This window comes from Paramisgurnus dabryanus, chromosome 2, assembly GCF_030506205.2.
Source record: "Paramisgurnus dabryanus chromosome 2, PD_genome_1.1, whole genome shotgun sequence".
Lineage (NCBI taxonomy): Eukaryota > Metazoa > Chordata > Actinopteri > Cypriniformes > Cobitidae > Paramisgurnus > Paramisgurnus dabryanus.
The window spans coordinates 38,680,474-38,752,562 of NC_133338.1; the positions used below are offsets into that span (position 1 = coordinate 38,680,474).

The following is a 72,089-nucleotide window of genomic DNA, read 5'->3' on the forward strand; positions in this document are numbered from 1 at the left end:
ACGCATGCACACACACAAACCGTGCATTGTGCATTGTTTTGATTATTTGCTTGGCTGCAGTTGACTGATTGCAGTAGACATAATGAAAAGCTCTTGACGTTTGACACATTAACAAAACATTTTTAATTAAGACCCATGGAATCTCTATACAAAAGCAAATTTCAGGTGTATAAGGCCCTTTTAGGCCTCAGTTACTGTATATCAACTAGAGCAGGGGTTGGCAACAGGCACCCAGCGGGCCAAAACTGGCCAGCCAGCAATAATATCTGGCCTGCGGCTGCAGCCAGAATATTTTTATGGTGGCTGGTTCTAAAATAGATCTGTCATGACAACAACAATTTACTCACAAAAGCTGTGTTTGACTTCACGCAGCGCTCCAAGAACCAACAGGTGGATGACATCCTCGGTTTCTCAAATCATTCTCACTGTTCTTTGATGTCCTCCTTTGTTCTTGCCCATAAAGTCGAACACATCTAATTTCTTGGCCTTTAGTGATTTTTTTTCTTCAAAATAAAAAGTATGATCATGTTTTTGCAGAATTTTTTTTTTGTGATGAATTGAGAGCTTTTAATTTGAAAACGTTTGAGATGTGCCTCACCTTAAAGGGATATTCCACTTTTTTTGAAAACATGCTCATTTTCCAGCTCCCCTAGAGTTTAACATTTGATTTTTACCGTTTGGAATCCATTCAGCTGATCTCCGGGTCTGGCGCTACCACTTTTAGCATAGCTTAGCACAATCCATTGAATCAGATTAGACCATTAGCATCGCACAAAAAAATAACCAAAGAGTTTCAATATTTTTTTTCTATTTAAAACTTGACTCTTTTGTAGTTACATTGTGTACCAAGACCGATGGAAAATTAAAAGTTGTGATTTTCTAGGCAAATATGGCTAAGAACTATACACTCAAATTGGGGTTATAATCAAGGACCTTGCTGATGTAACATGGCGGCAGCAGGCGTAGTGATATTACGCAGTGCCCGAAATAGTCCCATGCTATGGAAAGTAGCCGAAAATAGTCCTCTACTATTGAATGTAACCAAGGGGACTATTTTCGGGCAGTGCATAATATCACTACGCCTGCTGCAGCCATGTTACAGCAGCAAAGTCCTTGATTATTACGCCAGAATGAGATTATAGTTCCTAGCCATATCTGCCTAGAATATTAGTCTTAGTACACGAGTAACTACAGAAGAGTTACATTTTAAATAGGAATAATATCAAAACTCTTTGGTTATTTTTAAGCCCGATGCTAATGATCTAATCAGATTCAATGGATTGTGCTAAGCATGCTAAAAGTGCTAGCGCCAGACCCGGAGATCTGCTGAAAGGATTCCAAAATGGTAAGAATCAAATGTTTAACTCTAGAGAAGCTGTAAATTAGCATATTTTCAAAAAAAAGTGTAATGTCCCTTTAAATTTAGATGAGTGCAGGCAGCTGCAGTTAGAAGAGGACTGAAAAAAGAGCTTGTAAGTCGGACACTTCATCACCAATCTGGCAGTCCAGTCAACCACAAACGTCAGCAGAGGCAGAGATCATGTTTGCATATTTTATCGCAAATGAAATAGATGCAACTGAAATACCAATGAATGCAATTACATGAAGATGGTTACAAGTAGAATCAACAAGGGTGAACTGTTCATTACTGGAAAAGGCTAATTAGTAAATGTCATACAACTTTCATACACATTTTTCTGTTGTGTGCCATATAAACAGCCTGCGGTACAAATAATAAATTAGCACCAATAAAATGATAAGGAATTTGTGAAAATTAAAAATAAAATCATTTGAAAATAAGAGAAATTTCTCAAACCAACATCTCTTGACTATGAGGCTGTTTGCACTTGGCACTAACATGCATTTTTGTCGATCGGATCACAAGTGGACAACATCAATGCCAAGTGTAAATAGTGTTCAAAACGTTTTGAGCTCGTCCACTTTCGACCACTTTCATCCACTTTCAAAGGTAGTCGAAACCCCTTTCGATCGGATTGCTTTTGTAGTGTAAACGCACATGTGGTTGAATGTGTTCGAACAGCCACATGTGACTGCCTTCTCCGCCCATTTATCTAATCTAAGGTACTAAACACAATGTTTTACGTCTTTCCTGACTTCTGGCCCAAACACGGTGAACAGCGCTATTTTTAGCCTTTCATTTATAAAACTAAACCGGCTGATCTCCGGGTATTTTCATTTTACAAGCCTGTGAAAGTTGCACAATTTTATTTCATCAACTGCGCTGAAACATCAGAGAAAGCTCTAGCATGTACAAAACACTGTGTAGCATGTTTACTTACAACACAAGCAGTGGACTCCTACATAATATTAGTTTGCGTCCATATAAACTCTTCTTACTCTCGCACGCGTTTAAATGACAGCTGAAAAACTCGCCCAAAGTCTCTCTCAGACCACCCCCTCAAAGTATTTACGACAAAAGCGGTCAAAAGTGGATAAAAAGAGACAGATTTAAATACCAGGGCCCGGTTGCATAAAGCACCTTAAGTGTAATTTCCCCTTAAGTTCACCCTCAATTCAATTCAATTCAATTTTATTTATATAGCGCTTTTCACAAAAGTCAATTGTTTCAAAGCAGCTTTACATAAATAGAAGCAGTGAAAAGCACAGAAAACGACAGATAGCACAACAAAATACATGATAGCATGAGCAGTTAAATTTGCTGCGGCTATGACTCAATATTATAATTGCACGTATTACTAAAGCAACGTATAGAAGAGGAAGCTAGGTAAAGCCCAAAAAGGCTGCCTCCCCGGGGTGAAAAACCCCCTAGGAGAAAAAAAAACCCCGGGCTTTTATCCGAGGAAAAATAAGTCGTAGGAGGGAAAAACCCTTGGGAGAACGGAAATGGAGATTTAGCGGAGATTAAGCGGTTCTGCCGGTGATCGTTGGTCAGGTATCAGCTGGGCATAACGTTGAAGGACAGCCAGTAGATCAGTGGTGTGCCGACTTTCACATCTACCGGGACTGGGTCTGTTTGTCTCGTCCTCGGGTCGAGGACGAGACAGGGAGAGAAAAACAAAATCGTATTAGCGTAGCGGCCGTTCATATGTATTGAAGTGTCACACAGTGATGTGGTTTAACTCAGCTTAGTTCCAGACAGACTAAATATTGCGGCATAATTATGTTATCCACAGTTGAGGATTTAGAAAATTGGGGGCCCAATGCGAGGGTATATATGGTAAATAAGGGTCACCTTCCGATCTTTAAGAGAAAATGAAACCTGACGACCCGTTTGACTAAGGCCTAAAGCCCCACTGTCGTCGTTAATGCAGGTTCAGTGGCAAACGGGTCTATATTGTATACCATTTACAGGACCAGGAGAAAACGCCAAAAACATCGCAAGACTTACGATAGCGCCAAAATCGCAACCCGACCATACGTGCCAACCCGTTTGACTAAGGCTGGAGGCCCCACTGTCGTCGTTAATGCAGGTTCAGTGGCAAACGGGTATGTATGGCATACTATTCACAAGACACACGAAAGCGCGAAAAACGCAACCCGACCATACATACCAACCCGTTTGACTAAGGCTGGAGGCCCCACTGTCGTCGTTAATGCAGGTTCAGTGGCAAACGGGTCTGTATGGCATACTATTCATAAGACTTACGACAGCGCCAAAATCGTAACCCGACCATACGTGCCAACCCGTTTGACTAAGGCTGGAGGCCCCACTGTCGTCGTTAATGCAGGTTCAGTGGCAAACGGGTATGTATGGCATACTATTCACAAGACACACGAAAGCGCGAAAAACGCAACCCGACCATACATACCAACCCGTTTGACTAAGGCTGGAGGCCCCACTGTCGTCGTTAATGCAGGTTCAGTGGCAAACGCTTAAAAAAACCCTTAAGTTTTTTCTGTTGCGTCTCCATGGCAACAATAGTATTTTATAACAACAAACGTCTCGGTTACGTATGTAACCCTCGTTCCCTGAAGGAAGGGAACGGAGACGTCACGTCGTGACCGACGAATTGGGAACCGCTTCGCGGGTGACCTATCTACTTCGAGAACTATAAGAAACGCCAATGAACTTGGCATGCAGGTATTTCCATAATGCCGGCGCCGCCCCGCCAGGTGCGTATATAAGGCGCAGGTGCACAATACCAAATTAGCTATATTATTGCTGAGAAGCCGAGCAGCAGTGCCCGGCCTGAAAACAGCAATGGAACAGCAAACTGTGGCGACGGGACGTGACGTCTCCGTTCCCTTCCTTCAGGGAACGAGGGTTACATACGTAACCGAGACGTTCCCTTTCAGTCGGTCACTACGACGTCACGTCGTGACCGACGAATTGGGAATCCCTACCAAAACGCCACTGCAGCTGAACCCTTCCAGTGTCTGTAAAAGCCCTCCGCCCTCCACGTAAGGGGCGGAACCTAAGGCGAAATGCAGAAGGCCGGTCACTACCTGTTCCTCAACCCACGATAGTGAAGCAGCGAACTGGGGAAGCGTCTAAACTGAGCGGAGCTAGAACACTGCGGAAGCCATCCCCTAAGAAGGTTGAATGGATGACATAAAAATATGAAACAACCGATAGGTCGCTCATAAAAAGTCTCTGAACAAAACATAGTATGCAGAGAGATGCAGAGCAGGCTCTGCTAAGGAAAACGTGGAGGATTAGTACCCCACGGAGTATACACACAAATGAACCCCACGTAGGGGACAAATGTGGACGCCTAGCCTACACAGGTTTACAGAGAATACATCAGTGATAGGTTGACAGCGGATGCTCCGCAACACCAGCTATCAGGGCGGTGGAGGAGAGGCAAAAACAGTTTTTTAGACGTTTTTGCCCCGATGGCCTTCCATATTGGTGCAGATGTGCAGCACCAAAATAGAGGCTCCAAGCCGACACACGAGCCGACCCTCGGCATTCTTAACTAGTTAGTAGAAAGAACCCGAGTGGAAACCGGTTCGACACGAACACTATAGAATCTTGTGAACGTATTAGGTGTCGCCCAGCCTGCAGCTCTACAAATATCTGTTAGCGAGGAACCGCGAGCCAGTGCCCAAGATGATGCCACACTGCGTGTAGAGTGGGCACGTAAATTAAACGGACAAGGCACATTCTGCTTTTGATATGCAAGGGCTATAGTATCCACAATCCAATGGGACATCCTCTGCTTGGTGACAGCTTTTCCTTTCTGCTGACCACCGTAACAAACAAAGAGCTGATCTGAGGTCCTAAAGCTTTGCGTCCTGTCTATATACACACGTAGTGCACGAACAGGGCATAACAAAGCCATGGCTGGGTCTGCCTCCTCCAAAGGCAGCGCTTGGAGGTTCACCACTTGATCTCTGAAAGGAGTGGTGGGAACTTTGGGCACAAAGCCGGGCCGGGGTCTCAGTGTTACGCTGGATGCAGCCGGCCCGAACTGAAGGCACGATTCGTCGACCGAAAATGCATGAATATCCCCTATCCTCTTAACAGAAGCCAAAGCAAGGAGAGTTAATGTTTTCATAGTAAGAAATTTAACACTCACACTATGCAGAGGCTCAAATGGGGCTTCCTGGAGTGATTTCAGCACCAAGGACAGGTCCCAAGGAGGAATAGAGGGAGGACGCGAAGGATTCAGTCTTCGAGCGCCTCTGAGAAATCTAATGACCAGGTCGTGCTGACCCACTGTTCTACCGTTTACGGGTGAATGGTGAGCTGATATCGCAGCGATATCGACTTTAATAGTGGATGGTGACAGCCTATTCTCCAAACGGCGCTGGAGATATAAAAGCACAACACTAATCGGGCATTCTCAGGGGTTTTCACTTTGGGAAGAACACCAGTCGACAAACAGGTTCCATTTAAGCGCGTAAGCCTGTCTCGTAGACGGCGCTCGCGCTGCAGCAATAGTGTTAGATACCTCTTGCGGTAAATCACTCAAATCCTCCGTGCCCCGTCCAGAGACCACACATGGAGGTTCCACAGGTCGGGGCGCGGGTGCCATAATGTGCCCTCTTGTTGAGAAAGAAGGTCCTTCCTCAGGGGAATCTTCCAAGGAGGGGCTGTCGCGAGGAGAGAGAGTTCTGGAAACCAACTCCTGGTTGTCCAATACGGTGCCACCAACAGCACGCTCTCCTCGTCCTCCTGGATTTTGCATAGGGTTTGCGCAATGAGGCTCACCGGAGGGAACGCGTATTTGCGCATGTTTCGCGGCCAGCTGTGTGCCAATGCATCCACGCCGAGCGAGTCGTCGGCTAGTGAATAGAACAGGCGACAATGGGTCGTCTCTGGGGAAGCAAACAGATCTATCTGCGCTTTGCCGAAACGTCTCCAAATCTGCTGAACCGCAATGGGGTGGAGTCGCCATTCGCCGGGACGCGCAGCCCGAGAGAGCGCATCCGCCTCTACATTGAGCGTGCCCGGGATGTAAATGGCACGAAGAGACCTCAAATTCTTCTGACTCCAAGTGAGGAGATGACGGGCGAGATGCGACAGGTGACGCGAGCGTAAACCGCCTTGACGATTGATGTACGCCACGGTCGCAGTGTTGTCTGTGCGAACTAATACATCTTTGCCCTGTAACTCGTTGCTGAAACGGACGAGCGCAAGATATACAGCCCACATTTCTCGGCAATTTATGTGCCAATGCAGCTGGGGTGCCGTCCAGACCCCCGAAGCCGCAAGCCCATCGTACGTGGCCCCCCACCCCGTGTCCGAAGCATCTGTGCATACTATTGCATGCCTGGAGACCTGTCTCAGAGGCACACCGGCTCGGAGAAACGCACGGTCTGACCACGGAGTGAAAGTGCGACGACACGCAGGTGTAATGATAACACGGTAAATGCCGCGCAGCCACGCTCTCCTCGGGACTCGATCGTGAAGCCAATGCTGAAGCGGTCGCATATGGAGCAGTCCGAGCGGAGTTACAGCTGCGGCTGCTGCCATATGCCCCAAAAGCTTCTGAAATTGTTTCAGCGGGACCGCGCTCTTGCCCTTGAATGTATTCAGGCAAGTCAGAATCGACTGTACACGCGCTTCTGTTAGACGAGCTGTCAAATCGATCGAGTCCAGTTCCATACCGAGAAAAGAGATTCTCTGCACGGGGGAAAGCTTGCTCTTTTCCCAGTTGACCCGAAGACCCAAACGAGCGAGGTGTTTCAAAGTTAAATCTCTGTGATCGCACAGCGTCTGACGTGTTTGAGCTATTATTAGCCAATCGTCCAGATACGCGAGAATGCGCACACCTCTCTCTCTCAGGGGTTTTAAAGCCCCCTCCACTACTTTGGTGAATACACGGGGCGACAGAGAGAGCCCGAATGGGAGGACTTTGTACTGGTATGCTCGCCCCTCGAACGCAAAGCGGAGAAACGGCCTGTGCCGGGGAAGAATCGATACATGAAAGTACGCGTCCTTCAGGTCGATAGATGCGAACCAATCGTTCGGACGAATGCATGGAAATATGCGTTTGGGCGTCAGCATTTTGAACGGCATTCTGTGAAGTGCACGGTTCAGCGAACGCAGGTCCAGGATCGGTCGCAAGCCGCCGCTTTTCTTGGGTACAATAAAGTAAGGGCTGTAAAACCCCGACCTCATCTCGGCTGGAGGGACCGGCTGGATCGCGTCTTTCGCCAATAAGACAGCGATCTCCGCACGGAGGACGTGCGCATCGGCAGCTCTCACCGTAGTGAAACGAACGCCGGAGAATTTGGGGGGACGCCGGGCAAATTGGATCGCATAGCCGAGACGAATCGTGCGTAAAAGCCAACGCGACGGGCTGGGAAGCTGTTTCCACGCCCCCAGACACCGTGCGAGGGGGACTAAAGGCACGATCGGTGTACCCGCGGCGGGCGCAACGGAGGTGATCGCCGGTGTGTGCGTAACGGCCGCACCGACAGCAGTGTTGTGTGTGATAACACTCACCTGAGTCCATTGCTGGGTGGTTGAGTAAGGGAGGCTCTGCTGAAGACACCTCTCGCCACTCGATTCACCCTCTGGCGAAGGAGGAGGAAGACGATGGGTTATGAGCCCGTAGCTGTCTCCTACCGCCTGAGAAGTTGGAGAGCGCGGAGGGGTTATGAGCCCGTGCGCCGCTCTCGTTCTCCTCTGATGAGTCGGAGAACGAGGGGGGGTTATGAGCCCGCTCGTATCTCCGGCGCTCATCTGAAGACCTAGAGATGGAAGTGGAATTCGCTCTTTTTGTGAATTTGTGGGTGCCGACTGAAAAGTCGGCGGAACAGAAAAATGAAACAAAAGATTCCCCAACCGGCCCTCCTCCGGTGGGGGGAGTGGTGCCTTCACCATCTCCCGAAGAGCGATCCCCTCCATCTCTAGGTCGCCCGTCTCAGGGCCGCTTAGATCTTCTTTTACCACCCTTTGAAGCGGGCTGAGCGGGCGGGGCGGGCTGCTGACGACCGGTTCCTCGCTTCTTAGAAGAGCCCCGGGGAGGAACGGAGGCGGCCGCCGCAGGACGCCCTCGGCGAGGAGCAGGCTGAGGCGCCGACGTGGATGGGGCAGGCGCAGGACGCTTCCGACGTGGCATGATCTGAGCGATGGCCTCAGTCTGCTTCTTGGCCGCGGAGAATTGCTGCGCAAACTCCTCGACCGTCTCGCCGAACAGGCCGGTCTGGGAAACCGGAGCATTCAGGAGCCGGGTTTTATCGGCGTCCTTCATGTCCGCCAGACACAGCCAGAGATGGCGTTCCTGGACTACCAGGGTAGACATCGCACGCCCGACGGCGCGTGCGGTGACCTTGGTCGCACGAAGCGCCAGATCCGTAGCCGCACGTAGTTCAGAGAACTCCGCCGAGTCGTGACCTCCCGCGTGCAGGTCCCTCAGAGCCTTAGCCTGGTGGACCTGCAGCAATGCCATGGCATGCAGGGTAGAGGCTGCCTCCCCACAAGCCTTGTAAGCAGCACCGGACAGCGCCGAAGACTGCTTACAGGCCCGTGAGGGGAGAGTAGGCTGGTCCCGCCAGGAGGAAGCGACACCGGCCGGACACAACTGCATCGCGACCGGCCGCTCCACTGACGGGATACCAGTGTACCCCTTGGCATCTCCACCCTCGAGAGAGGTGAGGGGTGAAGGCTGAAACGGTCGGTTCCGGGCGGAAAACGGGGTTTTCCACGACCGCGTCAGCTCTTCATGCACCTCGGGGAAGAAAGGCACCGGGGGCGAGGACTGAGAAGCCCTGGCACCGCCGAAGAACCAATCATCGAGGCGGGACGGTTCAGGTGGGGGAGGTTTAGTCCACTCCAAGCCGACCGCCTCCGCTGCCCGAGCGAGCATGGCTGCCATCTCGGGGTCGAACACAGAAGCCGCAACCTGGCCCGAAGGCGGGAGCGGATCCGGATCGACGTCCGAGGCTGACAACCCCCCTTCCGATGTTACGGTGGACATCGCGTCGGGTGGAGGCTCGACAGAGCGCGAGGACACCGTAGAACACGGGCCGCTCGTCTCCATCGGGACCTCCGCTGGCAACGGATCAGGGCGCTGGGAGCTGCTGGACGAACCAGCAGACCGACCCAGCACCGTTATACGGAGGTCATCCTTCGCAAGTCTGGTAGCTGCGCTCTTAGCAGCACCAGACTTGGAAGGCGGGCGCCGTTCCCGGAGAAACGACACCCGTCTCCGCAAATCCGCCATAGTCATGCCCTCACAGATGGAGCATGAACTATCACGCAACGCTGCCTCTGCGTGCTGGAGCCCCAGACACGAAAGACAACGCTGGTGGCCATCCCGGGGGGCGATGAACACACCGCATCCAGAAACCGAACACGGACGGAAATCCATCTTTAAAAAGACGACCCCGACCGTGACACGAATGAGTGGCTGTCTTTAAAAAGACACAAAGCTCAAACGTGCTGCTCTTTTAGGGAAATCACTCTTTTGTGCAAGCTGGTGAAACACACAGGGAGAGGCAACGCACTCACTCGAACTCAAGTCCTAAATTAAGAGACAGAGAGAGAGAGAAAGGGTGGAGAGAAAAACACTGCGAGCCTCCGCTGAGGTGTCTTCGCCCAACCAACTTTGGCAAGCTGAGATCTTTTTTCTTCCCACAGAACAGGATCTACGAAGATCAGTTTTTCAGAATAGCTTCTCGTGAGCAGATGTCTGCCGGCTTCGAAGCAATAAAGCTAATTTGGTATTGTGCACCTGCGCCTTATATACGCACCTGGCGGGGCGGCGCCGGCATTATGCAAATACCTGCATGCCAAGTTCATTGGCGTTTCTTATAGTTCTCGAAGTAGATAGGTCACCCGCGAAGCGGTTCCCAATTCGTCGGTCACGACGTGACGTCGTAGTGACCGACTGAAAGGGAACCGGGGTCGCTGTCATGAAACACTTAACGAGAACCGTTTAAGGGATTATATGCAAAACTCTTTAATAATTATCTTACAGTAGTTAAGGGGAATTTACCCCTTAAGTGTCATACTTAAGGGAAAAACTTAAGGTGCTTAATGCAACCGGGCCCAGGTGTAAACATGATGTGTCCGTCTTGTCCACTTGTGATCCAATTGACGAGTGTAAATAGTCCCTATGTTGGGCCCGCCATCAAGTGGCTAAAATGTTTTTGGCCCAATGCCAAACTTGGGACCCCTGAACTAGCTTTCTGTGTCAATGGTTGTCTGCTATTCAGTACCTCTTTAATAGCATCAGCAGGTCCCTAAAGAAATTGGCATTTGCATACAATATCAAGGAATTACACTGTATACAGTATATTTATATCTGTACATCCATACAGCAGTGGCGGCCGGTGACTTCTTTTTTGAGGTCGCACAATGCAAAGTTCGTCACAACATGTATGAAGCCCTTCATGTATGTGGTTTCGTAATTTCAAAATATGTGTTTGGTGTGTCGAGTGAACCTGTGCATCACGTGTCTTGTCAAAATAAGTGCCTGCTGCAGATGCGTCTAAACGGTTTATTATAAAAGAGACACTTGCGTTACTCGCACAATCTCATGCATAATCAGAGTTTACTGTTAAGGGAGTGTCTTGCGTGTATTTTGTAAACGTGAGCGTCTCTTTTAATCATAAGCGGTTTTGACAAAACACGTGATGCACATGACGCAACAAACCCATATTTTAAAAACACGAGCAACACACATGACACTCCAAACACATATTTTGAATTTGCACCCCTCAGAAAAGCAGTCACGAGCCGCCATTGCCATACAGTATGACATTTACAGAAGCTGTGATCTTTAAATGGCCAAGTGGCCTTTTAAGAGTACTGATGAGCTCTACCGGCTGTGACGTCGATCTGCTTGTTGCAGATTTAAAACACATGTTGCTTAATAAATTGTTTACAGAAGCAACAGTCACACTTACAAACATTCAGTACACCTTATAACCTAAAACACAAGCCTGAATCACAGCCATGTTGTTGATATTCAGTACACCAGCACACTCATACGTGAAACTGCATAATTAATATGCTTTTACAACTTGGTGTAAAACACTAAATTAGTACACTAAATCCCCTATATTGATTTTATAGTTACGTCTGTGAAGGACACACAATGACAGTTATTGCCTTTTTACAACCGCAATTGCTTGGTAAAGGACCTTGCCATGTGGGGGAGAAGGATGGCTTGGTATTGGTGAGGTCTTATCTTTGCCAAACAGTCAGTGCTAAAGATTTTAAAGTCCTCATTTGGCCTAGAAAAGAGGTTCTGGAAACCCATTATGCTCTACTGATATCTTCACTGGCCCAAACAGATCAGCTTCTAGTTGTGACCGTCAAAAATCAACCAAGTTCAATATCAATCTTAATGCAAACACAAGCAATCTTCTCTCATACACCTCCTCACCAAAGTACATTAACAGCCTAATCTCACGAGAAATTGTACATATTTTACGAATTGGCTAATTTGTATCAATTAATATAAAGTTAATCATTCAAAATCGTACGATTCTCATTAAAAAACAAAAAACAAAACTGAACCTCTAACCTCGCACCTAACCCCAACGTTACACGGGTCAAGGCAAATCATACCAAAACTTTTGAATCTGTTCGTATGAATCGATATGAATTCTTGTGAGATAGCGTTGACAGTAACAATGTTTTCCAGAAAAAAATTTTTATTTCTCAGATGACAACACCTTGCGGTGCACTATAACGCATCCCTTTATATTTTGATAGTCTGTAAGTCTATACACGCTCCCCCTCATGATAACACTATCTGATGTTCTGCCCACAGCTCATCACTCATGGATCGGTTCATTTGCGTCTCTGACAGGTGGAACAGAGTTTACCAAGAAAAAGGGACTGAAAGAGTTCATGCACCGCAGCTTTTGGGTCAGGAGACTAATCATATACATGCATGTTGGGATGGTAGAATAAACCGAGCGTGTGCAGGCGAAGAACATGTATCACAGGTAATATTTTGGGGGCTTGTCTGCTTACAGGAAGCTCTCTGTCAGTTGACATAAATTGAACATGTCTTATTATCTTTCCTATAAGCCGGGAATGAAAAATAACTGGCTCTGGAGAGACAAGATAAACGGCCTTCATTTGTGCCTCTGCCACGTCGTGCTGAGGGCTATGAAATTCACTCACACATGCAATCAATGCTCGAGCACACATCACACACACTTTTCACGTGATCTTTAAACACATACATCACCGAAACTGATCAACACAAATGCTCAACAGTAAATAAAGTCCTCTTTAGGGATGAAGTATAACGTTATTTGTGCCACTAGCGGTGTCCAACAGAACTGCACAAATTATAACCGTTGTCAAGCAAGTTTCAAGCACTCCCCTGTCTGCAATTGGGACAATGTTTGGTTTTGTCTGGCCCTGTTGGTCTACTCAAACAGACTGCTCAAAATGATTACAAAATCTATGTACTGATAAAAGCATCTGCCAACTGCATATGCACAAACTGAAATGTCCAGACAGATTCTAAGTGCATTTCCATTTGGTGCCTCTGGTGGCACCTACATTACAAACACATCATTCTCATCAATGAAATTTTAATGAACTTAAATCCCTTTGCTCAATACAAGCAGATTCTTTCAGCAGAACCTATGCTTTCTCAAATGGTCTGTCCTTCTGACTGACCAGTAGTTTCAAAACAGCTACAAAAAGGCTGTAGGCTGCAAGTACAAACGATATAACCAACCAGAAATCTAGATCTACAGCTAACTAAAATATATATGATAATCATTAAAATCACATTCAATATTAATGTGCCAAAAGAGGAAGCATCATTTCAGAATACAGTATAAATCTTCCCTTACACCAAAAAGTCCAAAAAGATATGGTACTTTATGCATCATCGTAGACTCTTTACTTCTCACCACCCGCAGTCTTTCATTTGCCTTCCACTATTATGGAGCTGAGCGTTTCAGCTCTAAAGGACCTTAATTTCAACAGCCTTGTCTGGGCCTTCAGAAAAAGGTGGTTCATAATATTTACACTCTTGAATATTTATTCCATTTATAGAGGGGTTTGTATTGTCTGTGTTTGTTTATCTGTGTGTTTATCTTGTACAGTGAGAAAAAAAGGTTAAGAAACTCTTTTAGGAAAGGACATCATAAAAAATGCAGCTAAAGGAAAAATACCCAGACAGCAACACAAGCATGTTTTTGGCCAACAGCCTGAAGGGTTGATGTTTCAGATTATATCAAACCCGCATGGAGCACTGCAACTGTTCTTACTCCGTGTTCAACACAGGGTTGAGCAGGAGAGAGAGGGAGAGAGAGAGAGAGAGGGAGAGAGAGAGACAGAGAGAGAGAGACACTGAGCTTTCATAAGCATGTGCCAAAAGATCAAACAAGATATTAGTTTAAATCCTACAGCTTTTGTTTGATAGTACGTTATCTCAGGAACAAGAGCTTACACAGAAGTTTATCTATGTTTATGTCTTTCACAAGAAAAATATGGCATACAGAAAAAGTCAGCACGCGCTGTGCAGTTAGAAGGTACAGACAGTCAGATTTATGTAAATATTTTTTTTCACGGCTTGAACTGGCCATGTGAGAACATGCAGATGAAAGTGTTGTTTATCAGGTCTGCATGATAAACATGTTTAGCACAGAGTTGGAGAAAAGCCTCCAGGTGGTAAAAATGAAAGAGAAACCACAGAAATACATTTACACAGTGGGGTACTGTGACTAATGCCCATTTTTTTCATTTTCTTCTTTTTTTAATACCAGGTCTCTGAGTCTTATATACATTTTATATAAATTATATACATCATTATAAATATGACCTCGGTACACTTGGAATATTTTAAGTACATTTTTAAAAAGTTGTGACTGTTTTGTATGTTGTGTTTATTTCATATAATAAATAAATGGGTACGTTATTTGCTCTAAATGCCTGAATAGTAGGGATGCACGATATATCGGCCGACATATCATTATCGGACGATAACTGCTTATTTTTAATATTATCGGTTATCGGTCTGATAGCAAAATTAGGCCAATAAATGAAAGCCGATAAATGATGGATTATTTCAGTTTGTTGAACCACTTCACTTGCTCATTGCTGGCCATGTGGAGTTTTGATTGGTGCTTTCTGTGACATAGCACGAAGATGACACGTGTTGCTGCCTCAAGAAGAGTATGCTAGTCTAGCGCAAAGACAAGATGTCCGCCGTTTTTTATTGTGAAATATTTATCGGCCTATATATATATGACCAGTATATATATATATATATATCACCAGTATATATATATATATATATATATATATATATATATATATAGGTTATCGCCCCCCAAATATAAAGAGTTATCGGTATCGCCCAAAATTTCCATATCGGTGCATCCCTACTGAATAGTGTAATGTGTAATAAAATATAATTTATCCTGGCTGTTTTAATTGAAAATGTTATCCCAGTACATGTCATCATAGCAAAATGATACCCCAAAATATAATTTTATACCCTAATATATTAAGTTAAACTATTATAAACTAAAACTATTATAGTTTCACCTGCTGCCGGTAGAGGCGCTAATTTTGTAAATGCATCTATTGGTCATATTTGGTGAAATGGACAATTTACCAAAGCAATCGTATGGGTTGAAGGATATGTTATGTTAGGATATATATATGTGTTGCTCCACACCTACACATTTCTTCTGTAAAACACAAGCAATGCAATAGCGCTGTGTGGAAAAAATTATTTCTTATTTATTCAACCATATTTATTCATCTTATAATCACTTCTTCCCACCGTGGTTGTCATATTGCAGTCCCACTTTTGCGCATTCAAACCTGACAGGTTTGGCCACAACATTGAAATCAGAAAGTACCAAATTCGAATGGATGCAAATATGGACAAGGGAGAGCAAGGATTTAAATAAATGACTACTTCTACATAATCATGACAAAGTCAGACCATAAAAAAGTACACCAAGTATCAAGACCACACTGTTCTTACAGCATGAGCTTACAGCCTCGCCAGATGGCCTAATGTTTCCCAAATCTGCCAGTTATTACTTTCCTTTTAGACTCTATTATCTTTGTTTCTGATGTGAATGGCTGGACTTGACTCTTCTGTGTCAGCACAATAAGACAATGCAATGAATTTATTAAGTCTGAACATCAGACTCTGTGCCTGGAGGATATAGACAAAGTTTTCCAGAAGACACTAAATCTATTGATAAACCTCTTTAAAGGTGCCTCTGCAACTTTGACTAAAGAATGTAAAAGGTAGCATTAGGGATGGGCCTTTTCAGTAATAAAATATTTGAATATTTAAGCTCATAAAATATGTGTATATATATTATATATAATATTATATAAAAAAAGGAGTATTCAATGTTTTAAAAAGCTATCTCTGTGTGTTTGACAGATGAACAAACTACTCTCTAGAGATGGTTTGCTTGATAACATGCCTTATGTCTCATGCCTTATTGTAAAACAAGTCATAAACCAACAAATATCTGACTCAAACTCAAATGGAGAAACTGATAAATAAATCTGAGGTCACACAAAGCCACATATTACAGAAGTTTGTGGATTTTCCCTGCCTTGCCTTTGAGCAAACTGGGACTTAAGCCAACAAATCTCATATCGGCTGTAAAATCAGCACCAAAGACCAGTTTACGCTTAAGAAAGCAGCTTTTGGACATTAAATATAGTGAAATAAGAAATCTGCTATTAGAGATTATATGACCTCAGGGCACAAGAACAACAAAACGATCATTTATTTTTGTCAGTTGGCTTAAAAGGTATCTTCCTTTCCTAACAACAAACAAAAAGTTTTGTTCCCGCATCAAACAAGGGTGAAGGCTATAATCATAAATGGTATCTTAAAGGTGAATAGATCCTTGTGAATTTACCTAATTGGTACTTTACATGTATGTCGTGCAGTTGTAGGATAATGTGAGGTTTGATGGACAGCTTGGAGCCATAGGTTGAAAGAACCATTAAAGATAGAGAGTCTTTAAAGCGCCGGCCCCGTATTTATCAAGCCTTTGAGAATAAATGAATTACAAGGCCACTGCTAAGAATTGACTTAAGAGTAAAAAAATCTTGGCTCAAAGCTGTGCTTAAAAGTTAGTTATCAAGCATCACAGTCGTAATTTAAAGGAATAGTCTACTCATTTCCAATATTAAAATATGTTATTACTAAGTAGAGTTGATACATACCTCTATCATCTTAGTGCGTGCACGTAAGCGCTGGGGCGCGCTGCGACACTTCGATAGCATTTAGCTTAGCCCCATTCATTCAATGGTACCACTCAGAGATAAAGTTAGAAGTGACCAAACACATCAACGTTTTTCCTATTTAAGACGAGTAGTTATACGAGCAAGTTTGGTGGTACAAAATAAAACGTAGCGCTTTTCTAAGCGGATTTAAAAAAGGAACTATATTGTATGGCGGAGCAGCACTTTTGGGAGTACTTCAATTCGCCTAAAAAATCCGCTCCCCTTCTCCCTCTCATAATGGGAGAGGGAGAGTGTTACACAATTGTGATTCTTATTTTTTCCAGAACTGCGCAGCCCTAATCACAAGTCCCTGCTGGCAACTCCTAACCACTTAAGAGACCTCTTAATATGTCTTAAATATGAGTGATTTCTACAGTAGCTTTAAAAAATTCAATAACTTGCTTTTTTAAAGTTTGAAAGTAGGAGTATATTTTAAGAATTCTCAGCACCTACAGTAAGACTAAAATGGCACTTAAATATGGGCCCTGGTCAAACTGTGTGCTGATATCACAAATAAATACATTCGCAAAAGAAACACCAATATCAATATGCTAGATATTTGCATGATATACTGTAGATTTAATGTAATTAATTCAACCCCTTTTGAAAGAATTCAACGCAAGACACCATCGTTATGCAGGAGTTTATGTATCCAATAAAGTATATAATGAAGCTTTTTCATAAATGTTGCACTTTTCATAAATGAGATTCATTAAGATAAACAAGTCTCAAGCTCGCTTGATAATAATGTAGCCTTGAAAGCTCATGCATTTAATAATGAGATGACTTACATTCTAATTTGGTTCTAATTTGTGGAAATAATTCATGGTTTATGAATTATTGATAAATTAGAATTCAAAAGGTAAATGGCATGACAATATTTTGATGTATGAGATAAAACACAAGGAGCCAATGAAGATTAAATCAATGGGTTGGCAAATTATGTGGATTTCACATTATTAGGCTACATAATATTGTACACCAAGTTATTTTTCAGAAATAACTAAGCAATGTCAGAAAAACTCTGTTAATTTGTATCATTTTCTTTTTACTGTCACCAAGAGTAAATTAACTATCAAAAGATCTTTCTATTTAAGGAGGGAAGGAAGAATTTTAAGGATACTTTTAATTATTTAAATCAGAGCAATGCAGAAAGTCTTTTAACTAGTGGTCTCAGTATAATGTAATATGCATATTGATATAAATTGATCTAACAGACTGAGCCGAAAAAGAGCCCAGAGAAAAAAAAACATTTAGACGTTCTGCACACCCACAACCCAAAGTGTGATTTTATGATTAGTCTGTAGCCCACAAAGAGGAACCAAATTAGCCATACATGCAAAACTAGATCATATCACTCGCCCTTTTTTGCTGTAGCAAAAGGCTTCAGAGAGCTTGACATTGGACGCTATCCACTCTCTGGACTCAAAGGAAGATGGGATGGCAAAAAAGTACTGCCGCGACTTCATAATTAAGTGCTTAATCAACTTGGCTGCTGTGAAAGCATCACAAATATGTTACTGCACATAAACTTAATTTCATGAATTTTTTTATGAAACATGTTTTTTTTTTTAACTGTGTTTTATGTTGTTGTTAAAACAACCAATATCCCAAAACAGCTTACTGTTTGTTAATACATACACTGTTAACGATTTCCCTGTATTTTTACAGTACGGTACTGGCAGCACGGTTGCCAGTAAGTTACTGTATTTTGGTTTTACAGTACTGTACTGTAATACCATTTTACAGTACACAAACTAGTACTGTATAGTTACAAAGCAGTACTGTACTGTAATTTTACAATATTTTATTACAGTAGTCTATTTTTACAGTAATTTACTGTAATGTCTATATTGACCCATAAATACTATTTATTACTTATTACAGTTAATACAATAATATTATATAAAATAGCTAGAGATTTAGGTTTAAATCTATAGTTATTAATATGGTAAAAATGCTAAATTAAAACATAATGAATTAAAAGGCAATTCAAGCAATGTATGTATCAAAATTTTATTTAAAAAAACATTTAATTGAAACAAAACATATTTAAAACAAGATTTTAAACAATAATAAACATATAAACAAGTTAAATAAAATAAAATCAACAAGTATAAACAAGTTTGAAGACCCCTGCTGTAACATATTTAACTCAGGCAAATAGGACACTGGTCCATAGTTTGAAGTTTTCAGTTTAAAGTCCATCATCGACTAAAAGGTAACATTTCACTGTGGTAAACAAGCCTGATTAACACTGGCCCATAGTTTTAAATATTCTACTTGAATTTCATTTAACACTAAAAATTAATGCATTAAACTGTGGCAGACAGACCACAGTGGCCTTTACTTTGAAGTCGTCCATTCGAACTCAATCAGGGACTGCATGAAGCTGTTCACATGGGGGTTAATCGCCACAGCTTTTCTCTGCACCAAGTTCCTTGTCTTTTTGCTTGCTCCTTGTCTGGATGTGCACTTTTTCCCATCTTTGGAATTAATTCTATCCAGAAACCTGTTAGAAATATCATAAACATTAAGTCAACAAATATAAGATAGAAAAAGATTCTTAAAAAACTAAACTCAGCCATGAATTTACTCCTATTCTGAAACCTTTTGCTCTTATTCTACTGTTCCACACCTAATTACATAAAAATACAGAAGATTCACTTACCTCGGAACAAACTCTTTCCTCAATGGACAGCATCCACATGGATCATGTCATGATTGAATGTCCTGAACAGAAAGTACAATTGTTACTGATTTGGACACAACTTTTAATTCTGAAAACAAAATCTTTTGTCAATAAAGTCCAGGGACACCTCTGCTCAATAAATACAATTATTACATTTCTTATAACCAAAGTCTGAATATTTCTGTTTGTATATTTCTACATGGCAAACTAAGACAATTCTGTACATGTTGTGTATGGTCGTGTTACAGTGTTGTGTGTGGGAATTGTGAATGAGTGTATACATGGGAATTTAAAGAAGCTGTAGTGGTAAAGTACAAACTTACCGAACATAATGTGCTTGGGTGTGTCTGGTGTCACCCGTTGTGCCTCCACATCTGCCTTAACTCCTGAAAAGTGCAAGGACACTCAGGTAAACTACAAATAAAAGGTGATTAGCCACATTCCTGTGTACTTTTACATGTGACGTGAAAGCATTTAATATTGCAGTCAAAAAAATACATGACTTGTAACTGTACATCATGTACTTGCCTGGTTCCTTTAAAGATGATCCATCTTACCCAATCCAGCTTACAAGCAATGGTAAGACTGTAAAAAATACAAATGTTACAAAATCTGTTAGCCATAGAAATAAGTAGACATTGTGAAGGAAATGGTAAAAGAAAATTTAGTAACACTTTACTACAATAGTTTATTCCTTAACATTTGGTAATGCCTTAGCTAATATGAACTAACAATGAACAATATATTTTACAACATTAATAATATTTGATAATGTTCATTGTGCAGAGACAAAGTGATTGATTTAAAAATGTATTAATTATCATGCTATGCTAACAAATAAAACCTTTCTGTAAGTGTTTAGTCAGTTGTAAAACAAATATATATATATATATATATATATATATATATATATATATATATATATATATATATTAGTTGTTATATTATATATAAATATCTAAATAAGCCTTTTTTTAAATTATTATTCTATAACATCTTGTCTACAGAAAATCTCTGAAAATATCTCGTTTAGTGCAGAAAATAGCGATTTATAGTGACAAGGTAAAAAGACTGTCCCTTTAATGTTTAACCCGGACCGGCTGCGGTGTAACACGCTATTTCACACAAAGTTTTTTAACTAAGTAGCTAGCTGCTCACTTTAAAGATAAACATGATCGCCTAAATCTGAGCAATCCTGGTGATGCCAGTTTCCTACACGATGTTATATTGGACTATTTTACATCCAGAGATGAATGATCAGATGACAGAGACGAGAAGACAAAGGTACGTAAATGCGGAGCCCATTCTCTTTTCGTGCATTGATTTGATGTGTTTTGGAAACTTATATATAACTTACTGCATGTAATGCATCTGAAGTGGTGGAAACAATATGCCATAAAAATGTATTGGACAACTTACTGGACGTGTAAAACGCTTTAGAGAAGATATTCTCTGCTTTTGCTGATATAAGTTACCGTAATATAATAACAACAACAATAAGCGCGGCAATCCCTTACGTTCATCTGATATTAAGATGAGCCCAGGTCTGAATTATATTTGGTCGAAGTTAAAGCTGCGATGAGTTCGATGCATGTATCCAGTTAAATATGAGGTTTCTTGTTTTCACTTCTGTAGAGTAGTTCGGTACTACTGTCTGTTTACAACCACGAGTCAGCCTTGCCAAACAGTCGAACTTAATACTTTTCTCTGACGCTAACTGAACGGATGAAACGCCGAGATAAACGACCATTATGCTGGGACCGCAAGACCGCGCTGGCGGGTTGTCTTTGTCCATTTCGTTAAAAATAGTTTCATTGTCACCACACTTTCAACACAATATAAACTCACCAAAACCCTCATAATTTAGTTAAAACAACCCTATATTCATTAATAAAGGTGTAAAGCGAGTTAAAGCAGCGGTAGACATCTGTGTGTAACGTTAGCTTACTTTCTGAGGGAGATTGAAACTTTGTTGGCGACCGTTTTTCTCTCTCATTGCACGTTTAAAACAACAAACTATTGACAACATTCTAAAACTAAAAATTAAGTTTTCATGAAACAGAAATATTTCAAACTTACCGAACTGCCAGAAATCAATCGTCCTGCTTCAGCTGCAGCCAGGAGTTGTGCTCTGTCTGTGTGATTTGACTCTGGCGCACTTTCTCTGATTATTGCAACTACACCTGGCACATTACAGCAATGGCTACAGCAAGGTTACATCAAGACCAAAATATACTGTAAAATTTTCCCGCTCAAACAAATTTACCCAGAATGCATTATGAACTGCAGTACTGTACTGTAATGTACACATACAGTATAGTACTGTGGATTTTTACAGTAATGTACTGCTAAATCTACAGCGACATCTAACAGTGTAGTATTAATATGTAACTTTCAAAAACACAAAACATACTTTTTTTGTATGTTTAAATAGATGCTGAGACATACAATAGACGTATTTGCAACATTTAACTGTAGCATTATTATGTTTTTACAGCTACAAAACTGTATAATTGCTGTATAATTTCCCTTTAACCATTTTATCGATAATGTTACCACCCTTACCCTACCCGTCTCAAACCCTTTTTATACAAAAATAAAAATTACGTAATGTACAGAATCTTTCTAAAATTATGCAACATTTTAGACAGATATTTGTAGGAAAATGTAACATAGTTTTAACAAGTAACAATATAACATTTAAAAGATATTTTAAGGTGCAAATAAAGTCTTACCCCTAAACCTACCCAAACAGTTTATTAATATCATGTACTGTTATAAATAAAAAGCACAGTGTAAACACAATAACTTATGTATTGTACATTTCTAAAGCAATAGCAAAAGTAGTTAAAATGACAATGTGCTGCATGACGCAGTTCTCTCTGGAGTGAAGTAAGTTACAGAGAAGTAGTAAAGTTATTAATCCACAAAAACCTTAATCTGGCTTCTCTTTCAAACGTACATCAACATAAAAGATAAAAGATAATACAGATGTAAAAGATGATACAAAAGATGCCAACAGCAATCATTGTCATACATTTTTGATGTAGCACGCAAACCCAATGGCTGCCTCTGAAACTGCCTACTTTCATAGTATATAGTTGGGGAAAAGCTGTAGCCAGGGCCGGCGCTAGCTATAGGCAGAGTAGGCAAATGCCTAGGGCCTCAAGCTTGGAAGGGGGGCCTTCATAACTGCTAAGTCCATGTGCGCTCGTCCGACAATCACTACTGACAGCATTAAATAAAGTTTTAAGGTGAGTTCAACTTTATACGGCACCGCCACTGCAAGAATTAAGTTTGTATTTAAAAAAGTTTGTATTTAAAGTCGAACAGCAAACAAAACTGGCGTTACCTAAAGTAATCTGTCTGTATATCTTGTAAGTCCTCTACACTTTATTTTAGTTTTCAAATCATGAAAGTAGTTCGTCTGTTTAACTTCCAGTGGCAGCTGATTTGTATGGATATTTAAGGTAGTTTATAAAAAGGTAATGCAATAGTCTGATAGATAACTTTATACTGTATATTGGTTAAGTAAGAGGGAAATTCTTCTTTATACCAAGTTAAAATAAAAAAACAATAAAAGTTTTCTAGGAGGTGTTCACCTGTAATTTTTTTACAGTTAGGGTTTTTGCAATGTACTGTTGTCTTTTTAATTTTACTCTTTGGAGAAAGCAAAACTGTTATCCTGTGTTATCCCAAAAATTGGTGTTTTTAATAAATGTGACTGCCCTTAAAATTTTAAACACATGTGGTTTTGCATAATTTCTAATTACATTTAAGCATAAAGTTAATCAATTTGTTGATACAACTTAATAAAAAGTAAAGTAATGGGGAAAAACATGTTTATTAGTGCTCATCTGATTTCTTACGCAGTAGAAAAACACGTTCTCACATTATTCTGAAAATTAGAGGGGTGTGAGGGGCCTCCAACATAAATTTTGCCTAGGGCCTCCAAATATCTAGAACCGGCCCTGGCTGTAGCCAAGGTGAAGTAGTATGTCCTAATTCATAGTATTCCAACAACAGTAGCCGAAAAGTACCCGGATGACCTACTACTTAGTTCAAATACACATGTATTCTCATGAGATCACGCTGGCTTGTCACACCTCCAAAAGAATTAATATAATGAAGGAAAACTTATTAAAACCTAATATATTTTGGAAATGTCTGTTCAAAAGGTTCAAAGCCTAGCTAGCTTTTGTGAAAATTACATCACTTTGCGTTCTCTTACTCCCCACAACTTAAGCACACCAGCATTGCTTTAATTTTCTTCACTTAACTCCAAATTACTGCACAAGAAATTCAAATACGCCCGAGGTACAAGTTCCCCACAGACTGCCTCACAAAAGGTTGGCACTTTAAACACAATTTCTTGTTTGTTTAACTACAGGCTGTGCAGTACACCCAAACCTCTTTCCATCCCTTGCCTTGTCTGATTCATTATAAAAAGCTCTAAAGCAGAACACATACTCTTTCCCCCGGTGACAGATAGCACGTCTTCAGGTTGTTTGTACAGATGGTGGATTTCCTTAAATTAAGCTGCGAAAATGAACAAAACTGAGCTTTGATATTGTTTGCAAACTGTGGCCCAAACCAAATCTTAAAAAAAACAACTCCAACTATTACAAACTAAGGGCAATACATTTATTTAGTTTAAATCATCCTAAATATTTTCCACATTCTGCTGACAAGATAATTTTTTTGCGGTGTAGCCTATGACTTCATGACAAGTTATCATTTTGTTAAAATCTGTCTGTTTTTTATCTAATTACATCAAGGGAGCAATATCACAGCCATCTGCAACTGATTTAAGACATTGATTGAACTCTTCAATTATCAAAGATAAATCAGCCTGATCTCAAGGGAATCTATTCATAAAATGAATACTACAAAAGCATATCTTAAGTAAAATGCATAACCCACTTCTATCCGACCTTAAAACCCAACCTTATGGTAAAATGTATTAATTAAACCAATTATTGTAATAGTATTAAAAGTTACTGATGAGGACTAAGTATAATGCTGGGAATAATAATCCTAGTAAATGGGATAAAGCAATCAACAAATATATTTTAATAAATACAAGGATGTCATAAATCTGTTTGTGTATAAACATGGTGCAATTATCATAAGTGCATGATATTTCCCTTTACAATTTAGGAGCAGTGACGTTTCAGGTTATGATTCGTACAGTAGCATCTGTGAAGTAGTATATAGACCGTTTCATCGGATGCATGTGATACACGTCTGGATCCGAACCTTACTTCCGGTTTCGTTTTTTTAATGGTCTGACTAGTTGATAAACTGATCTCTTGAACAAATGCCTCGTCGAAAATAACAAATGTTTTGGTTTCCTCCTAGGTAATCTATGTGTTGTTTTTTGCTTGTTATATAAATAAACTACGTTTAAAGAACTTTGTTGTTATGTATTCTTAGCTGAGTTTACCGGAAGTTACGTGCGGACTGCGGCAGCCGCTTGTTTATGTTGTTACTGCTGAAACCATCTATAGAGGCTAAAGGAAAATACTGTACCTGGTAAAACGAAAAGGGTGCTGGTCGTCAGCGCCAATATCCCTGTGGTAAGTGCACCAGTGTGTTCACAGTGACCCGACTACAATTCCCGTCTGTGAGGTGCCACTCCTGCTATCTCCACCCAAGATTTTCCTGTCTTTTCTCCACTATCCTGTCTAAAAAAATTATATTATATTTTACACTGTAATAGTACTTGTAATGATGATCACATGGTGAAGTTGGCTAAGGACCAAAGGCCTTAGCATTTGAACTCCATAACACTGCCAAACGTTTTACCTTAAGGAGAATACAGAAATGTTTGGCTTGCAAAATCAGGCATTGCTTTATTACCATCCATCAGTAGTTCTGTGTCTTGCTTACTAATTAATATTTTGCGGTGTGGTGGTTTCTAATTTTATTGATTGAACATTACTACACACAACATTAGCACTGTTTACTGTGTGGCTCCACAATGTTCAGGGCCAATGCACTGCATCTACAAGCAGTTTTGCTAAAAGTAGGTACTGTAACTGAAAATAGGTCAAAAAGACCACCTGCTGTTCATCTGCATTATACTGTACAGAGAGTACTGTGGTCAGTTGTCCTTTATAAATCTACATTGGGGCTGTTATTTGACCGGGGGGATAGGAGGCAAAAGTGACACAGAAACCGCTTGGATTCAGGTGAAGGGTGATTTATTAATGACACACGTGGTAACAATCCCCAACACACAGTGTAAAAATAATCAAAAAGAAAATAAACTGTAAAAAATAGCGATGGGCGATTTCGAAACACACTTCATGAGGCTTAAAAAAAATTACGAAGCTTTTGTTTCGAATCATTAGTTCGGAGCTTGTTTGTAACTGGCTTAAGTCACGTGATTTTAATAAACGAGGTTTCGTTACGTCATAACTGTTTCGAAACACAGACGATTCACCACAAGGGATAATTGTGCATCACAAATGACCAGTGTAGGTGAATTTGGTTAAGTTTTATTATAAAAGTTCATTAAAAATTAATCTTTCTGACTAACAACACTACCGTTTTGTCTACTTTTTGTTTATAGACAGATTAAATGACAAAAATGTGCATAATTAAAAAGGGAGTTCGTGTTAATGACTTGTTTGCCATAAATAAACATTTTCTTTAAAACATTTTTAGATCAATCTTGCTATAATTTTGTAAAAAGAGTAAAATATTTGGACAGACCTTGCTTTACACTATTTTGACCAACAGGTGTCACCAGCATGTATGTGGTTGAACTCTTCAAAAAAAACTGAATAAATTTGCGAAGCAATTGGTTCATTTGATTCGAAGCTTCGTTTCTCCCATACACTAGTGATGGGTCGTTCGCGAACGCCGGCTCTAAGAGCTTTGTAGCGAACGAGCAGAGCCGAATCTTCAGACGCATGCAGGGGAGCCGGCTCTTCTAAGGGAGCCGAGCCAGAAGAGCCGAATCAATGGAAAGAGCCGGACTGCCCATCACTACCATACACTATATAAAAAGCATTAACACGCTAGCTAAATCAACTAATCTGAACTGCATCAGCAAAGAAATCTGCAATTAACTAAATACACAGTCAAACACCCTGACTGACTTTGTGGGAGCCATTTTATATTCTTAGCTCCGCCCCTGGACCAAACCATTTTGAAATGGGTGGGGGTTTTTCCTCTGACTATAAAAACATACATGGGCAACAAAATATACATTAATGAAAATAAAAAAGTACCAACACAAAATTCCACACTTATATCAAACAACCATTAAGACTTTAAACAGAAAAACAAAACACTTTTATGCAGGCATGAACTGGTGACCCATATGATGTCACAACCAAAATGGCTGCTCAGCATGGTAAGTGTATAAAAGTCCCAGGTTGTGTAGTGATGGCCAAATGAGGCTTCCTGAACCACTGAGGCTTTCCAGCCCATTGGTTCGCCAAAAGGTTCAGTTACCCGAAGCCTCATGAACAGTGTGCTCTCTAGTGACACCTGCTGTGGAAAGCAATGTATTGCACACAAATCTATTCATTCTGAGCAACCAAATTTTCATGGTGTGGGCTTTATCTATTGCCTGTGTTTTAAATAAAGTATTTTACTCTGCTTGTGTTAACTTATGTACACACAACTCATACAAACACAACTTTGTGTTAAACTATTCAGTAGTTCTTTGGGTTATTGATAACCGTGAATGCCCCGAATGAGTGTAAATAAATTATTATGAGTGCAGTGCTGACTGGGAATGCAATAGTGCAATGCTTATTGAACTGAGGGGTGCAATAGTGCAATGCTTATGGGACTGGAAGTGTGAAACAGCAAACTGCAACATGGAAAAGTGTTTACTGGTTTTTATTTAAAACAAAAGTTTTTTAACAGAATTTGGATTGAAGCGGTTTCTCTTTTTAGAAAGCTCCTCTCAAACCTTAGAAAACACCCTTTCACAGGGCACTGATGATTCTGGACAACATAAGACGGTCAGTGCCAGCTTATATAAATTGGGATATTGGAGCTTCTGTTTGTTTCAATATCCCAATGGATCCTCAGTCCTCCTAGTCCAGTCTTATAATAATAATAATAACAGCAATACTATATATAATAATAAAACTAATACTAATATAGGCTATATATATATATATATATCATAATATATATATAGCAAAATAATTACGTGTTATAGGTATTAGAACTAGATATATGCTAATTTACTCTAATGATCTACTTTATGTATAATTTACTCTAATAATCTACTAAACTAAGTGTAATATAATATATAATACAGGCTATGATATATAATGATAACTACAAACTCACTACAAACTCGCCATACGTACAACCAACACCTCAACACCAATGCAACGTACTGCAAAACCCACAAGAGGCGCGAGTTTCGAACCATTTTTATCCGGAGGCGATACTCTGAGTGAAGCAATGACGTATTCAACAGAAAACGAGGCCTCGTTTGTCATCGTCACGTGATTTTCACGGAAACGATACAAGCCTCGAATCGGGGCTTCATCTGGAACGCCCCTTTTTGGTCGACACAAGCTCCGGAGCTTCGCTTCAGATGTCACATCACTAAGGTTGTGTATTGCACAGGTTTGGTTCTGGAAAATGGAAACAGGTGAGTGTTTGTCATCTTTGTATGCGTGTTTATTGCCCAATAAATGATAGTAGATAAAGAATATGCGTGTGGTTATTTCTAGTGATGGCGAAGTGAAGCTTTCTTGAAGCAGTGAAGCTTTCAACCCAATTGTATCGGAAAAAGGTTCATTACTCGAAGCTTTTCAAATCAGAGCTCAATGAGGACCTCTGCTGGTGAAAGTGCTGTTTCACAACATGTTCCACAACCAAACAACGTATTAATTATAAAAGCAAAACTTAATGGATTGACAAATTAAGGATAGATTCATAAATAAATGTAACAATATATTAAATACATGACCAAAGCATGTTCCATTTCATGCGAATGGTACTCCAAACAAAAATAACAAATTAAGGATAGAACTTGTCTCAAAAGTATAAAGTGTGAACCAATTAAAAAATATATCATGTTATTAAGTGGTGCAGAAAAGGCTTTTTTGGAGTATTGCATTACACGGAATCGATTACTGTAGTGAGTTTATGAGATTATATATATATATATATATATATATATATAATCTCATAAACTCACTACAGTAATCGATTCCGTGTAATGCAATACTCCAATACAACCCATGAGGGCGCGCCGCGCATCGCACAATTCTAAACCTTTGAATCAGATAATGAAGCAGTCACGTGGGTGTGTGTGAAACGAAGCTTCGGACGTCATTGGTCACGTGATTTTGCCAGAACGAATCAAGCTTCGATACAAAGCTTCAATGAAAATCGGTTCGTTTTTTTGACACACGCTTCGGAGCTTCGGTGTCACTGGTAATCACTAGTTATTTCAATTAGTGATGGGAGAAATTAGGCTTTTTGAAGCTTCGAACCAATTGGTTTCAGTTTTTGATTCAGAAATTGATTCAGTTTTTCTAAGCAGTTGGAAACCCCACACACGCTGGCGACCCCTGCTGGTCAACATAGTGTAAAAGCAGATATGTCCAAACATTTTACACTTTTTTTAACAAAATAATAGCAAGATTTGTATTAAAATATGTTAAAAAAATTATCTAACTTAATTAAGACATAGTTAAAAGTCTATTATGTGTTTTTAGTTTTATTTAGGGCAAACGAATCATTAAAATTAACTACCCTTTTAATTATGCACATTTTTGTCATTAAATCTGTCTATAAACAAAAAGTAGATAAGCGTGTTATTAGTAGTGTTATTAGTCAGAAGGATAAATGTTTTATGAACTTTTCATAATAAAACTGACCCGAGTTCACCTAAACATATTAGACACTAGTCATGTGATCAACTCCCCCTAGTGGTGAACCATCGAATTTTCGAAACGTAATGAAGCCTCGTTAGCTAAAGTCAAGTGACTTAGGCCAGTTTGAAACAAGCTCCGAACCACTGATTCGAAACAAAAGATTCGTAAATGTTTCGAAGACTCATGAAGGAGTGCTTCGAAAACGACCATCACTAATTTCAATGTTTTATGGCAGAAGAAATGTAGTTTTGTTTGGAAAGTAAAAAACTGTGATAAACAACATACACTACACCACTACACAGATCCATGTTTACATTTAATGCCGGCATTCGAATCGTGCCTTGTGTTAACGGTGGCTGGCTGTGTAATAATAACTGTGTATGAGGCTAGTACAGTGCCTTAACTTTATATTACACTGGAAAAGGGACAATTAACATATTTTCCTGCCAAATATTTACATTGAAAAGGACTTAAATCAAACCTTCAAACGACAAGTTCTAGCACCCTGGGCAGGTGATGTACGCAGGTAAGAAATAAAACAAATTCAAACTGGATTCAGACTTGTGGCTGGTTTATTTGTTCCCACTACAGCATCTCTCACGCTGGTAAAAAACCATATGCCCGTCACCCAGGTGCTATAGGACACCTCCTACTTCCTACCTATATTCACCTTTACCTGTGCCCACTACTGCCCTCAGGTGTATAAATCAAGTATTGTAATTATTAAACTAACCAAAAAATAAAGACTAAACATATAAATAAAAGACTATTAATAAATAAACAACAAAAATAATAATGTCAAAATATATATTACTAATTTGAGCAAATCATAATAGTACACAAATTAATTAGAAAATTATAACAAATTACCACTACTTGAATATAAACTAATGTGGCTCCAACAAGCCTACTGTATATTAGAACAATATTACTCCAAACCATTATTCTGTATAAAACCCCCACAAAACAAACATGACAAAAACAGACATGGTTAAAAGGTACATTTTCCCACCCTAAACCCTGCTGTTCATTTACAAACTACTTTTGGTAGTGGATATTGGCCATTACAAATGATCATCATAAAATCGTACTTAAGATGTGGAGAGGGATCATATTTACATCCAGATGGTAATTGACCAAAAATCTAATCCTTGTGTATTGGTATACTGTAAACTGTTGGATCCAGACAGATTTAAATGTTTCCGGGTCTGTCCCTGCCTGGTTTTTAAGCATGTTTATTATGTTTGTACATGATGTCAGCATGTACCAAAGCAAAATTAACCTCAGTGCCAAATCTCATACTGCCAAATATCTGCGACCCTCCTGCTGTTTGTTGCATCTGTCCAACTTTAAGATGTGCACTAAAAATCTCCCAACCAACAATAAACAATTTCACAAACAATTTAAGCCACTACCAAGCTGCATTGTGGATGGAGTACCGCAGGGATGAGACATAGACGATGATGTAGGCCAACCCCGAAAGTTAGCGGGACACTGGCTATTCATTTTTCCCATAGACTTTTAGATTATCGCAAAAAATAAGATCTGTGTTTGACAAAAGTTTATGACACGTTTTGTCCAACAAGTTAAACTTCACAGAAGTCTAAATGCGTATAAAAAAAATGTAGACTTCACAATTCATAAATTGTGTTAATCTGTAAAGATTATTTTGTTAGACAAAACGTGTACTTATAATAAACTTTTGTTAAACACTGAGTTTATTTTTTTAGTATTATTTTTTTTTGCAATAATCCAAAAGTCTATGGGAAAAAATGTATGGGCCTTTTAGTCAGGGAGCCAGTGTCCTGCTAATGTCTACAAAAATACATCATCAATGTGGCACATATTCTACACATCCAGTGGCAGCATAACTGCTAGTAAAAAGTATTAATAATTTAAAATTGCTAAAGTAACACAAGATTAACTACAGTCAGATTAAACAAGATCAACAAGTGAACAAATAAATAGGAGTAACCACAGCTGTAATCCAGCAGTCACAGATACATTTTCTCCCTCAAGAGGGCGCTTTGGCAGCCAAGCTGCTATTATTGAGTCCAACAATATAACTATAAAATTTCCCTACGAGATTACAATTGACTTTTATATAATGATTTTAATTAAAGGTGATTTTAGTTAATTATTTATGTGGATAAAACTGCCAAAGATATCTCTTAAATATAGTAAATACGTATGACAGCTGTGATAGGTCCTTCCTTAGGAGCGCTGACAAAAGCAACAGTAAACACGTGATCGTGGTGCAAGTTAATTATGCATACTAACGTTACTACTAGGGATGGGCGATACCAGTTATTTTCTTGTCGATCCGATACAAAGTACTTTTAAGACAAGTATCGCCGATTCCGATACCGATTCCGATACTTTTATGAAATATTTTTATGTATGTATTAAAGTTTATTAAAGTGATTTTATGGTGTCTTTTGATAGCCATCATTATTAATATCAAATAATAGACATGACACCCTTTTTGCACTGCACACTATTACGACATTTCTTCCCTTTATACGTTTTAGAGATAAAACAAGTGAATGTTGAAATTAAAATTTTCCTCTTGAGCCTGTTTTTTCTTTGACTGATAAAGTCTACTGCTTTTAAAAATAAAACAAGACCCTGATAAAAGTTACTGGAATGCACTGAAAAATCAAACCAGGGATGACTGTGAGGCTGCATTGCTTCGTGCTCTGTAACAGTTAATTTGCTTATAGATGCTTTGTCATATTTGTGGTATTACCACAGTGGCGTATGTTTTTGTTGACAAATGTCACACGAGGCTTCATCATTATTAACTGAATGCAACAATGCACCTAAACCCCTTTTTTAAACCTGCCTGCGCCAACTGAGTGTGCTGGTAGTGACTGAGCAAATGAACGCAGGCTGAGATGGGACTGAATGAGCGTACGAACGAACAAACGAACAAACACGTGATACAGCGGAAGGAGATAAGACTGAATGAGCAAACGCAGTAATGCAGCGGAAGAAGATAGTTCCCACTGACGTTACGATTTAAGTCTATTTATATACAAAACAGCGTCCAACTATTACTAAAAATTCTCAAATCACTTGTTTAAAAACAAACAAACAAATAGAATCGATACTTGTACTTGAGAATCGATCCTTTTGATACAAAGGCAGGATCGGAAATATCGATACTTTAGGATCGATCAGCCCATCCCTAGTTACTACAAACTTTAACCACCGGATTTAACGGATTAGGGGATGGTTGTTGTGCGTATTATTATCACCACAGACTTTCAGTAAGTTAATGTATCATTAGTAACATTCTGTTTTTTATTTTTTTAACTAATCTGAATTATTGTGAAAGTAATTATCAAGTTCGTAAAACGGTACAGATTTGCGTTTTAATCTAAATCATATGGACAGTTCACTGAATATTTGAGCGGTCTCTGAAAAACAGTAAAACCTTTTCAACAACACTGGATAAAGGTGAATATTTAATATTACCTATACATGATGCTTTCAAATGCCTCATATTATTTGCCAGCTTCGACGATGATGTTTGAACGTTGTTTGCAAAGCCTTCTTGAAATGCAGTTTTGCTATTTAAATATTTATATAAAAAATCAGCTAGCTACAGGCTAGTCGCTTTTTTGCTTGCAGTCGCTATGTGGTCAGGTGATGTCATTCGCAAAATAACAGTCCTGTGAAAAATTCAAGTTGGAGACAAGTGCTTTGCTGTGATTTTTGCTAACTTACCGTATATGTATAGTCCAATCGTTATATCAATGGGCAAACTGTTACACATTTTATCAATTTATACTTGTTATCCACTCAGCAACACTCACAACACATGGTTGAACCTACTGTAATCGATTTCCTTGTCATTGCCAGGATCAACAACAGGGCCTTAATGGAGTAACCACAGTCTCCAAACAAGCAGGCCCTTCTGACCTGATGAGGTCTGACCTGTCATGAATTTGTGTAGAAGAAAAATTACATCAGGTGAGTAATAGATTTTTCTAAACAACATATTTACAAAACTGTAGGCTAAATGTTACATTGCTGTGATCCTTTGCCGGATCCCCACGCAGTTTTGTAGTCCTGGAGGTTACTTCTGCCATGATAAATGTTACTCATGATACACAGAGAAGCACATTGTTATCATTTTATGAGCTGTTTCAAAATACTTTAAAGTCTCATCTTTCGCAGTGTTAAACCAGGTGTAATTCACATTTTCAGCAGCTCTGACATGTTTATGAGGACTGTCAAAAGGAAAGGGTTAAACAATGTGCAGAAGATTTTATTGGATCTGCCACGGTTATATAAGCCATCTTAATTCATTCTAAAAGTAACACTGAGGAGTGGGTGTACTAAATCACTGAGGATTATCTTTTCTCAAAAATATAGAGGTTGCAAAAAATGTGATTAATTAATTGATGCTATTAAATTACTTGATGAATGATAAAAGAAAATATTTCAAAGTGTTCTTTTAAGATTTAATTCCAAGCAAGATAAACCTGCAAATGAACAATCACAGATCATGTTTATATTACATCAAACAACCTCTCCATACTTAATGTATTTTAATTAGCCTGTTTTTAAAACTTTGATTTTGTATCCCTAAATCCAGTTCAGATCTGTCAGGAGTAATTATTTTCTCTTCCAGAGGATTGTTACAGATCCTCTTCAAACCTATATATCCAAAAACATCACATATAAAATGACAATGAAGGCACAGGGAACTTCTGAACACCAGAATTGCATGTGAAATAAACACATGAGAATCTATCACTAAGACCATACTGTAATATTGGTTGTATAGTAAACCACTTTGATGAGAAAAAATTACTGGAGTGTGTATTATTACAAAAGCAAGAGTGCCTTATGGTCATACAGGCAATCACAGATAATTGCAGAATGCTGATATGACCATAACAGGGCAATTGTTAGTATGGTGTAAAACTGTACAAACAGCAGATGATGAAAGTATGCAAATAAGAAAAGTGCAAAATATGCATCTAAGCCTCTGTTATGAATTAGAAAATGTCATGTAGAACTAGCAAGAATAGATTGGGCTGCCCGCAACCAAAGATTTTCCCAGTCAACTAGTAGTCGTTCATTTTTTGCTATTATTTGACTAGTCACACTTTTATGATTTTAATTTATTATTTAAATATATATTATGTAAAAATTCCCCCAAAATTGACATATTTCACCGAATGCCGAGGTCCTGTGATCAATTAAGGACTGTGCAAATTGGCATCTCTGTAATTTAGCCAGGATTTGGCAGGTTCTCACATAATTTTTCAAGCTCTTTACCTGTGCTGTTTTTTATCTCTCTTTTCGTTTTTTTGACTCTTTCTGTGCAGCTGAGCAGATACACATAAGACGCATCCCTCCGCTTTCCTTGTGCAGCTTGAGGAATAACAAACCAGCACACCTTTACTTGTTGCTCCTTATATTTTTCAGCTTTTAAAGATCTAAGAAGTCTCTCCTTGTCCATGTTTCATGATAAATATTCATTTTGTGCAGAACCTTTATTAAAAGAGATCTCTGAGGCGGAGCTGTCAGCCACAGTTTCTAAAATAATATAAACAGCAGTCGTTTCTTTAAAAAAACGAAATTGGGAATATTTTTGTTACATTTAGGATATATAAATTAGAGTCAAACGAAAGAATAAATAAATATGCAGCCAATTTAAACACTTCAAAAGAAAACAGACTGCATTACCATCAAATGAAAACTCTGAGGTTAGAATGCAAAAATAGCCTTTAATATAAATATTTTTCTTATAAAATAACATTTAAATTGATTTTATAAGTGTAGGATACATTTTTATATTGGAAACAAATGAATTAATGAATGTACTGCAAATTGAAACACTTGAAATGAAAATATCAGTGGCAATGCACATGCTGACGGCTTTACAGAGGTCAAAACACAACATAAACATGTCCTGCATATTATATAAAAACTAATAAATAAATGTTCTACAGCAAATTGAAACACTTCACTCTTAGAAAGGATGTGTTATTTTTTTTACACATCTTTATGTGTTAAGTTTCGTTTAAAAAAGTAGTTTAAGTTAACACAAAATGTTAAAAGTAACACAAAATGTGTTGTTTCAATAATAACACAGAGATGGGTAGATTCTGGGACAACGCACTAAGTGTGTTGTCCTAATCAACACTAATGTGTTGTTTTTAAACACATCAGTTCTAAGAGTAGTGTTGAAGGAGAAAAATCAGTGGAAAAACTAGGGCGACTGTTTTAAAATCTAAAGTAGTCAGAACGCAAACAAACGAATTATTGTACAACAGCGCATAAATAAAATATAAAGCAGAAAACTTAAACACTAAAATAAAAAGTGACCCTGGGTTTTTACAGGAAAACTGAGCTCTGTGTCCTGCTTGCAGTAAAGCCGATGCACGTGTCTTTACAAACATCCAAGCTGATCCATGCTTGAGGAGATAGAGATGCAGGTGGTTGGCAGATCTAGCAAGCTTATAGCGTTCCTTACTTTTTGGAAAAGTTCTTTGCTTTTGGGCACCGTGTACACAGTTTCACACAAAGGAACACTTGAATATGTGCCTGATAATGGCGCATGTTTACGTTTGTGCTAGCGGGCATGGGTAACATTGTTTCCTTCTATACTGCTTATATTTCAAGAATAATAAGCTTTATTTTGTGGTTGGAATAATAATACGTACACATTACATTTGCCTGCAGAGTATGCACTTTACCTTTTTTGTTCTATAGTATTACCCTCTAGAAATGATCACTCCACCTCACATCTCTGTCAATCTAAACTAAATAGTCGAATGGAAACTGGGTCTGCGATTGCTGTGGAAACACGCGTTATATATAGATGTATAGGATAGATGGATGTAAAATGTATGTATATTTTTGCTTTAGTGTTCATAATTTGCACTGTATTCTCAGACTCCAGTTTAAATGTATCCTGGTGATTGAGGAGTTATGACCACCTCATGAAGGTTGGGCACCTTCATTACAAGTCTTTATGAGACATGGGCCGCATGTGTGGAGGAATGCACAAGACATTTATGACCCAATTCCAATCTTGGCCTGGGGGCGAGGCAGTAAGGCACTGTAAAAGCAACTCGTGCGACAGAAACCTGACGAACACTGGCTTTACCACAGCTAAAGGGGCCAGTCGATGCCATAACAATAAAAACAATCTAAACAACCAGGTGTACAAAAGCCAACCTGTGCCAACAGAAGCTCTTGTGACAAGGGAAGAGTGCAGGCGGTGTATTTGTGTCAGCCAGTCAGCTGTGGAATATCGCTGACTTGTCAGGCACGTAAATGAAAGGCTCATCTTAATCCTCTTCCAAACTCTCCTGCTGTTTATGATTTGCCTCATTTGTTAGGTCTCAAAGGTGAGAGTGACAAACGTTCTTTAGGTAGCTGAGCAGAGTTAGATATTACTGCTTAGATATTACTACACACATGCAAAGGAAGTGGAGAGGGCCGATCAAAGGATGATACATTATAAAAACTCAACTAGATCAGTACTTTAATTGGATCTTCTATGGATTCGGTATATTCTGTGCATATATTCTGTGATGTTTATTTTTATGGAAATTCAAGACGTAATGATTTAGACTGGTTGTATGGATTTTTTGTTTGATACCGTAAGCAAGCAATGGTTTGCAACTATGGTTATATGCACGTACTGTGCGTTATTGTGTTACACTCTTGGGTTTATACATCAGTCAAGATTTAATTTATGCCGCCTTTTCGTGTACCTCCAAGATGTGTGTTTTGATGTTTGTATTTCCAGGACTTACAGAGTGGGTGTGCTGAATGTGTGGAAAGGGCCTCTAGGCCTGCTGGGATTGTGTCCGCCCTCCTGCCTCTGTGCAACGCAAGAATGCTGGCATCTCTCCCCCATAATCCTCAGCTGCAGGCAAGACCATGATTCACCCTTGGCTGCTGCCAGCCACTCAGGCTAATATGCGACACTGCAGTGTTTGTGTGTGGGTGGATGGGTGGGAGGTGGGATGGAAGCAGGCTGCTTTTGTGTTCTGTTTACATTATTTTACCAAGGCAGCTGTGTATGTGTGCGAGTCTATGATGTGTGAGTGTGCGATTGTACTGCTGTCAGTATATCAATAGTATTCTTTTATCAGCTGATAAGTGTGTCGATAAGTGCCTATATCTCAAGAAGGAAAGACTGCAGAGTGGAAAATGGCTATGTGTGTGCGAAAGCGATCAAGAATAAATTTGTTGTCATGAGTAAGTTTGAGTTTGTTTGTGATCGTGTGTGTAAGAGATTTTTGGTCTGGTGGAGAGCCACTTAATGGAAATGAGATGAGAAGTAGGAGCAGCAGTTTTATTCAAACCAGTTATAAAGGGTTTTTGTTGACAGTTTATGCCATATCCTTTTTTCAGTTAAGGAAATTGTCAGAGCTGAAATCTATTCTTTCCAGAAAGGACATTTGTTATACATCCTATTGTAATGCTCTCTATACCTGTATTTGAATGCATCTTTGATAGCTCGCCCTTCAGTACGTTCAAAATGCTGCTACACTTTTAACTGGTATTAATAAGAGGGATCATATAACATATATTCATTTCTTTACACTTGCTTCTGGTGATATACAGGATAGAATATAAAGTCCTAATTATTGTTTATAAGGCATTACATGAACAGGCTCCTTCACAGAGTGAAGATTTATTTAGCCATACCAAAATGCTTTTTTGCATAGTTGTGTTTGACACATGAAACCCGTCTCAGGTTACGTATGTAACTGTTGTTCCCCGAGAAGGGAACGAGACGCTGCGTCTCCCTTGCCATACTTACGTCTTTGGCAATATTTCAGATGCCGATATGCTTCCTGGTTCTCACGTCACCCTGTCTTTGTTGTTAAGCTGGTGAGTTGTAACCAGAGTCGTTTTCATGTGTCAAACACAACTATGCAAAAATTGGTTGAATTTGATATACACAATGGAGGCGTCCCCAAAGTGTCATGGCAGTGATGCAGCGCGAGTTCCCTCGAAAGGGAACTGTAACAATGTATCTCAAAAGGTAACATGATGTAACCTTGCTCTCACTTGAAATGTGTCCTCACATTTAGTCCCTGAATTTGAGGGTATTGAACCTGGAAAGTCCTTGAAAGGTTCTTGAATTTTAAGTTAACTAAGGTGTGGGAACCCTGATGATATTACATTAAATATATGCATTTACAAACTCATGTTTCGGTAATGAGAACTAACAAGTTGTAGTTACTATGAAAAACAAAATTTCAACTTTTATCTGGAGAAAAAATAAGAACAACTTACCTGGCAGCCATCTTGAGTGTCACAGTCAATTATGTCCCTTCCAACAATTAAAAAAAAATGTAAGTTCTTCGAGGGCTTTAACAATGATTGAAAATTGTTGTGGAGGATGAGAAAATTGGTCTTGAACACATTTATATTCCTTATTATTGTCTCTACATTTACAAATGATCACCAAATACCACATGTTTCTTTACTGTAAATGTTTAAAGGGACCATTTAACATGTCCGCCCAAAAAAAATCAATTCATACTCCACACGCCAAACAGACGGGGGCAGTATACCTCCAGAAAAGTGAGTTGGTCTATTTTAATTTGGCAGCTGCAAATTCAGCAGCATATATCAAGTTTGATTTACATTAGCAACTAAGTTATCATTAGTCACCAAAAAAACATTCGGTCTCATTAAAATTGCAATGTTTTCCGCTACGTTTCGTGCGTCCATTTGGTGTTCATTATAATCGAAGACATTTCAAGCTTCTTAGCTAATGTTACATTTTAGCATCAGCTTGGTAGATAACGGGTGAAAACCGGATCGGATCCGTGGGTAGAGCTAACTATTAAACGTTAACAGCTAAGGATGCGCAATAATTTGCATGCGATAGTCTTGCGCTTCTCGTCAGTGAAGCCGGTTTATTGATTAAAAGTTAATCGCCATCAGCTGCTTTCAGATGGAGCCATATTTACTGCACAAAGCCATAGTTCATGTACAAGCTGAGCATAGGTTATGGCAATGCCTATTATAAGTGAACTTCTAGCGAAATCCTAGCAGCATCTTACTTACCAATCGAAAAGAAATGTTGTCATTTCGGAGTCGAACCTCATTTCTTTCATGTCCATTAGTTGTCTCCAGCGATGAAAAGCAGTGCCAGTATTTACTCTGGATCGGTTACTTCATTTATCATATTTTATTTGTGATTCCGAGCGTGTTGTTCCCTGCAGCAAATGTTTGTGGTAGTGGTAAATGTCTCTTGCTTTAGCCATTCTTCCGCTCTCTTCTCTGAACTGAAATACGTCCGAAACCCCTATTGCAAGGCAGGAAGGCATCAAGCAGGGGCGTCGCTAGACCCCTTTTACTGGGGCACGTGCCCCAGTGTAAATCTTTTGTGCCCCTGTGTAAATCTCAAGTTTACATTTTAGCAGTTAACTAGTTTATTCAAAGACAATCGCGGCAAAACGGATCTATATGCAATGTAGTTACCCAATTCACGTTTGAAAAAGCGACGCAACAGTCGCACTGACGCGTGCACGCCTCAATTCATGTCCGCGTCCGCGCACGGACATGAATGGGTGCGCGGACGCGGACATGAATTGAGGCGTGCACGCGACTGTTTTGCCGTGCGCAGCCGCATACAAAGTACACGCGATTGAGTTGGTTTATGAAAACATGGCGAGACTAAAGTAAGTTTCTAAATAATAATGAAAATCTCATTGACGCATGTGATGGACATCAGAAATGTTTTGTGCAAAGCAGGAAAAGGGAAGGAAAAATGAGAGATGATGAATTTAAGGGAGTAAAGACACATAACATCCTACCCTGTCAGGGCTTAAACATTAGAGGGAAAATTTCAGGAAAACCTCTGTCAATAGTCTATAAAATTGCATTGTTCACATACAAAAACTGTGTTATACTGTTCTGTATTTTCAGATATGAAATTAATATTTAGTTCACTAGCTCTAGGTCATTACATAATCAGTTAGCAGTAACTAAGATAGATTTTTTAGTAGTCATAAAATGAAAATATTCTTAAAAATAAAAAAAGAAGTTATTAATCATTGTTATGTAAAATGCAAATGTGCATAACATTTTTACTCTCCAGTCATTATTTCCAAACATTTTATGCCTTAAGACATGTTAATTATGTTGTATATATGTATATATGAAGATGATACTTAAATATTTTTAAATAGATGTTTGTCTTTCCCAGTACTTGTTGCAATGTTGGAATAGTGGGTTAAGCAAAGGAAATTGTATCTTGCACACCGCAGGCTTTCAAGAAAAAGTAAAAAAAAAAAAAATGGGGGGCCTGTGCCCCAGTAGAGCTTTATGTCTAGCAACGCCCCTGGCATCAAGGCATGTCCGAATCCATGGCTGTCCGAATTGCATTTCTCTGAGCTGCCTTCATGCCTCTTAAGTCAACAAGTCAGCTGCCTTAGTTTTCGGATGCAGCGGTAGTAGTAGAGGGCTGAACTCCCACACAAGCGACTTATTCGTGTATTGCAGTTTGGCTGGCGGTTATGTGCGTGGCCCGTATACCACCTCCCATGGTCGAAACTGGTATTACAACACCAGTCGGGCTGTAGCTAGTAATTTAGCATGCTAATTCAGATTGATATTTCTGCAGCACTATACCTTGTCATTTTTTTAATGACATCTTTGCCCTTATTTCTTCTCATTCTTTTGATGCGTGTAACTAATTTTTAAAAATCTTTTACCTCAATTATTACAAATGGCACCTTTAAGTATAACATGCACTAAAGCTTTTTATTTTTTAGAATTTTAAATTATAAATATTTCCATTTCCAAGAACCCAAATACAGTCATGGACACATTGCGGTAATGCAAATTTTCCCTTTAAATGTGAAAAAATTGCTTTGCATGATTTCATTTGAAATCATGTGCAAAATAGTACATGAAGAGATGTTTGTAACTGTATGCTTCTTATTTTGATAGCATTTACTTTTATTATCAAAATGTTTCATGACACCTCATAAGTCTAATTTTGTGAGAATCACTTATATGTGAGTTATTTACTCACAGAGGGTTAATGATTAACATGAAATAACACTTTACTGAACTACGTAGACCGTAAATGCAAAAGAAATACAATATATGTACTCACAATTTTTCTTGAAAATCACTTAACTACTGGACGCTCCAAGGCAGTTTTCATACGACAGGTGTATTAGGGTGAAAATCCAGCTAGCACATTAGTTAAGGATCAGGCTAGTTAAGCACATTAGTCAAGGATCAGGCTAGAAGCTTCAAATTGAATTCTGATGTGTTGTAGACACCCCTGAAATTAGATGAACTTCTGCAATTGACTTTGCAAATTATTGTTGCAAACAAAGCAGATGTGTTAGAGTCGATAAGTGGTCTACAAGTAAAACGTCAGACTCAGTTCCAAGTAACATAAACCCTCAAATACTTGAGATGGTTGCTGAAATGATGGCTCATCTTTTTGTAAAATATTGTCATTCTTTGTCTGCAGACATGTTCATCCTGTCTGTCCATGTGAGGTGAGCTGTTCAGGTTCTGTGTGTGCCTCAGACAGAGTACATCATTCGTGGGTTGCCAGCAGGGGAGCAGGTTACTCTGTAGGCATCACAGAGGATGAGGTGCAACCTGCTGTGTTTCCACCAGCAGATGTCAAAGCCGATATGTTATTGTGCCCATTTCTCATGAGGTGTGACCTATAATTCACATTGTCTCTGGATTTTGAAATGCATTGCTTCTGACAGTTCTGAATTTACCTTTAATTAGCGGCAATGCCGGAGTAGACTCAGAAATGCATAATGATTGCATAACAGCAAACATCTGTTCCCCTTTTATTTTGTTTTATCACATTTTCCTTTTGGAAATGAGCATGAGGCCTAAGAGAGATGTTTTCTTATGGTCACATTACGATCAATTCCCTTACCATACAGGTTGCTTCTTGGCAACACTACAGGAGCTATATGGTACATTGTGAAATCAATCCCATGGTTGGTGTGGAATGCACATCTCATTGGTCCCTCTCGAAAGTAAAACCCTCTTCAGAACCTCAAAGCTCTGGATAGATCTGTTTTTCTCCTTCAGCAGCAGATAATTGAATTGGATTTGTCAGATGAGCTGATACTGTAACAGCGTTCGTGGTTATTGATCCTTTAGCAATAGGCTGGACCAGAACCGATATTCCTGCCAGGTGAAGTGTGAAAAAAAGGCAGAAAAAAGCAGCCTAGTCTTGTCGAAAAAATTGATGGGTATTTATTTGCAGTCTTAAAAGGGCTATCAGCTCCTAAATCCAGATGTCAGATTAAACTAACGGGGCGTGAGGAAGACATTTTACAAGACTTTTCAAACACTAGAAGCGGTTATACCTGGGTCGATCATGTTGTGGAGCACCTTTAATGAGGGATTTAGAGTTCACTAACAAGGGGTGTCAACTTAAAATGTTGATTATTGTATAGCAACATGGCAGATGCCTTTGGAAGCTTTACAGTCTTGAATAGGTGCCCATGTAAACTGTTGTTGGCTTATTGATTTAAAGAGTAGAATATGAGGGGAGGTTTGGTAAAACCTCTGCTGAGGCTGAAAGACATAAGTTTAGGTTGTAAAATAGGACAACGTGTGGTGAGGAGAGCAAGAACTCAAGGCCGAAGTCTGGAGAGCAGCCCGACATGCTGATAGGTGCAAAGCCTGGTGCTATAACCTCTGCTGTTACCCTAATCCATCTTAGTAATGCTAAGTGCCAGGGCAGAAGGCAGGGTGTACTATTTTTAAAGCATCTTTGATAATACTCATCAGGACAGCCTGAACCCCCATCCAGGATACAAAGAGATCAGAGAATAGGTCACATAGCCAATATCATTTAGTAGCTATTGCACTCTTGGACATGAGGGAGACAGAAATGCCAAAGTCTATGTGTTCAGCTCTTGAGGTGTGTTGTATTGCTAATTTGATGCATAAGCACCAGAAAATGTAATTAATCTAATCAATTAAATAAGAACTTAAGAGAGACATTTATGAAACTGCAATACTAATCATGGTAATCAAATGCATTATATATTCTGAAGTGCCTTTTAAATTTTATATCAAGTGATGCGCAAGGTATTAAAAGCAAATACTACATAATATCTAGAGAAATATTCAAGAGGCAGTTTCAATGTGATGAATAATTTATAATTTTCCCACATAAAATCATATCGTTATGCTAGTAGCTTAATGTCATCGACAGCAACTTGTTTACGGTACTCCACTTTAAAGCATAACACCTGCTGTGAGATTAAAATATTAATGCACGCTGTTTTATCACATATATTCAAATCTTGTTTCTTTGGTTGTTATTCCTGCTCAAAATAATTGTGATATGTTAGTTAGTCAGCACTGCCCACATTTGTATACAGGTAGTTTTGATGTGAAGTTTACATGAACACTCGAAACTAAAGCATATGATTTAATCATTTATACCTTGGGTAAACTCCTGTGCTTAAGTGTCTGCACCATATGAGGTCCATTGACTTCTTTGTTAGCTGTTAGGATTTAGCTCACTGTTTTCATGTATACATTTCCTCATAAACACCTTGACAGGTCATGCTTGATCACCTATAACAGATCTTCTGCAATTGAAATTCTACAAGCTAAAGTGACAGCAAATACCTTCTGCTGAATAATGCATTACCCAACAAAGGTGATATGCAAGATCGAAAGGTGTGTTGTGTATTAAAGCTTATCTTTGTAGTTAGACGCAGTCTTAGTCCCACATATACAAAGAGGTCACCTTATGATAATTCTGTCTGATCAAACTTTAGTTTATGGAGAAATAAAGACATTATTAGCATCTGTGAATATCTACAGAGGCTAGTTGGAACTAAATTCCTCTGCCTACATTTTTGCATAACCTGAAATGTAATGCTACTGGTACATATCGGTTCATCTTTCAGTTGGAGTGTGTACTAGAGTGGTGGTTTTGGTACCCTTTGTGTAGGGTGCCCCACCCCAAAGGAAATTTATGACATAAAACATGCTAAAACTTGCATTAAACAAAACATTTTAAATTATACAGTGCTGTAGGATAGTAAACTTATTTTACCTTACTTAAGTTTTAATTACACAGAATTTATAATAAATTAATGTATTTGATAACATGGCATACAACTGGGTCCCCCTGGCACAATCCCACAGCCACTAGTTTAAGAACCACTATACCACAGGCACTGGAGGTGCTTGTTTTTTCTCAGTTTAGATGGAGGTTCAATCAAGGTTGCAAAGCAGATAATACTGAACATTAGCAGTGTATATTCTTTAGTTTATACTTGTGTGACTTTAATGTCTGATGTCATGACTGTCTTGATTGATCGTCTTCGGCCGAGGTATGTCAAGAACTTGTTGTTTACAGGAAGCATACACTCTAAAAAATGCTGGGTTATTTTCAACCCATCATTGGGTCAAAAAGGGACGAGCCCAGCTGTTGGGTTGACCCAACAATGGGTTAAACCAACCCAGCATATTGTTTTGAAACAACCCAGCATAGGTTAAATTACAAACCAACGCTGGGTTAAAGGGATAGTTCGGCCAAAAATGATATTAAACCCATGATTTACTCACCCCCAAGCTGTCCGAGATGCATATGTCCATTGTTTTTCAGACAAACACATTTTCAGGTATTTTAGAAAATGTTTTAGATCTTTCAGTTTCAGAGTATCCTCCGTTAGCTGCATAAAGCTCTGATCTTGAATGCGGACACGACTAAGATGGCGGGGCTAACGAAAGGTAGTTATTTTCGTTAATAACGTTTTAAATATGGATGTTTCTACAACAACACCGCGCGGATTACACTCAGAAGACCTTTGTTTATCATCCTGGAGCCGTTTGGGTTTATTTTGTGAACGATGAAAGCACTTTTTTTGGACTTGAAGGACATGGACCCCGTATATTCACATTTAATTAACTGAAAGATCTAAAACATTTTCTAAAATATCTGACAATGTGTTTGTCTGAAAAACGATGGACATAATCAACAAAATCATGGGTTTAATATCATTTTTGGCCGAACTATCCCTTAAAGAAATAAATACACAAACATTTAATTGTTAACATTTATTAAGAATAGCTGTAAACTTATTGTGAATAACACAACGTGGGGAGACACTTTGGTAAAGACACTTTACCAAAGGGCACAAATCTACTGAAAGACAAGCAAGTTTTAATTAGAGCTGTCGCGATTGGTCAATACAATCGACTGTGTTGACGCTGATAATTAGTCGACATCAATAGTTTTAATCGATTCCATTATTTTACCTTTTAAATGTTGTTTTCACGCTAAAATAACAACCGTTTCCTCCACACCACTAGTAGACACAAACCGTATGTCTATCGCCCTCTTCAACAGTCCGCTGTTTTCAAATTTAATGGATGAAGTGGGGTGGAGTGCAATGTCAAATTACTTAGTTTGCAAAAGTTTTCAAATGCCGAAGGTGTCAAAGTATGGGAGTACTTCAGATTAGCTGGTAATAAAAGGCTGGTTTGTAAACTCTGTAAAACTTTGTTAGCATATCACAGCAGTACCAGCTTGATGCATGAAGAGAAAACATACTGGGGCTATTCAGGATAAGCCATCGGGGGAAAGGCAAAGCTACTGTAAGTTTTTTTTTTTGTTAATTAACAATTTAAAATCTACTCTGTCCTTTTTAAAGAAAAAAAGGAGGTCGCGAGGACTTTAATTGATTCATCGTTTCATCAGCATTCTAAATCCTCCATAGTTTTTATATTTTCTTTTTATTAAAATTTTTGTAGATTTATAACACCATATAGTACCTATGCATTACATTATATGCATTCACACACATACCATAAAGATCCCATAAATACACACAACATTTTTAAAGTCCTGCACTTAGGTTTTTTCCACAGCGTCCGAAGTTTGCTAATTATCCGTGATGAGCTGTTTTGTCATGCTGGTGAATGATCTCAGCTTCAGCATGGATAGTGACGAGCTCCCTGATCTCTGCTTCAATCCAGTTTGCCGAGACACATTTCATTGTGTGATGCCATAAATGTTACAATGAATATCAATACATAAATACACACATATATACAGGTAATTAATCATATTTATATACAATATAAAAATTGTATGCCACATTAAAAGAACATTAGGATTTAGGAATGTTTCTTGATTTTGGGCGATAAATTATTTGTTAAGATTAATCGATAAATTAGTCGATAGATTAGTTGCTATAAAATAGTCGTTAGTGGCAGCCCACATTTTAATTTGTGAATGTGACTGCTTTGTAACTTTTAAAAATAAAAAACATAAAGAAATGAAATTTCTCTAGTGATGATTCCTTTAAAAAAATGCAGCAACATGTACCAGGAAAAACTTAGTTTAGTTTATGCAGAAATTTAGGCAGAGGTACAGATGGCGAGTTAGCCTAGGTTGGTAAATATTTACAAATTTACGATCAGTCAGTACGTTTGTTTGTAAATGTTGAAAGTTGTACATGCACAATCTTGACCTACGTACCAAGACTTGCCAATGCTTGGCAAAAACTCTGGCACAGACATGGCAGCTTGCTAAACTTCATATAAGATTTAAGGAGAAGAGCTTTAATCTCTTAAGGCTTACCGTATAAGTTGTTCAATACACATAGTACAGAACTTCAAATAGCAGCCTCCGACAGTGATGCTTTATTAACCACCAGGGAAATTGGAGGCTTGCATATATCTATTTAAGAAGGCCCCCTAAAACCAGGGCTGTTTGTAAAGACTATCTTGGGTTGTGTCACAGCTCCATAGAGAAAGATTGTGCAGAAGACTTCCAAAACAAGAAAGAGGACAAATGCATGAGGGAATGCATATATGCCACTGTGCTGTCACAAAGACCACTGTGATAAATGAACTCGGGAGCTTACTGTAATGGTGGCAAAGCCGTAGTGGCATGTAAACGTATGTGTGGCCCAAAGGGGCATGCTTGAAGACATCACATTTTAGGGTAGTATTATACTCACACACATTTACACACATTTCTATGCACGTGTGCATATAAATAACTTCACAATAATTCACAGTAAAGGAACACCGTCAAGCTTAGTGCTGTAACTAATAAATGTGTTGTTCTGGTCTTGTGTCTTTAATGCTATTATCACAGTAATACCATTAACTTTTCATATAATTATGCTAATGTACACTTATAGGCAGATTCAGATCTATCTCATGTTCCTCTTTCTTTTCCTACCCAGATGAAAATGTAATTGCCGTTTCATTTAAGCATGAACTATGTCCCAGATGTTTCTATTTATTTCCCAACAAAAATAAATACACAATCATTTAATTGTTAACATTCATTAAGAATAGCTTTAATATTATTGCGACTAGCACAACGTGGGGAGACACTTAAGTTCATGTTGTAGTGACTTTTCCATGCTGATTTTTATATCTGAGAAACGGCCTCAATTATTTTTTTTCATCATTTAGTTTCAGTATCTATGAGAAGCAATTGAGATATTAAGGAGATATCCTTGGTAATTTTTCTTATTCACTTTGTGTTGTACTGTTTGTCCCATCTCCTTCACACAAATACAGAAGATTTTTCTATTTGCATGTGGATGAGGTGAGCCACTAGTTATTCCTTGCATGCTACACAATCCCCTTTGTGTTGTTTATATGAGATGAATGGTCTCTTTGTTGCCAGAATTGGAGATGGAAAATGCTACAAAGCATCTTTCGATTTTCTCGATCCATGTAAATCGTGTGAATCAATCAGCATATCTTTCATTGGCCTAGCAACCGTCTGTTCTTATCAGCCGGTCACTCATAATTCTGAGTGCGGTTGAATGCTATCAGAAAGTCTGTCTCTCTCCTCATCTATTATATTTGCATTTTCAATATGGGTGGTTTAAAAGATCAGGGCTGCAGAGAGGGATTTCGGCAATTGATTCCTGCTGCCGTCATTACCAGCAGACTGTTACAGATAGCAGTAAAGGAACAGGGATTTATAGGGACCGTCACACTTTCTTAGTCATTTGGCCTATAGGGCCGCGGGAATTTCTTCATTTTTGTTGTCAGCATGTGGTAAGCAGAGTGCTTGGCGACGCTGTGTTTCAGCCATTGAAGTGGCTGTGCGTTTCAATAGGGACCCTGATTTGATTCGTTTAAAGAGCGCTAACGTATTACATTTGCAATCACTGGACAAACGGATACTGTTGGACTCAGTAAAAGAGGAAAAGGCGAGAACAGAGAATTGTGTTAAAAATGAACATACTGCCTAAAAGTTTACATTTTATATAATCTGATAGAATATCTGTTGAGGAAAGTTTACTTTTTTGGATGGCATAACTTTTTTATTGCTTAAAATGTTTGCGTTTGTGTAAATGTTTTTAAAGGAATAGTTCAACCAAAAATTATGTTGTTATAAACCTGTAAACATTTGTTTGTTCTGATCAGGGCCGTGCACAGGGGGGGTGGCCCTTTGTCTAGAGCCACTGCCTTTCTGCCTTCATCGGCTGAGGTGCCCTTCTCATCACCCACCAACCGCCCCTTAAAGTGTTCTGTTACTACTCTGCTAAAGATCCACTGCTTCTGGTAATCCACTTCATCTTTTCCTGTCCGCTCCAGTGCATCTCTCACATTCTATGTCTGGTCTTTGGAGAGTGGAGAAGACAGTTCCCTAAATTTGTTGGTTTTTCTTGGTAGATTCATTATATTACCTCAGTTGTTGATCAGCTGAATTAGTAATTTGGTAGTTTGTTTTTGTATTTCGGTCAGTATAATATAATATAAAAATAAAGAAGAAATTAAGCAGAAACCCCAGTGCTCCGTCATGCAAGTCAACCGATCCGCACACTTCAAGGGCTAAAGCATACATATCCAATACAAGAGTAATCCCCCATAACTCCGTGTGACATATTGACGTCTTGCGAATCAAATTTATCAGTTTTTGATAGAAACTGAACGTTATTTACAACACTATTAGCGTGAATGCCAAACAGGAAGCGCGCTTTACGTTCGAGGCGATCTTCTTTCTACTGTGGCCGTTTGGTGGCTGTTGGCTATGGATGTTGATCTCTCTGCGCCACCTATAGAGCGGGAGCGTTAAGCGCACTTCCTGCTTGGCAAAAGCTCTGCATTAACGCTGTAAAAATATTTACATATATATTCGAATCTCAAAACTGAAAATCGAATGTCAACCCACGGAACGAATATTCGAATATTCGAATTTTCTGGTCCAGCCCTACTGGAAAGAGAGGCGGCTAAAGGCAGTTTAACATTGCAAACGTTGATTTAAAGCTCTAGCAAGCCAGCACGTAAATCTTGTAGAATTTTTAGCAGTTTGTCACACTTTAATTTGTGCTATTATTTATATTATAATCACTTGTACTAGTTGCTACTAGTAATCTACTAAACATATTTTTTTAAACCATATTAATAGTACCACCCCCCCTTAGTGCCTTTTTTTGGTTTAAGCCACTGCCCCTCAAAATGTCTGTGCACGGCCCTGGTCTTAATTCACCTGGATTTTATTCACCTGGATTGACATTGGGTATTGACGTATTGACGTGACGTGACATATGCCTGATTTCAAAATTCGATGTTGATCCGACGTTAATCCAACATCAAAATCTGACGTTGATCCGACATCAGGATCCGACGTTGATCCAACGTCAAAGTCTGACGTTGATCCGTCGTCAAAATCCGACGTTGATCCGTCGTCAAAGTCCGACATCAAAGTCCGACATTGATCCAACGTCAAAATCCGTCATCAAAGTCCGACGTTGATCCAACGTCAAAATCCAACACAAGTGGAGACAAAAACCTGACAATATAAATGTTTTATTTAGTATAAGTCTGTGGACATTTATTATGAAATATTAGCTTACAACTTAAAGGGTTTCTGCCGATATTAAATAGTCTCAATTCACCTTGACATCTGCTAAAAATTGGGCATTTCATTGACGTCAAAATCCAACATTGGCCTGGTATCAAAAATCCAACATTGGCCTGATATCAAAATCAGACATTGATCTGACGTCAAGACTAGGGCTGTCATTATTATGAAATGGCTGACGGTTAATTTTCTAATAAATTGTGTTATTATGACAATTTATTGCCTCTTTTAGAGTTTTGACAATTATGACGATTAGCTCGGCACTTGCTGTAACAAATCAACCTATCATCTTTATTGTTCATCTGAAAATGATCTTGAATCCTCTTAATATTGCACTCAAACACTCTTCTGTAAATGACTCTAGTATAACCAGGTGATATTTAATGGACTAGAACAGTCAGCTTTGTCCTGAAGAGTGTTACAGTAGATAAAGTGAATTAGAAGAGTAATTTTTTTTGTGGCCAGTGCTTGAAAATTCAGAAGTGTTGCCCATTTAAAAGAGAGTGCATTTGGGTATAACTGTAATTTTGTGAATGTGGTGTGTTTAAGCACACTTTGAGCTGTCCTTGGAGTTTGAGAGCAAATAGAAAATTTATTGAAATAAAGTGTGAACAATTTGACTTTTATATGCCATTTGACTTGATTTTGAGTAATGTTGTCATTGTTTCGGTACAGAGTCAGCATTTCTTAAAGCAGCATTCATAGAGTAACAGTAGAACCTAACTAGGATGTATCACTTGTATCTGATCTCCTCTTCTCTGTGCTTGTGGTGTTGCTGGCCCTGTGAGCTGTGTGGAGTGAAAGCAGAGGGATTTTCCTTTCCAGAGATGAAAAGTAGTTTCATATTCTTACTTTACCCAAGTTGATTTTTTTTCTTTATCCGTTTATTTTTCTTTGGCAAACTTTTACATCACATTTAGTTTATTGTGTTTTTGGTTTGTTATACCGCATATTACACTCAGCTACAGTAGGTTCTTAGAGCTATTATTAGCATTCCTGATAATGAGAGCTATTATTAGCATTATGAGACGTACACCCTTCAGGCTCACACCATGGACTAATAATCTGAAACATCTACCTATACTCTTAAGCTTATTAACCAGACTGTCCTGTGTGTTTGATGGGTTGCATAAATACTGTAGATTTTCTCGTGGATATATTATTTGTGGAAGGGCATTGCAGTACCTAAAGAAGGCACATCATTAATGTTTCAGAGACCACAAAATGAACCTCAGAAGAATTTACGATTGTAAATCTACTACATGCAACCACTAGCAGTTGGAGAGATGAATTTCACATGGATGCAAGTGAAGTAAAAAGTAGAAGAGTGCTAGGACTTTCTAACCGAAGCAAGGCTTAAGAGCAGACAAATGTGATGAATCCCACTGCAAAAAAGTATCTTCCCTTGCCAAGCTCGATAAAGTAATACCATCTCATCTATATCGCCCTAAGTTCTTTACTTGCTTTGATTTCCTTTTTTCTCCATCCCTCTCGCCTTGGTTCTTCTCATCTGATTTGCTCATGATCTTTTCCTAGCTTCGTGACTATCCGCTGTGCTTTGTGACTACTTATTAAAGTGCAATCAGCAGGTAAAATGTGATGTCTCTGACAATCCCATGCATTCCACTAAAGCTGTGTAAGTGTTTACATCTCAATCCCCTCCCTACCATTCACTCTAACCTCATTCACACAGCGTGCTAACCCCGATAAAGTCCTATAAAATTGCCTGTGTGACTTCTGTGTGAATGCATGCACGTCCCATATTTGTTTCTGGGATCGCTTCCATAAAGGGGATCTAGTAACAATGCCGTAACATTTACAGAACGTGTCCTGTATGAACAAAATGCCTTAAGGGGCAGGCTTTAGTGAGGACGCGCGTCATCGCAACAATAAGTTATCATTCAGCTCTTTGACAAGGGGTTTTAAAATACAGATTAACATTCACAACAAGAAATGTCTGCAAACTGGAATGAAGCTGAGATCATGCAGCATAACAAAACAGCACATCACATACTGCTTTATGATCTTAAACAAAAAATGCCTGTGCGTGCTTTCTCTCGAGAGAAATTACGGATAATAAGCAAACTTAAGATGCTGCGGAATAACCTACCAAGTTTCTTTACAATATCTGTTCAAGATGTGTGTGAATGCACCCACAGATTCTGGAAAATCATTGGCAATGTGAATTTACCAAAATCAAACAATCAGACCAATCAAGGTACACATTTTCTGTGTATTTACCATAATCTGTGTTTAAAAAGGGATTCTGTGGTATTTATATTTTTATTTATGCATCTGGCAATTTTTAAAAGTATAGATTGTTTAATCAGTCTTTGCGTTTCCTTGGACTTAACACCATGAACCTGGTTTTGCTGGCACCATGCTGTGTCAGTTAAGCTACAGGAACTTTCAAAGCTCTAAGGCACTGCGTTGTATATTTTGGTAATTGAACAGCATCCATATTCTGTCCTACATGTCTTTTCATATGTCATGTATTTAGGTAAAGAACAATGACAGCTATGAACAATAAACAAGATTGTTCATTTCTGTCCTCTATGCTCAAATGTGACCTGGTGCACCTCAGGTCCATATCTGCATTGCTGCAGGCTGTTCAAGTTTGCTAAGGGTTATGAGCACCACAGGCGGTTTCCAAACAAACAAATGCATAATTAAATGATGGTAATGAGGCAAGAGCTGGCAATACTATACTGTTGTGTGTCTAAGGTCTATGATGGAGCTGTAAAAATCATGACACAGATGCTTTCTTGTTCCAGTGGCTGGCTTATTCTCACCCCTCAGCAGCCCTGGGGCCTCTACTTGCAAATTGCTATGTGATGGCCCACTAGGCCACAGTTACCCCTTTGGATATTAGATTTAAAAAAGCCATCTGGATAAGCCTGGATATTTTCTGTATGAAAAAAAATCATCCTAATGCTAATTTCTGAAGACATAATTGGGTAAATAATCAGGCTTTTATTGTGATTTTTTTGAGTCTATAAGTACCTTGTAATATGATTCATTTAGCAATAAGATAAAACATTTAACTCTGTTGACAGATGCTTTCTTGTATTATGTATATTGTATTATATTATGCCAGTATGTAACAGCAAATGAGCTTTGGCTTAGTATACAAATACTGTAAGTACTTAGAGTGACATTTGGAAAATAGTTATTCTTTGTTTTCAGGAAAAAAATTGGATGTCAATTGTATTTAATCTGGAGAGAGACACACAAGACAAGGCGTCACTAAGAGCTTCATAGCTTGGTAAGGCAACAAAATAATTGTCTCTTTTGAAGTCAAACATTTATTTATTTATTCGTTATATGCAGGCATGTAGATTTGGTAAATGAGGAATTAAGCATTGCTCGTAAATATTTAACTCTGCTGGGGTTCTGACTAAGTCTGTTTACTGAAGGTGCTAATATAGGCACTTGATGTTAGGAGCTATATAGCCTGTGGTGAATATGACCCAGCTGAGATTATAAAGCAATAAAGGCACTTCTTGGATAAATAAGAAGTTATTGTGCTGAAGATCAGACAGGCAGACAGTGAGACATTTTTTTCTTGGTTCTTGTATAATGGATGTTTTAAAAATAAAATGTTTGTATAGAGACTGTGACTCTAATCATTAAAGTGCATTTATTTGATTGGAGAGTGGACTCATACACGCACAAAGGTCTTGAATTCTATGTACAGTAATTACATTACATTTTACTATAGTGAAAGGGTCAGTTTAGCTTGGTTGTTCTTTACAGAGTCAAAACATGTGCATAAAGATAACTGTCTCCTTAGCACATCAGACACAAATAGCCATTTACTATATTTTGTTAGCAGGGGCGATTCCAGGACTTTATAAATGGGGGGGGGCACAGGGGGGACCAAGAACCAGTCAGGGGGGGCAATCAGAAAATTGAAATGAAAATAAATACTGGTTTAGAAAATATTAAGCAAAGTTCCCAAAATCTTGTGCAATGCCACGTGCTCAAATATAGATGGTATTAATTTTTTGTATTTTGCATGGATTAGACAACACAGTTCTGTTCCAGAATAGTTCACTTTAAATAAATTGTCATAATTTACTCATCCTAAAGTTATTTCAAACATGTATGAGTTTTTCTTCTGCTGAACACAAAATAAAATATTTTGAAGAATCTTAGGGTTTTTTATCTCTATCTGATCTGACTTTCATTGTTTATTATATTGTATTTTGACACAACTGAATGCTATTTTTACATATTATCTGTTCTGTTGTCAGACATAAAGAAAGAGTTTAAAATAGCGACTAAACACGACCCAATGTCCAACCAGCTGTTACTTTATACTGCTAAAATCCTGATTTAAATGCGACATTGTCTGATACAATTTACATTGAAGAGTTGATACGAGGTGATTTCGGATGACCTGTGCGTCTCATGCAGGGTTGCTCTTCTCATCTGATTGTGTTTGAGCGCTTTTAATTTAAAATTAAAATGGCTTTTTAGTTTAATTGTAGATCGCGTATAGCGCAGACAATTCAGCGCGAATTCAAAAATATCAGAGAATACTGTTACGTGTGCGTGTGCAAACCGCACCATAGGGAGGGAGAGAGCTCGTGCACAGAGAACTGGTGTATGTCTGTGTGGGAAAACACAACTAACCTTAAGTCATGATACTCGATCAACAGTCTTCTCTGTCAGTAACATCTGTTGACTGTTAACTTTTACGTGAAAAGACAAGTACACGGAGGAACCCAGGTGGAAAACACCGCCAACTTTTAACTCCTTCACTCAGTGTCATTGGCACTGTTGAGGTTCCGCACGCAGCAGTGAGAAAGCGTGCATGCGAGAGAGAGAGAGAGGCGCTGCTGAGCGCTTGCAAGAGCGAACGAAGCCGTTTTAATTCGTAAAATAAAATGTAAATGGTAATCATGAAAAATCAATTTGATTTGTGTTGAGTCTGTGGGGGGGCGCCCGCTCCTTCTTCGCGTTTGCACGAGTCTCAAATCAAACAGTGATTGACAACTGGTCCAAAGGTGCGATGGGTGTCTTGGTGTCTCTTTCCTCCTGTTTTAAAAACGCGCAACTACTGTGCTTGCTTCGCGTTCGCGGGAGTCTCAAATCAAAAAGTGATTGATAGCTCTCTGGTCCAATGGGCATTTTCAGGTTGACAGTAAATCTAGCTGGCCCAATGAGATTGGAGGGGGGGCACCGGGGGGGCAATCATATTCCAGGGGGGGCGGTGCCACCCCATGCCCCCCCTCTAGACACGCCCCTGTTTGTTAGGCACTATGATATTAAAAGGAATGTTTATAATCTTTATAACAGGGATGATTTATTCACATGATGTGAGTTTATAGTTTAGTCTCTAATCTGACATGTACATCGAGGTGCATGCCGTGATTACATGTGATGAAGTAATAGTCTACTTAGATAACCACTAAGTTTTGATAAGAACCCTGATAAGAACATTCAGGCACAAAATTTGAGCTCAGATAGAAAAGCTGCTACTGCTACATAAATGCCACCTTTGTCAAAAATGAGTTAATGAAATTAACCAGGACGTATTATACGTTCAAATATCAAATATTTTCACTTCTTGACTTACTTGACTTAATCCTCTTCGCCCCTTCGGGAGCATAGGGCCTCTGTGAAGTGTCTCCACCGTTTCTGGTCATGTGTGGTCTTCTTCACCTCCTGCCATGAGGTGTTGGCTCTAGTCAGGTCTTTGATGACCCCTCTCCTCCAAGACAGCCGCGGTCTTCCCCTCCTTCTCTTCCCTTGAGGGTTCCACTCCAGAGCGGCTCTCGTAATGGATGCAGGCGGCTTCCTTAAAATGTGGCCTATCCATCGCCACTTTCTTCTTCTGATGGTGTTTCCACTGGTTCCTGGCCTACTTTCTCCAGTAGGTCTTGGTTACTAATCTTCCTGGGCCACCAGATTCCAAGGATGAAGCGTAGTCTTGAGTTGATGAAAGTTTGGAGTTTCTTGATATTAAGTTGTGTCAGGCCCCATGTTTCACATCCGTATAGCAGGATGGATTTCATACTTGATTCAAGTATTCGCAGCTTGGTTTTTAGGGAGATGCTCCTGGCCCTCCAGACTGGTTTTAGCTGGGCAAAGGCAGCCTTTGCTTTTCCTATTCGAGCCTCGACATCCTTGGTTGCCCCTCCATCATTGCTAATGACACTCCCCAGGTACGTAAATTCCTTCACTGTCTCCAACTCTATTCCTCTGCAGCACACAGGTTTGGCCTTCCCAGTTGTTTTGACCCTCATCTCTTTTGTTTTTGTTGCATTTATTACCAGCCCCACTTGACTCGAGATGCGCTCTAATTTCTGCATTTTCTCTTTCATCTGGCTGATGCTATGGCTCAGGAGGGCGAGATCGTCTGCGAAATCTAGGTCATCTAACATGTCCCTCAATGTCCACTGTATCCCTGTCCTTCCTTCTTTAGTGGTCTCCCTCATCACCCAGTCGAGTGCGGTTATGAACAGCAGCGGGCTTAGGAGGCACCCCTGTCGCACTCCAGTGGACATGTTGAAGGGCTCTGTCAAGTCTCCTTCATGGGATACTTGTGCTTGAAAGTTAGTATAGAAAACTTTAATCATGTTGATAATCTTTATGTGGATTCTGTAGTGGGCCAGGATTTTCCACAGTATGGTCCTGTCGACTGAATCGAAAGCTTTCTCATAGTCAACAAAAATAGCATACAATTGCGAGTTAAGTTCTGTAGATTGTTCCACTATAATTCTCAGGGTTGCAATCTAGTCACTACATGATCTGTTTGGGCGGAAGCCTGCTTGGTTGTCTCTAAATTTGGGTTCCATGGCGTTTGTTATCCGGTTAAGGATTATTTTGCAGAGTACCTTGCTGGCAACTGAGAGGAGCGTTATGCCATGCCAGTTCTTACACTGGCTCAGGTCTCCTTTCTTTGGTAATTTTATGATGGTACCTTTCCTCCAATCTATCGGTATCTTTTCGTCTTGCCATATTCTATTTAGGAGAGGGTGGAGGGCTTCAACAGACAGACTGCCTGCCTCTTTCCAAGCTTCTGGGGGTATCCCATCAGGTCCTGCAGCTTTACCGTACTTGAGTGATCTAATAGCTTTATGAATCTCTGCCTTGCTTGGTGGTTCGATATGTATGTCAAGCATTTCCGTTTGAGGTTCAATTTCCGGTGGATCTGATGGCGGTAAACGGTTGAGGATTTCTTTGAAGTGTTCTCTCCAGCGTTCCATTTGTTGTTCCTTTGTTGCAAGCAATTTGCCCTCTTTGTCTTTTACCGACTTGTTTATTTGTCTCCTGCCACCCAAGGTTTTTGTAATTTTGTAAAGGGTTTTCATGTCATGCTTTGAAGCGGCCTCCTCCGCCTCGGTGGCCAAACTCAAGATCCACTTCCTTTTGTCTCTCCTACAGTTTCTCTTCACTTTCCGATCTGCTTCATTGTACAGCTTCATGGCATTAGCCTTCTGATTTCTGGTTCTGCTTTTGTCTATATTTGCTTTCAGGTTGCGTCTTTCCTTCACTTTCTCCCATGTGTCTTGACTCATCCACTCCTTCTTCTCTCTCTTAATCTTTCCCAGAACATCTTCACATGTACTTGTGTATGCTTTTTTGATGATAGACCATTCGGTTTCAATTCCGTCATCATCACCTTTCTCCTCTTCTTCATCTGAGTTGTAACGTAGAGCATCATAGCGGTTTGCCAAGGTGAGTAAGAACTCTTGTTTTGTTTCCGGGTTTTTCAGCTTCTCTACAATAAACTTTGTTGTCTTCCATATTTTCTTCCTACAGGCTGCGAGGCGTATCCTGCAGGTGGCCAAGAGTAGATGGTGGTCTGAGCCAACATCAGCGCTTCTCTTTATTCTGCAGTCTTGAAGGGTTCCACGCCATCTTCTAGAAATGGCTATGTGGTCTATCTGGTTCTCAACAGATCCATCAGGTGATCGCCAGGTCACTTTGTGGCTCTCTTTGTGTGGAAACAAGGTGCCGCCTATTACCTATTCATAGAACAGTTCCTTATCTGCTTCACTTGCAACATTGCTAGGGGCATATGCCTCTATGATGGTTGTGTCTTCTTGACAGCGGGATGTAAACCTCGCCATGATGATTCTCTCTGAGATGGGTTCCCATTCCTTCAGACTCCGTGCACTTGTCTTTGACATGATGATTCCTACTCCTCTTACATGTGTTGGGTGATCTACTGGGAGGCCAGAGTAAATGATGGTTTCTCCACTCTGCAGGGTTGTTTTACCGCTTCCAAGCCACCTCGTTTCGCTTAACCCAACAATTTCTATCTTCAGTCTCTTCATTTCTGCAGCTACTTGATGAATTCTTCCAACTTGGAAAAGGGTTCTAACATTCCATGTTGCAATGTTAGTACGGTAATTTTTTTTCACACTATCAGTTGTTTGATAGCTTTCTATGGTGGACTTTAAATTTTTTTATTAAACATCTAGTGTTTATATACTAAATTTTCCACTGATTAATTTAACAATTACAGTTTGATGGAAAGAATTAAATTATTTTTTTGCTTGTTACGTTTGTTGTAGTTTTGAAACTTTGGTTATAATTTTGACCCGTGCAGAACAATATTTGTTTTTGTTAATGAATGCTATAGAGATGCGAGAATTATCTGATTATTCTTATAAATGTAACATTGTAAACATTTCAAGTTTAGTGCCTATTTGACTGAGAAAAGGGGTGTTTGTAGTCTCACCCCCTCAACAAAGATATTGGACTTCCTACTTTCAGTGATACAAAATTATGATTTTTACATCACTGAAAGATGGAAGTGCAACACTGAAATCTGTATTTCTCCTGTTTCAGCGGAAACTGAAGAAATGTTGCACGACCATTTAAAAACATGACTGGGATTCTAACGATACAAGGCTTAATGCAAATGGGTGAAGTGTCCCTTTAATATAATACATTTCATTTGCAGCATGTGTTAATCACAGATGTGTCTTTATACTCCATATTTCTTACTCTTTGCAAGATGATTGCAAATGTGCGAGTTGAATAGATTTGATTGAATTTTGGTACTTTGATAGAAAATGTTCCATTAATAAAATAAACCCCTTGTCGGTCAAGCACGTATTTTATAGCACCTAAATATAGGGTAGTCTTTGTCCAAACTACTGTATAATGCATGCCTCAATTAGCATTATACTTATTTAAATAGCTTGTAAATGAGACATTTTAAATAAAACATGACAATTTAACAACTTTTAAAAACAAGTTAGTTTTGTTATTATGTATTTTTTTTTAGTTGAAATACTCAGTTTAAATTGGTTTTAAGTTCAGTCATTTTAAAAACATTTAACATTATCTCATATTGCTTGTTTTTCAGTGTATTTTCCAGTGCATTAGCTTAATACGGTAAAGCTTTCCACTTTATGATATCCATCCCAAGGCCATTTTTGCCCAAATAGGTTTATTGATTGTGGTATTCACAACTGAAATTGAGAGTGAAACACTCAATGATCTGTGCGTTTTGAAGAGTACAAAATTACTATTCTAACAATAAGCCAAGAGTTTTCTCAAGATGAAAAAAAATGAAGTAGGACCATATTCAAAAAGAGAAGTGGCAATTCATAGAATTGTCAGCATCACTGAACTCATGTAAATCATTTAAATGCTGACAAAAAGGATAATTGCATTGGCTTTCATTAATTGACCATTCACATCCTAGACCGTCAACAAACATGTTTTTAGTGTCAGCAGGATATGGTTAGATATATGACAAGTAAAGAGATATGTCTTTTGGAGACTAATTTACTTCAGTCACTCTCTTGTATAATTTCTTTGGCAGGGGATGTTGCTATTGACGGCCACTTAGTCAATCCACTTAAAAATGCATCTGCAATTAGCTGTTTTTTAATTGGTTCTGGTCCTCCATTGATTCTATGTCCTTCCAAACTTCCTTTAATTGAATGAGGTCACCTTATGAGTGAAAAGATAATCATGTTTGTATCCCCAAGCTGAAGAAATATAATAGAAATGCCTGCACATTTTCATTCTGGGGTCTTTTGATAACTATGATGATGATGATTTAAAGAGACAGCATTGCTCTGTAGGGACTGTTACAGGAGCTATTTGCTTTGCTGCTGCTCCATGTTCAGTAAACCTATTTTGGGCTTATGAAATGATTTATTAATTCCTCTCAGCTCACTTTATTTGTTTGTGTTTTGTTAGCTTAAAAGTTGATAGTAGTACAGTCCAGTAAGACATTTTCCACAGAGGACAACAATTAGTTTCTGCTTTGTTTTGATCCACTGTGGTATCAGTAGTATTTAACAGGATTTCAATTTTTTAAATATCTCTCATCATGGATTATGGAATGGAGCTGCATACACTGAGTACAGTGTAAATGATTCCGTACAATCAGTTGATTTGGTATTTTGAACTGAACAAAGTGTTCACCAAGCCATTTTAAAACACCTGATGATAGAGAAATGTTACAATTGCTGGCTACATTTGATGCAAAATCAACCATGGCACTGTTGTTTAGATTCTTATGCAATAAAACACTCCCAACCAAACTGAAGTTTAATAAGCTTAATTAAGAAATTTGATGAGATTGAATCCTTTTGTGCTTAAGAATTTTAATGTTAAATTTGTGTACATTTTCTTACTTAAAGGAAATTATTTGTGCTTTAGAGTATTAAAACAAATGGTATCAATGTAATGTTTGCACTGGTGTAATACTGTATTTATACATTGTATTATAAGCCAAAATTTAAGCTTTTGAGATCACATTCACTTAGGAAGTGAGAGGGGATGGGGGGGTGTTGCTGTGTTTTGAGTGGAAGAAAACAGTGAACAAAATAGAACAAATGGCCCCTAAATGATGGTCGCATTAGCAAGGTTTGCTCTCCACTGAAAAGGCTCTCAACATGTCAGCATCATTATCAATTTAGATTTGAATACATATGGTTTTATGTTATTTCAGCTCATCATTTCTTTTTTTAACAGTATTTAATATTTAATAAGTACATTAGATATTTAGGGTGTCACGGTTTCGATATTTTAAATCGAAATCGATCAAAATTAATTCACAACCTCGAACTTCGAAAATTAATAAATGGAGTCATTGATTCTGCCACGCCCCCATGCCACATCTGGTCTGCTTGCCAAGCGAAAAAAAAAAAACACGTGTTGAGTGCTGCGATTCAAGATCCTGTGCGTGTGCTACCCAGTCTCACAAAGTTTCGTGATATAGTCACGTATTTTTTTGATTCTTTTTTCGTGCTATTATCACGAAATTTCGTGTTTTTTCGTGATCGTATAACGAATTCCTGTTTTCGTGTGATTATCACGTATTGGTTACTCAACTGCTTTTTCCTATTTTTAAACCATTGTCGCTTCGGTTTAGGGTTAGATTTGGTGCTTGCATTAAAATGTCACTTTATATATTGGTTTATACTATTTTTTCTGATTTATTTTTTTATATGTCGCCTGACGTTGGGGTTAGAGTTGGGTTTGGTTAGGGATGTCATTTTATGTAAATCTAACCCTAAACCGAAGCGACAATGGTAAGAAAATAGGACAAAACAGTTGAGTAACCAATACGTGATAATCACACGAAAACAGGAATTCGTTATACGATCACGAAAAAACACGATATTTCGTGATAATAGCACGAAAAAAGAATCAAAAAAATACGTGACTATATAACGAAATTTCGTGAGACTGGGCTGGCGTGTACCATATTTTTCCACTGGCAGCACGACTAACATGGCAGGGCATCTCCGGGTTCAAGGTCAGATATTATATTTCATAAAAGTCTAGTCTAAAAATGGCATAGCAACCTGTTCTTTAAAAAAAGTAAAAACCGAGAATTAATTTGTGATCTTAGAATTGAAAATGTAATCGAATCAAGGATTTGGAGAATCGTGACATCCCTATTAGATATACACTTCAAATCAACATACTCTTTTAAGTTTTGACATAACTTATAAAAACAAGTTGAAATTGTTCAGGCTAATTTGTTGTTAAAGTAACATAAAAATATATGTTCATTTGACATAATTTTACAGTATAAGTCGGGTGTCTTTGGGCAAAAAAATAAATGGTGTTTGATGCTACACAGGGATATGCCTTGATCATCCACGTATATAGAATGGGTCAGTGCAATTTTCAAGGAAAAATGAGGCTTCCTGTAAATGCTTCAAAGTCTACTGTATATCTGCAACGTGATCTCATAAGAAAATGTGTGTATTTTTACATAATACATTTCAGTTTTTATATACACACTAAAACCTATGATATCAACTTATGACAGGGATAATAAGTTAATTATTTACGTATTAAAGGAAAACACCACAGTTTTTCAATATTTTACTATGTTCTCACCTCAACTTAGACAAATTAAGACATTATTTTTTTACTGTTTACACCTAATCTTTGTACAGCGTGTAGTTAAAGTGTTAGTATTAAAACTAGCCCCATTCATTTCTTAGGATCCAAACATTAAAAGTGAGACCAGTCTGGTATATTCAACAGGTGTATGAGTCCAAAATCTGAGTAAAAGTGATGGCATCACTTTATTCCCCCTTCATTTATTTTTGTGTGTGTGTTTGAATCCATTGTATCTAGTGTGTTTGTTTGGCAGACTTTCTATGTGTGTAGCCTACATTTCTTTACTGGCCACAATAAAAGAGCCTCCAAATCAGGTTATTCAAAGGTGTTATTTATTTAGTCAAAAACAAACAAGACATCTGGGCCAGCAGGCGCCTCTGTTCAAGCATTCATTCCAGAAATCAATTATAGTGCAATGAATGTGCATATGAGTCAGGCAAGCAAACAGTCCCTTAGAAAATGTGTTTTTGTTATAGTTTTATAATGTCATTAACTGTTTCTTTGACCTTTTATATAAGTATAAATTATATATCAGTGGGGTGCCTTATTTATGCAATTAAAATTTCCTCCATGCTGTTCTAAAGTTCTTTGTTTGTCAAGGAAATAGAAAGCAGACCAACAGTAGCAATGTTATCTTGAATAAAAGTTATTTCTTTTAAATAGACAACCTGTCAACCTCCAGTGGCTCCTAAAATATATCCTTGATCTTTATTTAGTTAGGAATGTGTAAGTGTAAATGTTTTAATATTTAATATGTTTGTTTATTAACTCAATACACTGTTTTGGTAAGCTGTTAGATTGTGCATGATGACATTGAACTAGAATAAGTATCACAGCATCTCTAAAGGAATAGCATGTGGATTTGTCCATTCATGACTTGCATTTATTCATTTAATGTAATTACTTCTGTAGCAAGTGTCAAAGCTTACTGTGATTAGGCTTAGTCACTGTTATTCATGTTGTCTAAATAACATAACAGAAACAGCAAGCCTGACTATTTTGTTAATATTGGGAATAAATTATTTGTATCATGCTTGACTGTGCAAAAAACACTGACTGAAGTCGCCCACCATTTCTGCCAGTCATTTGCTTTTCAGCATTATCACCTCTATAATGAACTTCCTTTACCCTTCCTTCCTTCTCTTCTTTTCTTTGTCTTCCCATCTGCCGTTATCCATGATGGCTGTGTGGAGAACCAGCAGAGCGTTTCTGAGGTTCAATCTCACAGATGAACAACTACAGGAAGTCAAGCAGAACATTAGATGAAAGACAAATAATAAAGGAGAGAGTGGGTGTGAAGAGGGAGAGGTGGAGAGAACCCAAAACCTGGCCCAGTTTTTTACCTTTTATTGTCAGAGCCCCTAGAATTTCACCTTAGTGACACATTTTGATCTATTAAATCACTCAGAGACCTGTACCATGTAAATAGTCAGGTTCTTAATTTTCTTATAGGAACATCAATCTGTGCCCTTCCCTTATTTGAATGGTTTAGGGTATTAATCCTCATCTGCTATTTCTAAGAGACAGAAGACTATTACAAGCTTGACACTAATGAGCTGCACATCTATGAAATGAGGGCTGGCTCTGCCAGCTTCATTATAAAACTAAAGTGGGGGCGGACAAGGAGAGATACCCACCAAAGAAGAGAGTGATAGCCTAGGATGGTGCTTTCATCTTAGTCTACCTAGAACATTTAGAGTATACATATAAAAGTCCACATAGTGCTGGGCAACATTTTAACTTTCAGTTCTCCTCATATGTTCCAGTATATAAATATACGTTCCCAGCCCCTGACACAATGTCAAATGGCAAGACAGTTCACATTTTAACCAAACAGATGTAGTCATGGATAATATGCCATACTTTTTAATACATCTCAGAAGAGATCCACATTGGAGAACATGTCTGTCCTCAATGATGACATGAATATGACACATTTTTGTAGGCCAACCCGGAAGTTAGCGGGATACTGCTTACCTCGACAAAAAGCCCATTCCTTTTTCCCATAGACTTTTGGATTATCGCAAAAAAAATAAGCTCTGTGTTTAACAAACGTTCATGACGCTTACACATTTTGTCCAACATGATAATTTTCACAGATGAACACAACTTTTATAATTTTATAATAAAGTCTAAATGCGTTTACTAGAAATAGAAAGCTAACCTTTGGCTACAAGTGAACCACACCAGCTGTCTCTCTTAATCAACGTCGTCATTACCACTAAGCTTCCTAAGCTTTTATTAAATACATTTAAAACATGCTACCATATAAGTAAATAATATGTGGATGAATATTTGTGGAGAATTGTTGAGAAATGTTGTGTTGTTTTTGAGATCTTCATGCGTGATGACTTCTGAAGTCCCTAACAAAGAATGTAGTCCCTTTTAAAGACACCTAAAAACTTTAAAAGATCACGAGAGAGGGTATTACTGGTGTGTCTTATGTTGTAAAATAAAACACACAAATATCTTGGGCTGATGCCAACCCAATATTTTATTTAAGGAGTTTAACCAAAACCCCATTGAAAAAACATTTACTTTGGGACGATGGAACTGAAAATGTTAAAATGCTAACTCACTTCCTGGTTTTGTACTCTATTTAAGGGCTGGTTGTAGGAATAGTAGTTAATTTAAAATGGTTTTTGGGAATTTTGTTTCCTGTATATGAGTAAGACTTTCTATTTTAGAGCATAACATTTTTTAAACATTTTTATACAGTTTTTGTAGCATCATTTATTTTTAAAGAGGCACCACCTTTTGCCTCTAACAAAATGTCCTCCCAAGTTCCATCTTCATGGAGCTCATAATAGATGGTGCATTTGCAAAGGACTGTGCTTCGACAACCATTCATCAGCTACCACAGTCTCCTCTGGAAATACTAGTTCAGCACTCTCAGACGGCAGTGCTATAGCCTGTTACTGATACAGCCACATACCAGTGAATGATGGCCATTTTAAGTATGGCCCCACAATATATTGACCCCCTCCATAATAGTTAGTAGCTTACTTTAGCCATATTTCGGCTGAGCACCTTGTCCCTCTATATCTCGGCAACCCTACCATGTTTTATAAGCCTCTAGGTTCTTCACTTCTGTTAATATTTATTTATTTATTTATTTGGTTAACCCAAACTTAGTAAATCTTTGAACATTTTGTCTCCTTCATTTTATTTCCCTTAACCCCATCATAACACAGCATCCATAAAAAATAACTACAGTATAGCTAAAACCTGCAAAACCTGAAGTTATTTTTAGACACAACTTCTCTCCACCCCAATCAGATCAATTAAGTATTTATTGAAAACAGTTGCGCTGGAGGAACTATGACGCTGAGTGTTTACGGTTATAAAATAAAGCAATTTTTTTATATAATTTCTCCTTTTGTCTTTAACCATTTGTTTTGTTTTACTTTTTAAAGTCTAGTCTAGTTTGTTTATTTTAGTTTGGTTGTTTTTCGATTTTTCTGATATGCTTAAGTGGTCATTTCAAACCAACCTGATCTCACGAATTTCCGTGGCATAGTCACGGAATTTTTTGCAAATTTTTCCGTGGAATTCTCACAGATTGGTTACTCAACTGCTTTTTCTATTTTCTTACCATTGTCGCTTCGGTTTAGGGTTAGATTTAAATAAAAAAGTTTAGAAAAAATAAAAGAATACATATAAACCAATACTTTAAGTGTCATACTAACGCAAACACCAAATCTAACCCTAAACCGAAGCGACAATGGTTTGAAAATAGGAAAAAGCAGTTGAGTAACCAATCCGTGAGAATGCCACGGAAAAGAAAGTCCGTGGCAGAGGTACGGAAATATGCGGAGATCCGTGAGAATGCCACGGAAAAATTAGCAAAAAATTCCGTGACTATCCCACGGAACTTTGTGAGATCATGTTGCTTCAAACTGTGTAATTTGGTGTGGAAAAATAATTACATATCACTTTGTGTCTGAGACAAATGTTGGTATTTTAATTTAATATTAAAAATGATTTATGATGGCCAGCTAATTGCCTTCACTGTATGCTGAATCGCCTCTGCCGAAGTTCTGAAGGCATTAGGTACATATATCTTTACAAGTTTATCCTAAAGAACAGAACAGGATACAGTGTGATCTTTGCCCTGCCACAACTAGCAACTCAATTTTATTATTGGTTTTTGGTATGCCCGGTTTAAACAAACATCAGCGTGAGGACTTTTATTGGGAATGTCGGATATCATTTAAATTATGTAAGTAAATAAGGTTTTCAGAAGCTGTTTCATGAAACACTGTTAATGTTTTCAGTTGTGGCTAACATCTTTGCTATACAGTATTTATGTCACAGTCTGACAAATAACAGTGGATGTCATGCAGTCTGCCTTGACTTTACCCAAGACCTTAGGTTGAGTTGTTCAATCTGATAAGCAACAGCCATGAAGAAAATAAGTAAAAGTTGCACCATGTGCATTCAGCTTTGTGACTTACCATATAAAGTCTTATTTTTGGACCCAAAGAGTGGACCAATAAATGGATAATTCACCCTAAAATGAAAATTAATCCATACTGTACTCGACCACAAACCATCCTTGACTTTCTGCTTATATAGTGTATGTGAATAACGGGACATAACAAGACAGGGCTCAACATAAAGGACTGCCTGGGGCAAGCATGAAAGACGTTCGGGCCAGTAAAAAGTATTGTCACTTGCCCAATCGGGCCAGTACTTCAACATCAGTCACTAAAATATATTTTCATCAATGTATATGTTTTAACATCTTGGAAGCAGACATTTACTTATGTAAAACACGACGAAAGAAACAATGAAATATTTTGTACAGTTTGCTGTCAGTTGGAAGGCTTTTTTCATTGGAACATGTTGTTTATGCAAACATTTATATTTGACTTTTGAATTATTATTATTATTAAATATGTGACACTGACATTTTTTACCGGGCCAGTATGAGATATTATTTGCGTTGAGCCCTGCAAGGTTTACATTTTTTATTAGTATGTGTGTTCCCTGTGTTTGAACCCATGATATTTTGCACTGCTAATGCAATGCTCTACCACTGAGTTACAGGAACACTATATTAAATTATAAACTGTCTCTTTTCTGCTTTATAATGGCATTGAACAGCAAATCAATCACTTTTTGTTATGTTGGGTCAGAGGTCAGCCTCTATCTTGACCTCAGCTCTCTTGTGAACATGCATAAATTAGATCTTGATGAAGCACATTGTTACCAATGTAAACATGAGAGCTTCGATCAGATGGCTTCGTGTTTCCAGACAAACCGTTAAAGATCGCCACACACGTGCCTCCCAGAAATCCTGTTTAATTCATCCGATAAGAGGGCGACTTCAACTTTGCTGAAGTGTTTTCAGTTAAGTGCGCTGTGTGCCTCAGACATTCAGCCAACAGTCCGTGGGCGTGACGTCTAAAGCTGAGACCATAATAATACAGACAGAATAACTAGCCTTGCTAACAAAGTACCAGAATGAAGTCCTGGCTTACTATAGACGGTTTCATCGGACGCACGTGATACACGTCTGGATCCGAACCTTACTTCCGGTTTCGTTTTTTTAATGCTCTGACTAGTTGCTAAACTGATCTATAAAACAAATGCCTTGACGAAAATAACAAATGTTTTGGTTTTGGTTTCCTATGTAATCTATGTGTTGTTTTTTTGTTTGTTATATAAATAAACTACGTTTAAAGAACTTTGTTGTTATTTATTCTTAGCGGAGTTTACCGGAAGTTGCGTGCGGACCGCGACAGCGCTTGTTTATGTTGTTACTGCTGAAACGGTCTATACTACTTATCAAGACTGCACAGCATACATTGCATAATATTGCCAAGTGCTTTGTGATTACATAAACACAGACAAGTGATCTAGATATATTAAAGATAATTAAATTTGTATACATATCATACACAGTTCACATTCTATATACTGCTGCTGTACGCTGTACAGTATGCTGCTCTGTACAGTATACTCTAAAACATGTTGTCTTATTTTCAACCCAGTTTTAAAACAAAAAGGATAAGCCCAACCTGTCGGATTATAATTTAACCTACGCCGGGTTGTTTTAATCCATTGCTCGGTCAAGTATAAACATTAACCCTGTGGCTGTGTTTGTCTCTTTTTGACCCAACTCTGGGCTAAATTTAACCAGGTATTTTTAGAGTGTGTATTCTGCTCTGTACAGTTAGTGAGTCTTGTCATGATGGGAACCGACTGTGACTGCTCCAGAGGTTTACACATCTGTGTCCTCCTGCAACAGGACAATCTGATGGTCTGTTTAGTTCAACGACAACATCTCAGCAACCATTCATGTGTGTCACTTGAGTGAAAAGTCAACGTGCCTTCAGCACACGTGTGTCAGGATATATGACACTTGACAGGTGTGCTGCTGGGAATTAAATGATGTAAAAATGAGGCTGCATCTTTCAGTAACTTCATCTCACTGATGCTTCCATGGTAACAAATAAAAGATAATAGATTTATATATTTGCATGTCAAAACATCTCCCTCCCTGTGTGTTTGTCTCAGTCCCTTGAGTTTTACAATAACCAATAGTTTAAGCAGAAAAAAAAGGCTTTAGTGTTGACCCCTTCCCCAAAAAAAAGGATAACAGAAGAAGCAGTTGACTCTGTGTGCTTACATTTGGGTTGAGTATAGACGTCTGAGTGTCTGAATGGGAAGATGAAGAAGCTAGTTAAACACCAGCTGTTTCTCAAACAATGCTGTTGATTTGTACAGTAACCGCCCACAGGGTCTATGCTTGTTGCTGGTTCCGCTGGCGCTTCGAAAGTTGTTATTACCTAGACGTGTCTATGGAGAACTCCTGGCCCTCCATTTGTGTTGCATGGCGATCACAGCTGGAGACTTTAAATGTAAAATCTTTTTCATCACTTAAATGACACAGATATTCAGCTAATTAGCCACCCAGTTTCTTTTCAACAATCTCTCAACTAAAAAATGCTCCTCTAAAAATAGCAGTAACAATTTTCACCCCGCTGCGCTCATACCAGGCCTACAATCACAACCCAATATGTTTCATCAGTTACCTATAGAGAAACAGTGAGGCAGGGGGGCTTTCAAAAGTTCATCTCATGTGAATGTTACATACTGTGCAGGATTTGTTTACTTACAACAAATGAAATTATTCCAGCTATAAATGCAAAATACATCATAACAAAATCATCGTTTTTCAATCTAAAATAACCTATAGTAGTAGCATTACTACAAACCTTTTTGTTGCTCAGTTGGTGGAGCATTGTGCTATCAACAGCAAGACCATGTGTTTAGTTTTTTAGTAAATGCACTTAAAATGCTTGAATCAATGCTATATAAAATAACTCTTTAAATACAGTAAACGTGAAATATTTGCATCATTTCCATTTCCGTTGGTGTACGTTTAAAATTAAAAAAGCGCCCCGTGACAGAGGGAAGCCAGATCAACGCTGATCAAACTCTTGGATTAATAACTTTAATACTTCTCTTTACTTTACTCCAGATATACTCCAGAGAGGACCGCGTCTGCAGCACATCGTCATTTTAACTACTTTTGGTACTGATTTTAATATTCGCAATAAATAAGTTGTTGTGATTTACACTTGTCTGTCTGTTATGCTTTTTGTAACAGTAATGTTAAATGATTTTAATAAACTGTTTTGCGTAGGACTTAAAATATCTTTTGAATGCTATATTGTTACTAATATGTTAAACATATCTGTCCGTTACATTGCATAATATAAAAAGAATACATTACAGTACTTATTTAAACATTTTGTATAAAAAGAGTTTGGTTTAAGGGTAAGGTTTAGGTTTAGGGTAAGGTTTGGGGTAGGGTTAAGGTGGTAACATATCACTAAAATGGTTAAAAGGAAATTATACAGCAATCTTTATGGAATGAAAGATACGTAAATGTTTTAAGTTTTTTAGCTGTCAAAACGTAATAATGCTACGTTTAAATGTTGTAAATACGTCTACATTGTATGTTTTAGCATCTATTTAAACGTACAAAAAATGTTTTTTGTTTTTTAAAGATACGTTTAAATACTACGTATTAACAGTGGGAACAGGCTGTGTCACCACATCTGCTTGCGGTAGTATGATATCATGGCAGTAAGGGGGTGTGCACACTAAAGCTTTTACGCTTGAGGCCGGTGCATGTTTTCAATGGAAGCTCGGCGTATTTCAAGTAAGCCAGCAGTTAGCGGTTTTCTTCTGCGCTGAAAACAGGCGCTCAACGCTGAGCGCCGAGATTTGAAAAATATTCAACTTTGGGTGAAAAGCTCTGCTTGTCAATGTCAGTTCTCACACAGCCATCCAATCACAGTCGAGAAGGGGCGGGACATTACCACAGCAACCAACGGCTTATAGCTTAAGTATCACAGCTTCCAAAGCACTCAGCTAAAGAAAACTGACAGCTTAAAAAGTATAGTAAAAAGCTATCCGTAGCCTGTGCGTAGCTCTGCGTAGCCTGACGTGCACCTCGCAAAAATTTTAACAGCGCGTCAGTTCTATGCGGACTGCAAACGCTGTGATTGGTCCACCAGAACCCCTCCTGTCCCAACTGCATCATAGGTTTTTCCGTTTGCGACGGTGAAAACAAAGATGAGCCAAGTTGAGAAGTGATTTTACTCAAACTGCAACAAAAGTCACTGTTTATTTACTTCCATCATTGCTGGTCTTCTCAAATCATACACAACAAGTTGCTGTTTCTTTTTGCTATTTTGGGTTAACTTGCCAAGCTTCTTCTTCTTTGACGGTTGCGCTGCTGCTGTGGTTACACGCGTGGATACTGCCTACCAGCGGTCTGCGCATGTGTTTGCACGTCGACGACGACGCAAAAGTATAAATGAAAACCGACGTGGAACCTAGGACCTACGCACAACTATAACGAGCCCTTTACGACATTCCAATTCTGAGCCAGTTCTTTTGTTGCCAGTTGCGCAAGCATATTTAATTCCATACCCGGAAACGTGATCCAGAGCTCTGCTTAGGGGTGGGTTTCCCGTACAATGAACCATGTTGGTTCAACAATAAAGTTGATGACGTCCAGACAAGAAGGGTGTGGAGTTTTAATTAATCTGTTAAAATCCCTTTAATGTCAGATTATTGCTGTAAATAAGGTGCATTGCATCTAAAGATGTATTTAGTTTTTGTTTACAAACTTAAAGACATGAAATGTAATTTGTATATATTTAAACTGATGGATATTGAATGCACTGCATGTTGCTTGCTTATAAGTCGACACTTCATACTAATTAGGACCTATGCTTCTAACCACAGCTGTCTAACTGGTGTTTGGACATCTAACATATAATGTCAGTGAGCCTGATTGTGTTTGAAAGCACTTTATTTTGAGATCTGTTCAAATGAAAGAAGATCATGTAATTTAATGCTGTGTGGATGAAAGTGCAATGTTTAATCATTTCTTTCATTACGATGAAAATAAAGTTTTTTACTAAAGAAAAGCAGATTCTTGTTTATAGCCTATATGCTGTCAATTATAGTTGGTATAAAATTGGTATCGTAATCAGCCAAGAAAATTGCATTCAGTGCATCTTTACTTTTTCCAAAAGTTTGTTGCATATCTGTACTCTTTATTAAATAATGATAACATCTAGGCCTAATTTAAGTCTGATACTGAATTGTATTGTCTGTTTAGCACTGAAGCTGAGGATCGAGATGCACCAAAGTGGTTCATCATCC

General features: G+C 38.7%; 1 long non-coding RNA gene and 1 pseudogene across 2 annotated transcripts; both read right to left on the reverse strand.

The window, feature by feature from the left end:
• Positions 1-18,895: 18,895 nt before the first annotated feature.
• Positions 18,896-21,679, reverse strand: LOC135778930 (uncharacterized). Of its 2 annotated transcripts, XR_012336226.1 has the most exons (5): positions 21,402-21,679; positions 19,851-19,907; positions 19,646-19,708; positions 19,302-19,363; positions 18,896-19,142 (listed from the first exon to the last, which is right to left on the reverse strand). It is a non-coding gene; the product is annotated as an uncharacterized lncRNA (long non-coding RNA). The 2 variants fall into 2 exon arrangements; XR_012336225.1 differs by lacking the exon at positions 21,402-21,679 and having other exon boundaries at positions 19,851-20,170.
• A 33,961-nt stretch (positions 21,680-55,640) lies between these two features.
• LOC141281537 (uncharacterized) overlaps positions 55,641-72,089 on the reverse strand; it is a 17,310-nt pseudogene continuing 861 nt past the window's right edge.